The sequence below is a fragment of the Atractosteus spatula genome, chromosome 14 (genome assembly GCF_055471065.1).
Source record: "Atractosteus spatula isolate fAtrSpa1 chromosome 14, fAtrSpa1.hap1, whole genome shotgun sequence".
NCBI lineage: Eukaryota > Metazoa > Chordata > Actinopteri > Semionotiformes > Lepisosteidae > Atractosteus > Atractosteus spatula.
The window spans coordinates 43,662,094-43,733,958 of NC_142719.1; the positions used below are offsets into that span (position 1 = coordinate 43,662,094).

A 71,865-nucleotide genomic window follows, 5' to 3' on the forward strand; every position below is an offset into this window, starting at 1 on the left:
TGGACATCTTTTTTTTCTTGCCAAGGTTTGTGAATCTGTGTTGTTACCTATTAGTACAGGCCTTGTAGGGACTACATTTCCCAGATTCCTCTGGGGGTGGGATGAGGTGTTGCTTTTGTCACATGACCAGTAACAGGAAGCCAATTCGTCAGGGGACTCTATAAAAAACAGAAAGAGGAAGCTTCCTAGGTCAATCATTGAGTGGAGTGTTGTCTTTCATCTCTTGGACAGAAGGACTGACTGGGACTAAAGAACTTGAGTATTCTGAACATTTTGTAAAATGGCGAAGAGTTTTGGAGAGAGAGAAATTTTGGAAGAGATTGAGAAGAGTCTGGGAGAGACAGTTTGGAGGCTGGTAAGCAGGGTAGCTGCTTGGTCATGATAGAGGGGGACTTAGAGAGGTTTAGGCTGGAGCTCAATGAAGAGTTTAGGCTCTTGTGTTGATTTATTTGGTTGTGGTGTTTTGAAATCCCTGCACCACAAATTGCACTAGGGTGTTGAAACCTCACAGCTTGTTGGTGGTTGTGGGCCTGGACCTGTCTAGTTTTAAAGATCCCATTATGACATGCCCAAAGGTATGTCACAGGTTACACACCTGAGCAGGAGATGCACTGCCTTGTGTTGTTGTTTTATCCATTTTAACAGATATTTGTTGTTTCAAAGTGCATGAAAAAGCTTTGTTGCCCACTATTTTATGCTTATTTGAAAATAATATATTGTAAAGTCCAGGGAATCACTCAGAAACAATTTTATGATATATCCTGAATGTTTCTGAGTATCCCGAGATCCTGGTTCTGCTTCTGAAATGCAAAAAGAAAAGATTGCACATGTTGGATTGGATCCACAGCCAATATTTTCATGGAGTTAGAGGTGTACATGATCCAGGAAGCAGCTAAAAGTTCCGGACAGCCCATGCAGTTGAAGTAACATCCTGTTCATAGTGGTCACTAATCCCAGCATTTTTCCCAGCATCATCTCCACACTCCCTCGCTGTCCTTATAGGAGCTCCTTGGCTCGTGCCACAGGGGAGACTGACTGCCCCTCAGCCAAGCAGCGTCATGCCATGGAATGCTGCAAATCCCTGCAGCAAACATGATGTTTCACAAACATTATATTGTGGGCTGTTAGAACGTCCTGAACTAATATTTGTGCTGACTGATTATTTCTGTTTAGCCTGAAAAATATAAACTATGACTAAAGCTTTTGAAAGAACTTTCAGATTCCTCGGGTCTTCAACCGTGTCTCAATCTACTGGAACCAAACTGCAGTAATTGAAAAGGCCATTTCAGTAGAGCTCTTCCAGGGTTATACGATACTCCTGCCTCCATTCACCCACAATACTGCCTTCCTTCACATTGCTCCTTTTCAGGAATTATCGAGGCAGAAACATACAGTGTAATGAGTCTTTTCCCTAGTTTTGAACTGCAGAAAAGGAACGATCAGTTGTTCTTTGAAAAATTCTTGAACCAGTTTTGGGTAAGCCTTGTGTATGCTACATTTCCCCACACAAAATAACCCTAAAAGATTCCTAAAGCTCAAACCAGCAGGACCCGTTGAAAAATCCTTGTGTATTCCTGCGAAATATTCTTCAGCACTTCTTTATTGTTCCTGTGAAATGCATTCTGCAGGAATCTGGGTGTACACCTCCTGCAAGACCTTTGCAGGAGACCCACAAAAAGCTTTGACCAGTGAAGGTACAGGACTTCCTTTTGCTGAAAACGTAAGGACACAGTGGTTCTGTTTTGCTGTAGTAAAAAAAATAAAGAAGGCCTTGAGCCATGTGTATACTGAACAAACTGCACATGTGTGGTTGCCCTGCCTTTACTAGGGCCTCGTTTACTAAGGTGCACTAATTATTTAATTCCCAGTCTTGACATCCTTCCCTGGTTGCCACTGCAGGGATGATATGCAAGAGCCCATGAGACCTGCAGCACACAGCCCTGGACCTGGCTCTGGAGGAGCTGGGCCTGGTGAGCAGGCGAGGTGAGCAGCCAAAGCACGGTGGCTCAGGCACCCGGCTGCCACGGGGCAGAGTGTGGTAGAGCCCAGCCCGTCTGTCTCAGCCTCTGACTGAAGGCCCTGCTACACTCTCTGGAATACACTTACACCGTCACCCTCCTCCCCTTTACCTGCACGGTTTGCGGTCCTGCTCCGAGTGCAGCACTACTGCAACTGGTGCTGCAATTCTTTCACACATGTTAAAGAAACACGTTTAGGCAGGACAGGTCTGACCCTAATCCGCAACCCACATGGCACGGGGGGAGAATCGGTATATTTTATTGGCCCAAAAAGCTTGGGGAATCTTTGTCAGCTCATCCTCTAGGTGTAGCGTTTTATTGATATCCATATAACCTCTAATTGTGCTATATTGCATAAATGCCTGAGGATAAAACAAAAGGTAAGACTAAAGGTAGGAAGGCAGTGCAGAAACCATCATCTCTTGCTGCACTAGGAGCTGCAGGAGGAATGACAGTGTTGATCCAGACAGTTATTTGTCTTTGTATGTGCTGGAAAGGGTCCCTTCCAGCACTATAGCTGTAGGCCAAGGCTGGGCCTGCTCTCTGCTCAATACGTTAACAAGCACTGTGTTGTGTAATTTTTGTCTGCTGTGGCAGCTGTTCAGGTAACACATCACATGGCAGTGGAGTGGTCACACATACCTGCTGTTCTGCTTCTGACCACTGGGTGGGGGGGGGGGGGAGAGTGTCACACTAGGTCAAGGTCATTGGCGTCTTGCGATCAGGAAGGGCAGTTAGGATTCCTGCGAGATTGTATTAGGCTTTGTCCACAGGAGCTGAGAATGGAGATTCGTTTGAAAACCTTTCCTTCCCCTTGGACTTGCACTCTAAGATACTGGATAGTGTCATCGTATGTTTAACTGTATGGGAATCACCCATGTATGAGAATTTTTGGGAAGGGCTATGTGTTATTTGTTTGGAAAGACGTTGTTCAAATGTTTCTATTTTATTTTTACAAATTCTGTATTAATTCAGACAGTTGACTAAAGTTGATATTAAAGTTGTAATATTAGGCGACTTTAACATACACATGACTGGTGAGTTTTTTTGGGGTGTACTATTGGTTTCCACAAATAAAACACTGTACTTTGCATTTCAACCCTTGTAAGGTATCCATTGAAAGTGAGAGGTGCCTCACTTTTTTATCCTTTTATACATCCTTTTAAAGATGGAAACAATGTAGGTGTAAAGTGTACTTTGCGAACAAAAATCTGTTAGCAGTCTAGTCAACAGCTTTTCGGTTTCAAAGTTTCTAAAGTGTGCAATAGTTAACTTCTGTGGTCAGTAAATGCACATTAAGACATTCAATTCAACTTCATCATATTCTGTAAAGGGAATTTCATTTATTTTTCTTACAGGTGTTGGAGTGTAAAATGGGTTACTTTGATTGATATCCAGGCTCAGATATACATTGATGGAAGTCACATATTGATGGGAAATGGTGTCTATTTGCTGTAAGATTTATTTTGTAATAACCTGGCCTCCTCAAAAAGTTGGCCTTCCTTTATCTTTCCATGTGTCTTAAATCACACAGCTAATGACAGAAACAGAGCTTCATCTGGGTTGATCATGCATGACCCCGGGGAGTCAGAGCCACGAGACAAGGAGGCATTTGGCGTTCCTGCAACAGGGTGCAGATTCTTCTGCCACTCTATGAAGGTCTTTGGAGCTGTAGATCATCCAGGTGGGGCTGCACACTGGTGGGGGTGGAGGGGATCCCCATTACCTGTAAAGTGCTTTGAGTGGAGTGTCCAGAAAAGAGCTATATAAGTGTAAGCAATTATAATTATTATTAATTCTGCTTATGGAATTAGTTGATTCACTAGAAATCCTAGCTACCTCTCACTAGGGCAAACTACTCATTAATATTTGTATTGCATGTGATAAATTAGTGGAGAACATTTTTGGAGATGGAGGTGCTGATACTGATGTCTCAAACAGTTAGTATTATTAACACACATTATTTACGTTTGGTACTTTTTAAACCAAGACATGCCTCTTCCTGCAGCTCAGGTACTAAAAACCCAGCTGAGTGAGTTACAGGAAAGGCGAACCTACTGTAACATGAAATTGCTGTTCAGTCAAGCTCTTTAAGCAGCAGTCTTCTCCCACTTGATTGCATTTTGGTTTTGCATTCCTCCTCCTTTCCTAGAGACAGCGCCTCTGGGCGGCTGCTCCTCGGCGTTGGGGATCAGATGTAGCTCATCCCATGATCTGCTGCCACAGGGCTAAAACGCAAGTCTAGAAATCAAGAATGGCTGGAGACAAGGAGAGGCTGCTTGAGTTCTTTGCAAGAACCGTTTTGCTTAATAGTTCAGCTGCTGAGTGAATCTAATTTTTGTATCTACTGTCAGTCTCTCCATGAAGGAGTCAACACTGAAAACTGAAAATGAGGAAACCAAGAAGGAAAATTAGAAAACAAACAAGAACAAGAGTGAAGGAGGAATAAACTGTTAGAGCAATACATTTTGATAGATGGAATTATAGTAACGTTCTTAGTATTCCACTGACTACAACACAAAAAACAGGAGATGCTTCTTGACACCAGAGTGACGGGCAGCTGTGTGGAGCAGAGGGCAGGGTTCTGAACTTGTAACAGGTGGTGGGTTCAAGTCCCAGGTGAGACACTGCTGTTGTACCCTTGAGCAAGACTTCTCACCCACACTGTTCCAGTAAAACACCCAGCTGTGTAAATGGGTGGACATGCAAGTCACTTTGGGTGAATGTGAAAAAAACATGAATCAGTAACTAGCTCCTTTGAAGAATCAATTGAAGAAATTATGAGCATTTTAATGGTATCTTTTGTCATGTTTTATTGCTATTAAAACAAATCTAGTCCAGGCAATGCTTTATTTGAATGTTGTTGCATAACGACGTCTGTTTTAGCTTTGCATTGTAGTAAGCACTCTGAAGAATGCTAAAACAAATGTCATGACCTCTTGCGCACATATTATGTTATTTGTGTATGTCTGTATAAACCTTTATGCATGTGTCTTGAGTAGCAATTATGAAGGGATTATCAAGTCATTAGGAAGCAACATTCAAATAAAGTGTCACCAAAATCTATCACATGTTGTCTTCTAGAGAAGTTCCTTATTCTGTAGCCGTGTCTACTGAATTAGATGGATTTCCCAGTTCTGTGACGGCAAAGCTGCACACTTCACTGTCTCTGCATGCATATGATCCCGCTAGTACATTTAAAACTGCCTGCGGCGAAAGCAGTAAGAAAATCTGATCTGGGAGAACCTTTCAGCTAAGCGATCTTCTACACTTTCAGCTCCTAAGTAAATAATACCATAAGAAAGATCAAAAGATTGTTTAAGAAACTGACAGAATATGCCAATTCCTGTTAATCATATAGAGCAACTCTGAACTCCTCGGTGAGTAAGCAGAGCAGAAGTAGAGGTTCATACGGAGAACTTTAAACTCTCTTGCTAATAAATGCTCTCTAGAAAATTTCAGTGTTCCCGATCCAAGCATCTGCAAACGGAAGAAAGGCCCGTATGAGAGCAGGTCTGGGAGCCGGCCTGCTGATCCGATCTGTTCCAGGCAGCCATTCCGGGCCCCACCTGGCAGCGCAGTGCCAGCGTCCGCAGGTGTCCCCTCGCCCTCCCGCTCGCGCTCCTGAAACTAGACGCACTTCCTCTCCGTTCATGGCCCTCCGTGCTGAGTGCGAAGGAAGAGCTTGGCTCGACTTTGTCAGACCCTTTCAGAGTTTATATCACATCGATCAAATGCTCCCAAAGCCTTGTGCCTTGTTTCTCCCGGCTCTAAACCTTTTTTTATCTATCTGATCACATGAGACCATTCAGTTCTGGTACCATTTGTGTCTTTCTCTGCGCACGTCTTACAACTGAAATATTCGTTCTTTCAGCGTGATGAAGAGATATGAGCACCACTGTCCGCGCTGACCTCTTTATGCTTTTGTGTAACTTAACACATGACACAACCGCCGGGAGAGGAGTTGGACCCTCCTTGCTCATACAGTATATAAATAACCCCAGAGCTAAACTTGGATTCTGGTGACCTGTCCTTCCACACACGCACAGTGTACACATGCACACGCAGAGCTGCCCCTGCAGTGTTAGAAATAGTGGATTTCTTCTTTGTGGGTGGGGCAGTAGTTTCCAAATGTCTTATCTGGTGAAGGCCTTCTTGCTGGTCCCAGTTCAGCTTTGTTGTGCCCCAGCTGTGGGATCATGGGATCACATGGAGCGGGGGGGGGTTTGTGCTGGTTGCAGTGAAACGGAGCCCCTTGTGGCAGCACAAGGCCGAGTGGCCAAGACAGCCTATGAGACAAAACAATTAAAAATGATACAGTGAAGGTGCCATGTTGTCTTGAAATAATGCTTAAATTATATACAGGTCAGTAGGGGGCACAATGTTTCCATAGTGATACGCTTCTGATTAGCCAAGCAAGCCATTAAGGCCTGGGTTGTTAACTGAAAAATTGCTGCTACACTTCACTTTAGGGCTGTGAAGAGTTTTTACTAAACTTTAATTAAAAAAATTCCCTCTGAGGCTTAGACCTGCTGAGACTTGGGTGCTGGGAAAGACAGGGAGACTGACGCACAGATTTAACCTCCATGTAGGAATGAGGATTTCAGGCAGGCCAGAGTTTACAGTCATATTCTGAATTTGGACAGGACACCTGTGCTAACTCCTCTGTTACTTTGTGTCTGTCAATGCCAGTGTGGAGAGAGCCTTGGTTCACAAAAAGTCTGCCCAACTTGAGTCCTTAGAGTTTTTTTTTTGTTGCCTTTATAGCACCACTAGTTTAACAACTGAGAAACGGATTAAAATGTCCCCAGAAGAAGAGCTGTGCTCCCTTGGTATGATGCATCAAAGAACATCTCTACTCAGACCTTACTGGGCTGTTGATGTGGAAATTGTGGTCTGGAACAAAGATCGCCATCTGTCTGTCATCTGCATTTCAGAAAACCAAGATATGTTCAAAATATTATGATACTTTTCATAGACTGCAGAAGGTGGAGAAACAGAACGAATTAAGATTTTGATTAGTGTATTTGTTTCCTGACTAAATTTACATTAATTATATTTAAAAGAAGAACAAAGAAACTTTTGGGATTTTTAAATTTGGGATCATGTGGAATGTCTTTGGTTAACTGACTGCTAACCACAAAAATAGAGAGCTCCAGCAACATACAGAACTGATTGATCTGCAGCACAGGGGTAAGGTGGGTAATTCTTTCTCTAAAGGTTCTCACACTTTAGAGTAAAGTTGGAAAAAATGAAAACATTTTATTTACACAAATATTTTTTTCTGTGCAGAATATTGGAACTTAAAATCTATAACTAAAGTCTGCCTTTAAGACTCACATCTGTTAATGCTTCCTTCTAACCAGTGAGCTCTTTCCTCTCTACCTCACTGGTGCATCTTTCAGGAGCCCAAATTGTTTTTTTTAGCAGTTTAATCTTAGCGGTCAAGTTAGACGAATTTTCCGAGGCCTGACTGCTGGCGGCTCAAAACCTCTCTAGCTCCTGAAAAACCTTGTTTCTGTAGGAGCGGAACAGAAAGAGCAGGAGAAAGAAAGAAGGCAGGCAAACAGGAAAAGGAAGCTTGGCCTTTGATCTTCAGCTCCTATTTCTGTCCCAGGTGACGGACTCTCACTCTTAGAGGCGCCCATGTGATCGCTGAGCTTCAGTCGCAGTCCTGTCCTCTCGGAGAGAGTAAACACAGCTCACAGCACACAAGAGAAGGAAAGTGCAAGTGTGTGCGTCTTTGTGTGTTTGTGTTGAAGCTTAGAACTGTCGAGCTTCATAGATGCTCCAGCGGGAATCTGAACTCAGATTCTGCATCACAGAGGCAGCTCTCCATTCTTAACCCTCTCACCACTCAGTTACTTTCCACATAACGCAGACCATCACTGGCAAAACTTTAGATTGAAAGTATCTGCCTTTCTCTACAAGTATAATAATTATCATGAAATCAACACTGCATGCCCTTTCATGCAAGACTGCACGATGAAACATCAACTGAGTTTTTTTCAAAAAGTCTTTGTTATGATATTGTTCAGCTGTTGGTAATTAATATATCATCCAGTTCTGAGCAGGTTTACCCATCTAAAACACTGAACAAGAAGATCATAAATATAAACTCAGTTATTTAACTTAACTTTTGAAGTCTCCAAGTCTTTACACTATCTAAAGAAATGCTGGATTTTGAATTAAAATGTCAGTTGAACATAAGAAAGTAAGAAAGGTTAAAAATCAGAGGAGGCCGCTTGTCCCATCAAGATGGTTTGCTTGCTGGAACCGCAAAACGCAGAAACCCGGGGTAGCAAAATCAACCGCATGGCTGTGTAGACGGAGCGCATTTTCATTAATCTGTGAGGATCATTGAAATTTCTCAACTGTCAAAGAATGGATGTGAATATAAACTTTTTGCTTGCACAAAACCACAGAATTTAAATAGCACTATTTTTAAAATCTGATAGCATCACTGCCTTTATATATTTAACAAACATAAACATACACCACATATCTATATACTATCCAATATGGAATGCTCAACAAAAAAAGGTAAGGTCAGATCCTAATCTAACCCACTCCCTCTCTCATATGTATATACTGTGTATATACAGTATATATCTCCTCCTGAGCTTCACTTTCCACATCTCTCCTGCACCCTCCCTCCACCCCATCAGCACCCTTGCAGCAGCTCCCTGGCTCATTCCTTGTGACAGTGAGGAGGGTCCTGCCTCCTCCTCACAGTCAGGCTGCTGTCCTTCAGCTAGGAGAGTAGAGCCAAACAACCTCTGATACATTTAGTCTATATATCTCAGTATCTTTAGTATCTGACCAAACTACTGAAATACTAACTGGCAAATGTATATTGTAGATTCTTTGAACATCCAAATAGTTATTTTCTGTAACATTTCATGGAAAGGCACATTTTGACAGTGGTGGCTATCTGACTGTGACACTGGAAGGGCTCTTTTCATGGGGAAGCACGTTTGTTTTTGGAAGAGCTGCTGTTACTTCCAGGGGCTATGTGAGAAACGGGGCCCTGGTTGTTAATACACCCTCTGTCTGAGCCGGGAGCCCCTTGGCTACAGCAAGGGAACAGGCCACTTGCGCCCCTGCTGCAGGGTCTGCTCACCAGAGCTGAAGGAAAGCAACATGGCTGCTGCGGAAAGAATCAGTGTTTTTGTGTGGAGTGGAGGAAGCCAGGGCAGGGTTGAACTGCGCAGTGAATGTGCTTTCAGAAAGGAAATGGCACATTTCCTTTTCAAATTTAATGCCACAGTCTTTAACGTTGAGGAGCAGGAGGAGATTGTCATCAGTAGCTCAGGGAACAAGCCCCCCTGCAGCACCACAGTTGCACAGAGCTCCTTGGAGCAGCCTGGCCTGCCGGACTCACGCGGCTCAGTACTGCAGAGGCACGCAGTTCTGTTCACAGCACCACATCGGTGTCAGCACCTGATGCGCTTCAGGGAACGCTATACAGTACATTACTAACGGCTCAGGTCCTTGTGCTGTCTGTCGCTGGACATTTCCTCAGAATTTCTTACGCCAGAATATAATGAATATATACACTGTATACAGAAATACACACTAAACATTTGCACCCTCTGTCTTCAAAAACGTGACTTGCAAGTACATGTGAACTAAGGTGAATGAATGTTGCATAGTGAGCATTTATAATGGAATAATTAGCAAAGCTGTATTTATCACCCTAAAACTGTTTGATCGTCCCATACTCAAGAGAAATGGGAGCTGATGTGGACTAACACTGCCATCATTTAGCAGGGCGTTCGGGAGGCTGCACCAGCAGCGGGTCTCTCTCTTGGATGGGGAGTCTTATTTCAGTCCAAAACTGAAACAGGGGCCTGTGCCTCTCTGGATAGATATAAAAAGGTATCTATCTAGGGATGCACTAGAAAGAGGTGGTCTCTGGGTAGAAATAGCTATTAAATAAAATATAAATGCATTTACAGTCTTGAAGAGACAGTATATCAAACTTATTGTGTCTACATGTGTGTGATTTCAGCCCCTCAGTACAGGGGTCCCCACTGCTGCATCAGCAGGGTTTCTAGGTCTCTGGAAAGCACTGGGAACGGAAGACCTGGGGGAAACTGGTAAACTGGTCTGGACGAGCACTGGGGAGCCCTGGTCCAGAAGGGGAGAAGGAGGCAGTGGGTATTATCTGGAAATCTGGAAACGGTGACACTGCCGGGAATCGCGCTGCCTGTTTGTGTGGGAGGAAACCGCTGATTGGAAAACTGTCAGCGGTGAGGAGTCAAGGCATTGAATTACCCCGTTTTCCAACATCACGGTTTCGCTGTTTGTGCCCTTACAGTAACCAGCGCGAAATCCTTGAGGTCTTATTCTTTTTACAGTTTCAAATTCCGTACTGCGCAATGTCTGCCCCTAGAGTGCACCGGGGGCTCGATAGCGCAGTCACTGGATAGGAAGACATGAAGACAGGAATTTAATAGAACCAGCAACGGTTGCATTGTGACCTGAATGGCGGACTGTGGGTCTGCTTCGCGTTTATCTGTAAATCGGGAAAGAATGGGATAAGAGTCTGAGCACAGTAATTCACCTCCTTCATAATAAAGAACAGTAGAAAATTACCTAGACAATTCTCTTAACCATACTATAACTAGAAGCAGGTTCTCTTTAAAGTTAAAATTGTACATGAAAGAAAAACAACCGATAAATGTTTTTTGTTGCCTCATTGGTATCGGTTATTTTTTGCAGCTATGATAAATTTCACAGCTTTATCAGCTCACTGGTCTGCACTTCAATCTAATCTAATAATAATAATAATAATAATAATAATAATAATAATAATAATAATAATAATAATAATAATCGATTGGATATGAAAACGAAACCACAGAGTTCAGAAGTTAATTGTAAGGCTACAGGAATTAATTAGTGGCGCTACCGTGTTCAAACACAGCTCTGTGTGGGAGGGTGTTTCTTTTTGCGCACAGACCTCCATATTCCACCGAGGGAAAGGTCAATCCCTCTTGTGTTCAAAGCAGAAAAAAAGACAAAAACTTCCACGCCCGTGGTTATCAGATAGGCGAATTCAGCGGGGAGGCTGCAGCCTGCGGACTGTTTGGGAAGCAGGAAGAATGCGGCAGGCTAGCCCGGGGAGCGGGAGGGAGGAAAGGTTGCTGGGGGTCATTGTGTAAAAAACAGGAATGCAGACAAGCTGTGAGAGGACAGGAAGAATGTGGTCAGTCTGGACTGTGTAAAAAGATACGAGCAGTCACTGTGAAAAATATGCAGACGGCTTAAATGGAGGAGAGCGTCTGCGCGCAAAAGGGAAAAAACAGCACGAAGGACGGAGGGGCCACAGAACTTCGCTTGAAAATTCATTTTCTGCTTCTGTTTTCTTAGGCTAATCTAACACGCGAGAAACCTCAGTACCAGATAAACGTAGCCGTTAAAGCCTGGCTAAGCGACATACCCCCAAACAACTCGTCATTATCTTAGGTGGTAAACATTAGATAAACATTCACAGCCCTTGGTAAAATAAATGTGCCAACTCTCGCGTCCTGTGTCCTTCGCGTGATTTTTCGTTCCTGGGTGTTGATTAGAAAATGCTGGCACGTCTAGGTGTGGATCTGACCAGTAGTTTGCCTTTTTCTCTGGGCTGATTTGCAGCCTTGAGTTGGCAAGAAACGGGTCATACAAAGGCGGTCTACAGCATGGAAATGATTTCTAAGTGAAAAGAGGAGAGGGAATGCAGTCTGGATAATATAAGATACGGTGAAACCAGGCATTTTGCCAGTACAAAAGAGACAGTCTTTCCTCGGAGGGATTAACGAGCAATGCGTGTCAAACCTATTCATGGAAGCGTTGTGAGCGAGTGAAACGACTATTGTGTGCTTATCTCCTCGGCGGTACTTGTGTTAGCCATTGCCACAAACTGCGTCTGTGATAAAATATAGAAAGTGCGTTCTTGTGCACGCCGTCACTGTACGTGCTGTGCCTTGCCATCGGATTCTTCTTAAGATCTTCTCGAAGGACGCATCATTTTCAAACTTGTCCAAGAGCTTGGGATTTTAAAACTAGCTAGCCGATCTTTTTGATATTATCCTTAAGAGTTTATGCGCAAGCTTCTGTGTTGTAGGAAAAAAAAAGTATACTGAAAATTTGTATTCCCCACTGCTTTCTCGGCTGGACCTAACTGAATTCAACCTTTCTGTAGAAAAGGTAAGTCACAGCTAGGGTCACTAAATCGTGTTTCCATAATATTCTGGCTTCTCATTTTAGAAAGCATTGAAACAATTCACACACATTTCAAGAACAAAAACAAAAGCCTACACAATATTACACTGAAACTTAACCGTGTTTCATTACACAGCGTTGAAAGAACGCTTGAAATTAATTTTCAAGCCTAACTTAAGCGTTTTCGTATTCGGTCCTGCCGTTTGATCACATTTAAATATAGGCTGAGCTGCGTTCTCCTCCTGCATAAAACCCACCTGCAATATGATGCAGTAAAACATTTCAATTGGTTCAATCCAGAAATATTGTGTAACATGCAAAAATCAGGTAGAGGATGTACAGCTATATAAATGACTTAGTGACCCAGCCCTGAACAGTGCATATAGGAGAACATTCACTGTCTGTCCCGTGTTATTCAGTCCCTAGGAAGACTCATCAGGGTGGTAAGTGATGATCTCCAGTTGCAGTACATCCCTAAAAAAGAGCTGTCCTGATATTTCCTGATATCTTAGAACACTCCTTCACATTTCTCTCAGAAATGAGACCTACAGAAGAAGAGGTCTACAGTAAGAAGTAAACGCTTATATGAGCTGGAACTATAGGAACATCCTGCCAGATGTGCTCTGTGTGCCTGCCTGACACTGGACAAGCCTAAGGGGCCCTTCGAGCTGCCGTTTCTGACATGGTGGTGACCCAGCCTGGTATGTGGCTGTTCCCTAAGTGGACTAAAGCAGAACTGCATTCAGCCACCAGCCAAGGCAGGCGGTCCCTGAAGAGACAGACGTGGTCCCGAAAGGTCTTTCACCGCCTCCTTCCAGGACATGGAAGGGAATGCAGGGATCCAAGATGGTCCACCTTGTATAGCAGGACGCTGCTGCAAATATCTCTTTCCTCAACTGAGGCCAAAATCAATGACCCTCCCTCCCCCTGCCAAGAGACGGAGGTGCCAGCGCCCTGCGTCTTCTGCTCCACACTGGCTCTGACGCCGCTCCCGATGTCCAGCTTGCCTGCAGGACTCCCAGGAGGCACAGTGCTCACCGCTACATCAACAGCCTGAATCACGGCCACCTGCTTCCTCAGCTGACTGTGGAAAACCTGGCCTTCGACTGACAAACACCTCCCATCCTTTGGAAGCGCCGCCCTGGTGTCGAGGACTGGCTCCACGCTCGTGTGACCACACGGCTCGCTTCCAGCAGTCCCAGTTGCTCTTCGTGACACAGAAATGGACAGGCTGAGGCTGTCTGACATGCTGAATGAATAGTGGTGCCATATTCCCAGTGGACAACGGCTTTGAATGAGATCACTTAGACACACTTCTAGCCTACTGTTCATAGAGATTCTTCTTGGGGGTGTTAATTTGTAAGGAGAAAAAGGAGAGGCTGTAGTTCTCACTGGCTGTCCGTGCCTTCAGCTCTCAGCTCCATGTGAATCAAGGGATGTGAAGGAAGCTGAAGGACTGTGATGTGCTTTAGTGGACACGGAGCTACACTGCTACACATCCCAGACGGCACTCACACACAGCAGAGCCATGTGCAGGAAACCCAACTGTGATGGTCTCTCGGAGAGCTCCTGGGCAAACAGGGTGTTTGATTCACATAGTGGTGAAACAGATCTCATTGTGCTGCTACTCATGTTGTGTGGGCACATATTATACCAAAAATATATATTTTTTTCCTGACATATTAAATAATGACTCTATCGATAAACTAAAAAGACCAAAGATTTTGAAAACTAAAAACAAAAAAGCAATGAAAAATATAAAAACGTCAAAGGATCAGAGATTGATCATAGCTCTCTGTGCAAAGGAAGGATTTCTTCATCCTTGATCTCTTCTGGCTGCATATGTTTACCATGAATTATGAACCATGATGATATTGTCTGTCTTTATGATACTCTCATACCTATTTGCACAAATATTGATTATCTTATTTAAGTCGCCTTGGATATAGCAGTCTTCTGAAGGAATTAACAGTGATAATAGTTGAGTCCTGGGCCTCATGATTAATGTTTCCCATTGATCTTCAGCCACAGAAAAAGTTCCACACCCAGACCCCACACATCCAGATCCAAACAGATCCAGCGCCTGTGTGACCTCACCGTGTGTCTGCCTAATAAAACATCAGCACGTCGTCTCACTAAGTCATTCTGCAGATTTCGCCCAACAAGAGTTTTCCAAGTTAAAATGATCTCTAGGGAACTGACCACAAACGAGACACTTTCTGAAGTGCAACTTGTGGCTTGCATATTGATTATTGGGGTCCAACTAGATATGAAAAAGTGTGAGATATGAGACATGATATCGGTATAGATATGAACATGAGGAAGCTCTAACCCTAAGCCTATCCCTGACCCTAGGAAGTAAGCACCTGTACTCGGTTGCAGAGAATCGTCTTCGGTCTTAACAGACGCCGAGATGATCTGGGGTGTTTTTTTATGATATATAATTTTTGACGGTGAAATGTAATTGAAAATATCTCAAACACACATGCAAACTCTTGCTTTCAAGACTGGCACCTTTTCGGCGTGTGATTTAATATAACTGAACGACACAGGAGACGGAGACCTGAGGTGCTCCGCGCTATGAGCTGCTGCACACAGTAACAGCCCCTCGGAGCGGAGCTCGGCGCGCCTTCTCACGTTGAGCGACCTCGCTGGCAGACGGACCGACGGGCGGACGGGCGGCGAGTGCTGCGCTCTGCTTGTTCAGACGAGAAACTGACCCGTCTGTCTGCGAGCTGGCCATTTCATTTGATCGTCGACTAACCCTGTTATCGCAAACTCTTTTCCCGATTGGAAATGCATTGGGTGTGCATATTCAAACTGGTATTCTAACTAGTTCAAGTGAGGCGGGCGCAGCTGCCATCACGACTGTGTAGCTGGTCTCAGTTCTAATTGCAATTACAGATCCTCTTTCCAAGCGGCGTCTTGCTCGGTAAATCTGCTGCACGCTGTACGGCTCCTGGCTCGAAAACCACTTTGTAACTCGACACGGGTCGCAGCAAAGCGGCCGATATTCAAATGAAGTTGACTTGGAGAGATCAAACGACGCCACGTCCGGCTCACCGGATCAGGGTGATTGATGCTTTGGTGGGGTTTTTTTAGAGCTTATCTCCGCATCGTCCACTTCGATACCCGTTTTCGCAATTTATCCAAAGTCCGTTTTTTTTAGGGGCAGTTGCGAGTAATTTTGGCAATAGGACTGGCGGCCAGGGACAGGCGCACTATGTGATAGCGTGTTTGCTGGTACGTATGTAAAATACAAACAAGGTGTGAGAGTTACATTGTCACATGAGGAAGAAAACCTAAGGAGTACTGCGCGGAGCCGGGAAGTAGGAGATTAATATCTCCGTTAGCGAGAGAGAGAGAGTGTGTGTGTGTGCGGGTCTGTGTGTAGCCTGGCTGCTGTGTTATTTTCCAGCCTGGAGCCCCTGCCTGTGCAGCTCGATCGATTCTCATTGATTGTCCCTGACGAGCTGCTCCACTTTCCAGCCAATGTCAGCCTGTCTGCGATCGGGAAGGAGAGAAATGAAGGAAAATCTCTGCCGCCCTGGCAGTGTCATTTCCACACACTTCAGCTGGCTGCCTGCCAGCAGACAGGACACTAGGAAGAGGTGGACTGGACTGCGCTTTCGGAGGGCAGGGGAGCCGCGTTCTCCGCGCCTGCGGCCGCCGCTGACCAACGCCTGACTCTGGGCGCCGCGCACCCTGCGTGGAAAACGTCCCCACACGCCAGACAGCGCGACCGCTTCGCGTTGAGGCATTAAAAAAAAACAAACGATGTCATTACTTATTATAATGTGCATTACTCCTAATCGCATTGATTTGAGTCGCCGCTCAGCCAGCGACACAAAGGTTCATTACGGTTATTGCCCTGGTGCCGCTTACAAACATATAGAATGTGACATCGCCTTCACACAATGTAGTTGCCCCCCAGGAAGCATTTTACACCGACCTAAATATGATACAGAGTGACCGATGTGGACTACGGTGATGTAGCGCCTGCTGACTGAAGATTACCTCTGCATGTGCTCATATCGTGCAGTTTAAAAGTGAGCTCAGAGAATTGTGACCAGACGCATATGATATCTGTCCGCGTAAAAAAATAACTAATTTTCAATCTGAGCTGTAATCCATCCATCTGAGTAAATTCCAGTTATTTTGTAATTATTTCTGAAGCCTAATTATTCAAAAACGTGTCCCTGCGGCAGTGCGTTAGGAAGCGGGGAGCGATTCTCTCTGCAGGTACTTTTCTAGCGATTTGTGCGGGGCCGCCGTTCAATTCAGACGATTTCAAAAGGAGAAGTGCCGAAATATGATAGAGTCACCTTTCTAATGTACTGTAGGTGGCACGCAAATATAAGAGCCCATCCGAATCCCCAGCCTTTAAGTTTTCTGTAATGTCAGCACGCTGTCATACTTGAGGACTCGCTGTATTCAAGCTTAAATTATGATGAAACTGCCACTAGCAACACTACCGGTGCCGTCCCAAAATGTCAGACTTTTATTAGCGTTTGCACTGTCGTGAACAGGCGATTTAAATGTTTAGTATAATCACTCAACTCCTTACAGCAAGAGAGACCGCGTCTCTTCCAGACAGGCTGAAGTTCTTAGTAAGCACGAACGTGTTAAATTCAAGTTCTTTCTTAAAGAGGTATGACGAGTGAACCTGCTATCTTAAAGAAATCATATCAGAGTGAACACTGAATAGCATGGCAGCCATCGCCGGCTACAAATATGCAGCGGGCACAGCCTCCCGCCTCTGGTCAGCCTTCTTAATGAAAATCTGTTTTAAAAGGACACGCAGGCCGGACGGTGACCACCCCCAGTCAACAGCGCGACTCTTCTCTTCAAAGAACATGTTCGCAAGATTCATTTTTCTCCCTCGGCGGAAAGTCCACTTCGGTTTTTACGTGAAGCTCCAAAAATCTATGAAATGTGTTTGCATGTTCTTCCCGAGCGATCAGGGATGTAGAGGTGGGTTTGTGAGAATCGAAAGGTTGGAGCGCACTCGCTCGCCTCCGAGAACTGCGTTTTACACTTATTTAACATTCCGGATCCCTCGCGTTTATTTTGGGCGAGGGTTTAAATATTTCTGCCGGGTGAGAATTTGATTTTTCCCGTCTTTTTGACACCCGTCTCCGTATCTGCAGCTGAGAGAGGCAGGCTGGACTGGCACGTCCCTCCCCTCCGCTCGGATCGCCTTTGGTAGGTGCGAAAGAAAGGGCCTGTGTTTGCAAATATGCAGATACATCGAAGGGGGGATTCATAGTTTGTTGAAGTCTGCTCAAAGTTGGGATGTCATCTTCCTAACGATCAAGTTTTCAGGCAGTCCGGGATAATGCTTTTCCTTGGCCAAAAAAAACGTGGTACTGCAGATATTAGCCGGGCACTGCAGACATACTGGTTTCAGATCACTGAGTCTAGACAAAAGGTATTTTTTTGCTCCTTTAATGTGAAATAAAATTTCGCACGGCTGCCGAGCGTGTACATACCTGATGCGCGAGTGACGAGGAGCTGTAGCTAGCTGGAAGCACGCGCGGAGTGGGGCTGAGCGCGTGGTAATTTGGGAATTATGTTTCTTTGATCGGCGGCGACGGTAACATCGGGGGACGGAGATGTGACACTCGCTCCCCTTTTTTCCCAACTGCGGAGTAAAAATGTAAGTTTCGATCTTCGGTTCGTGCCTTGCGCCGCTACAAACTTGACGGTCTTTTCCGGGGCTCTGGAGGGAAAGGCGAGTGGGCATGAGGTTAATAACGTTAGAGGAATAAATATTTATTCATAAGTTTGAAAAGTGGGTTTGTGAGCGCTCTGTCGGAGAGCAACTTGTGCATTACAGGCAGCGTACGTCTGCTCGGAAACCCGAATGCTCTTTCGTTTTCCGCAATCTAATGGTCTGATCACTTTGATTTAGTTTCAGTGTATCGGGTGTCGTTTTCATTGTTCGAAGGGGCGAACCGAGCCCTTCTCCCTCTCTCTCTCTCTGTGTGTGTGTAGCGCGGAGCACCGGTCAGACCGTGTACCAGGATTTACTGCGACCCCTCGTTAATGCCGCAATCCGGGACTGGCGACGCCGCTTGTGTGTGTGTGCGTGTGAATGTGGCGTGTGTGTGGTCGCAATTAGGTGTCACGATCATACTTTTCGATTGCGAGATTTTTTTTCTCCCCTTTAGAACGAGGATCATTTGTCTGCGCTCAATGAGCGCGGGGTACGTATTCTTTATTATTGTTATAGGGGTATTTAAAAACATGCCCTCACTGGCGCCGGAGCCGCTGAGATTATTTGATGCGATTCTGAAGAGAAGCAGCCGTGTCTGCAATACCTGAACTAATAAATATCCAGTCTCGCAAGTCTCCCAAGAGACGGCGAGAAGCAACTTCCAGTCCCGGCTGCTGATCCCTGGAAGCGCCGGGCCCCTTCCGCCTGAAACCTGTAATTACAAATTCCCAACTCCGGATAACTGCGCGTTTTATTTTTATTGCTGGTGCCGTCGCCGTTCTGTGAAGACAGAACAACTTTATTTCGCGAGACAATAAGAGCGAGAGGACGACAGATGAGATGCACTGTTACGTTATCCGTGCTCTGCTAGAGCCCGCTATCCAGACTGGTCCCACCTGGGTCACATGTCGGGACTTCAGATGACTGAATCGTGCTCCAGGTCAGCTCTTGTCACTGGGTCACTCCGTTGCCTTCGCTGCAGGACTATATTTATCACGCGGTTCCTGCCAGTTGTTAGAGACCGTCAGCCTGCCTCGCACTCTATTGGTGTTGTGCTCTCACTCATAGCCTTTCGTGTCAAACTGTTGCCACGAGTGTTTTCGGCTGGGTTGCTTCTTGCGTGAGAACTTCGTATCCGGGCCCTCGCCCCCCTCCGGGAGAGCTTGGGCCCAGCGGGACGGGGTGTGCCGGTGCGTTGGGCCCCGGTCCGGCGGGGGAGGCTGGACCAGGGTGTCCAGCACCCGCCGTGACACGTCAGGCTGCCGCTAATGCGGTGTGATACTGTCCGCGCCGCCATGTTTCACTGGGGCCGCCGATGCCTTCTGCTCGCCGGAGAGCGATCGTATTTTGATTAAGCTCTTGGGTTTAGTGCCTGTAATGCAAAGACGCTTTACACAATAAAAACTGATTAGCGGTGACCTGATTTTCTGCTGTTTTTCACTTCTTAAGTGTTATTTACTTTTTGTTTAAAAACAAATCTGTATTGGAACTTTGTCATCTCCCAGTGCATCTTGTCTCAGGTGTGTGTGCGCGCATGGTGACTGTCCTCCGGTCCCACGCTGCTCCGCAGACTCCGTGTGTAAAGGGCTTGGGCGCCCTTTAGGATGAAAAGCCATAAATAAATGCAAGGAGGAAAATACAGAATTATTTATTTTGCTCTGAAGTTACTGGTGTATGCAGTATGCACATGCACAGAAGCTGTTGTATAACGTGGCCTCTCTAACTCTTATTTATCCTGAAAACTTGGGATTTAGGCAATCTGTGATCTTTGGCAGTTCGCCACATTTATGGGGATCTCTGCAGTTGAGATAGTCCTCTATTAGGACTAAATTGAAGACCTCAAAAATGGAATTTAACGATGCAAGAAAAATGAAAAAGCAATGCATGTGCCCACGCCTCTTTCACGGATTTCTGAAGTTGCGTGAATCACGCAGTTTCGTGCTGGTGACACAATCACTGGAGCCCGGCCTGCAGGCAGTGCTCTGCCCTTGCTCACACCTGCTCTGAAACGCTCTGGGGGCCACCTGTCTGAGGACGGGGCCGGGCCGGGCCGGTGTGGGCGGATCTGAGGTCCGAGTGTAACGCTCGAGAGAGCAGAGCGGCTCCTGGGGCCGGGCGCAGAGCAAACAAAGCCCACGCCACCTTCCTGCCTGTGCTGCAGGCTCTGCTGCCCAGCAAGAACGTGGGGCTGGAAGCCTGCCTTTGAAGCTTTACCTCCCACTAATTTTGGCCTTCCAATCTCCACACACTGTCTGTGTTTTTCTTCCTTTGTTTCCCATATAAGGCCGAGCCTGTGTCTTGGTTTCCATGTGTCTCTCGAGAAGGGCCAGCGATCTGAGAGTTGCCCTGAGAGGGTTTTCAAGTGTGGGAAGTAGAGGAGAAGGCTCTCACTATGCTGGAGGCAGGAGGGAACTGGTGCTTTGTTGCCAGTGACCTTAAATGTGCAGGACAGGGGACAGGGGACGGGACAGGGGACAGTGGCGAGGCCTTGGCCTGCAGGATGGGCTTTGCCGGTGAGGTCCTGCCACTTCTTGGGCAAACCAGTGTTCGGCAGTGAACACCTGAAGTAAAGGTCATTTTTATGAGTAAGATGTGGGAGGCCTGACACAATTTTTAGATGCAGATTTTAAATGGAATTCATTTTCTTTTCAGGATTTGAAAGTTGTAGGGAAAACATTGGTGCACAACTGCAGTTTAACAAAAGTGCATTTCTGTTGATGCTTATTGTTGATATTATATTAGATATTATGGCCGCGATTATATCGCTGTCAAATATTTTGGTGACTCATGTGTAGAAAAGACAAGCAGAGGAGACCTGGGCAGACTATGAAGAGAGAGGGGCTCCTCACCAGAATGTGTGCTTTTTCAGAGTGCTGGCTCAGCCCTCTAGTCCAGACACTGCGGGTCTGAGTCTTGGCCAGTTGAAAGCTGGTGCGGCTGAGAGCCCTGGTCCTGGGTTCAAATCAGCTCTGGTGTACAGCGCCCCCTGCGTCTTGCCCTGTTGTGAGTAGGGGGAGGTGCACTTGTGCTGGATTGAGCGGTTATTGCTGATGGGGAAAAAAATGTTGCATGGAAAATAGATCTGTGTAAAATCTGAGATGAAATGTCAATTGGGGACAAACTGTGGCCTAATTCTTTGAGATATAAATAGCAAATTTCAGTCTCAGTAGTACCTGTGTAGCTTATCTTTTGGGTAATTGTGTAACCCAGCACCTGAGAGACAGATGCCCAGCGACAGACCCCACTCCAGAGAGTCATTGCTGTTTCTGTATGAAACTAGGCATCCACAGCCAGCTGCAGCCCTAACACAACTGGATGATGCCTCTCTCCGTATTGTTACTTTGTCTTAAACCTAGGATTACTTTTTCTCTCTAGTACTGCTGTTAGATATTCATATCAGGATGAGGCCAGAAACGAAAAGGCGAACAAGGTTTAGCAATTGGAGTTGAGAATTAAGCAAAGGAAAGATGTTTACTGCTTAACGTACTCAACAAAGCATCAGTGAAAGGGCTCCTGTCGCTTGTATATGGTGTCACAGGTGTGACTGGCTGGGTGGGAGCAGAACCAGCCTCTGAGGACACCTGAGCGATTCCAGAGAGCACAGGACGTCTAGGAGCCTAACGGCAGCAAACCCTTGAAAGTTTGCTATGGCTGCTCCTCGTTGTGTGCTTTTTAATAATCAGAGGCTCTGAGACTCCCTGTGTGGAGCTACAGCAGGTCTGAGATGTTTCGGGCTCACAAACTGCAGTCCTGGCCCGACAGCGTCTCTGCCAGGTCCTGTACGCTGGCGCCACGTCCCCTTTGTGATGGGAGTCGGTGTGTGCACAGCTGATGGGGTCACAAAGCCTCAGCTGTTGCTTTGCTAGAGACCCTAAATGTAAGATTAGTTTGCCCACGAGAGGAGGCACTCGGCCCATCTGTCTGTGTCGGCGTGTCCTTCACAGAGGCCAGGTTATCTGCTCCCACGGCACGGCTGGGCAGCTTGTTCCACACTCCCACAACCCTCCCTGCAAACATGTGCCTCCTGTTGGGTAAAATGTTGTAATTTTAAAGCTGGACTTGCTTGGTGGCGAACTGAACACAGCTGCCGCCTCTCTGTAGCAGGTTAGCTCGCCAGGCTGGTCACTATGGCACTGTTGCATGGAAATTGAAGATGGAAAAACAACGCAATTGGTATGTGCGATGTGAAGCCTGACCTCTCTCAGCTGCAGCCCAGAAACGCTGGCGCATGGCTGCTCTGAAATGCCAAATACATGTTTCTGTGTCAGGATTAGGAGGCTTGTTCCAGTTCAGATACGGTGAGGAGAACGCTGCTGGGTAGTGTTGGAGCTACCATGCCCGTGATCTTGCACAGTGTTTTTATCTGAAGAGTCTCTGCGAAAAGCTGCCCCTAGTGCAGTGTTTATTAACAGGGAGGCCGAGCCAGAGCACGTTAGCCTGTGAATAAAGCCTTTGTACTGGGATTCACACTTGCACAACACACACGCACGCAGGCACACACACACACAGGCTGAGGCCAAACCTTCTGTGTCCATGTGTGGTCAGCTGAATAATAAAAACCTGCCTCCTGTTATTACCAAAGACACTGCATGGGTGGTTTCACACAGGCGTGACATGCCACCTTTATCATGTAGGATGATTTCCAGCAAATATTTTAACACCCTTTTTTAACAAGAAAGGAGAAAAATATTTTCTTAGCCTCATAGATAGAATAGAACAGATACGTATGAGTTTGGGATCATTGTAGATCTTTATCAAAGGGGTATTCGGAGAGAATCCTTGTGGTGGGTCAAGTACTGCCAGTTTTTCTTTGACTTTAGGAGTCAAACGCAAACCAGGGGGCACAAGGGAAAGTAGGTGGATGTGCTTTTAAAACAGAGAAGAAAGGTGCTTCTTTATCCAAAGGGTTGTGGGAGTCTGGAACAAGCTACCCAGCTGTGTTGTTGAAGCTGGTACCTTGGCTTCCCTCAAGAAACAGCTTGATAAAATCCTGGGATCTATTCACTACTGAATGAGCTGGAGGAGCTGAAATGCTTTCTCTCGTTAGTAACCTTTCTTATGATCTTAGTACATGTTATTGAAAGATTAAAAGTCTTATCTGTAGAATTACTCTGGGATAATATTTACACCCAAGTAGGTGTGTAAGAGCAACAAGGTCTATAACTACAGGTTTTATAAGGTGTTTATAAGGTATAGCTCTCAGAAACATAGAGCTGTATGTGTGAAGGTTCTCTCCCAATTTAGTAAAAGACTGTCTTATATTTTTTTCAGGTACAACTAAGTCAGTAAGTTATCCCTAAATGAACCAAAGTATAAAAGCCAATAAACACATTAGACACTCAGCATAACACTTGTGGAATAGGAACTAGTTCTTCTTTTCCTTCAGAGCTCAAGGTTTCTGCTTATAATTTTATTGATCCCGAAGGGAAATTGAGGAAGTCTTATCTATCTATCTTATAACTAGTCAGAGTTTGGTAAACTCCTAAAACTTCATCAGTGAACAGGGCCTGACAAAATGCTTAAGAAAGCATCCTAAAAACGTCTTTCATATTCACTCATCTTGTCTTCTGCTCTTCTTGTGTCTTTAAAGAAAGAGCCTCTGCCCTTGAGCTTTACTTCTAGATGTTCCTGACCGAGCATGCGTGTGGCTGATCGGTCCTAATGTGCTTCAGAAAGCGAGGTGGAACGTGTTGAACTGAGTGTTTGGCTCTTGCTTTTTCCCTGCGTGCAGTGACTTTCCGGGAGCCTGGAAACTGCAGGGTCTGGTTTCTGTGTGTGAAGTCAGTGTGGCTGCAGAGGTGGGGGCCATTTTCTGTCCAGACTGTGGAGCTGCTCCTCAGAGTGCCAGGCGTTCGGAGAAGCGACAGGAGGCTGGGGGGGAGTGCAGCGAGCTCACAAACCTTGCACCCGTGCAAATGAAGCCCTGCAGTCGGTCAGCCACCAGGCCGGCTGCTGGAAGCCGAGTGCAGAGGGTTAACAGATGATTTGGTATAGTAGAGGCAAGTGCAAAGGACACTTTTGGCACTCGGGCTAAAGAAAATGTGCATTCCTGTGCATTCATGCCATTCATTCACGGCAGTCCAGTGTTCAGCGGTGTCAGTCTGGTTTGCTTGCTGCAGTCTGAGCCAATACTTGCTGCTTGACCACCTCTCAGGTACTTGTTTTTGGAGAGTTTTGGAGTTCAGTGCCATTGCTGCACACCTGTTGCAGCAGGGGTTGTCCAAAATGGCCAGCAGTGCTTTGGGTTTTGTTTCACACGAGTCTGTAAGCTATTTTAATGGAATTAAATGTGGGTTTAATTGGGTTGCATCTCTCACCTTCCTCCAGTCTTTGAGCAGGTGAAGTGTTGAGGGGACCTGTGAAGTGTGTGTGTGTGTGTGTGTGTGTGTGTGTGTGTGTGTGTGTGTGTGTGTGTGTGTGTGCGTGTGCGTGTGCGTGTGCAGATTCTGTCAGCCTGTATTCTTGCTGCAGCTGTTGGGAGCCGAGCGCAGCCAGGTCACGTGACAGCCGGAGTCACAGTTGTGTTACTTGGAGGTCGTTGCTACATATCAGTTTGTGAACCTACAGGAGTTTGAATGTAAGTGCACAGAAAATGTGGTGTATAAATGCATGTTTTATCCTTACAGCATAGTGTGCTTTTATTAGTATCCTTGTTGTGATGTCCTTGTCCTTGTTGTATGTTGGAGACACGCAGCTGGACTATGGGATTCTGGTTGTAGCATTTCTTTCATTTCCTTTTACAAAATCAATTCTAACTCTGAAATTCCCCAAAAATAGACAACAAGCCGCAATATTCCCGACCTGTAGTTTTTTTTAGTAGTTGTGCAGGCCTGGTGTTGTGGAGATAAAAATTGTGAGTTGTTTGCCGTGCAGAAACGTTTGTCTAACACACACAGAAAATTTGCTACATTTCCATCTGGTGTGCTGAAGAGCATGATGTTACTCCATATCAGATGTTGATCTGAAGATTAGTTGCCAAACTTTAGTCATGGTCACATTTTCTTTTTAGCTTCTTTCACTTGAACTGACACGCTCTACGACAAACAGCCCCACTGTCTGCTAGAACAGCGTAATGACTAAGGCTTGTTGCTACGTTTTCAGAAACGCTGGTCTTCTTCGATAGGGCACTAAAGGCCTTTCTCTTCTGTCTTTTGCATTTTTCAGCTTTCAGTTCCTCACATAAAGGATGCTGCGGATGTCGGAGATTTAAGCTGCAGTCAGAGGCTCGCTGGGAGTTTTGAAGGGTGATCCGTTGATAGCCGCCATTGTTTCACCTGCGCTTTGAAGTTGCTCGCCCTGACTGTCGTAACATGTCTAGCAGACATCAAGAAGAAAACCAAAAGCCCGATGCCTTGGACAGAAGCAGCAGTGAGGACGCACAGCCCCCCGTCACAGAGAGAAGGAACAAGAGTGGTATAATTAGCGAACCTTTGAGTAAAAGTCTTAAGAAGTCTCGCACGCTGTCTCAGTATTCCACGGCGGGCAGTTCGGGGTCTGTGAATGGACTGCTGCAGAATGGCATGGCGGCGGGCACCGGGGGCGAGGCTAAGAGCAACACTACCTCCTCAGCGCACAAAACCGCCTCCCAGCCTTCCAACAAGGCCGACAGGCCGTCGGAAACAGGTTCGGAAGGACAGAACGGTCTGAATTTTGCTCAGACGGCCGAGCTCCTCAAGAGGGCAGGGGTGGAGCACGTCCTGCTGCCGAACGAGCAGGGGCCCGGCATCAGCGACATCGAGGCTGTGTCTGCCACGGAGGCCATGAGCAGCCCCACTGACTTTCCTTACATGGGCGGCTTTCCTTTCAATCCCGGCCTGTTCATCATGACGCCTGCTGGGGTCTTCCTGGCAGACAGCGCGCTGCACATGGCCAGCTTGGCAGAGTACCCCATGCAGAATGAGTTGGCATCTGCCATTAATTCGGGGAAAAAGAAAAGGAAAAGATGTGGGATGTGCCCTCCCTGCCGCAGGCGGATAAACTGCGAGCAGTGCAGCAGTTGTCGGAACCGAAAAACGGGCCACCAGATTTGTAAATTCCGAAAATGCGAGGAACTTAAAAAGAAGCCTTCTGCGGCCCTGGAGGTAAGGAACACGCCCGGGCGGCCAGGTCCCCAGGGGCTCGGCACCGGAATCGGTCCCCCCCCCCCCTCCCCGTGTCCCAGTCGGTAGAAACATGCCTTTCCCTTTTCCCAGCTGAGGGGGCTTTGTTTCTAAAAATCCTTCAGATTTATTTTTTTTTATCTGAAAGATTGTTTACGCTTGGCATAGAGCATTGAGCGAAGGCAGAGAGGAGCATGGGCTGTCCATCTGCCCGTTGGAAAGTCATCTGGAGGACCAGGTGTCCAGGCGCGTGGCGCAGACTCCTCATCTGAGCTAGCTTCAAGTTCTGTGCACGTGTCTGTGCTCAGACCCCAGTACGGTCAGGGCGCTGGGAAAAACAAGGGGTCTGCTTGTGAAAAGGATAAATAAGATCTACATTACTCAGACTTTGACACAGCCTTTGTTTGGGTAATGTCTGAGCTATAATCTATTGCCTTTCTCTTGCTTTGTAAATTGTAGTTGTTCTGTATTTTGTGAAATATTTGTTACCATCTCACACCGATTTCAACTAAGGTGAGTTCAGGTTTTAGCTCGATTCAGAGTGGTTTGCCTTAGTAGCCTGATCTTTAAAGTTGAGTTAACAGCATAACTAGGAATTACATTTATGATGAAAGTGAAAAAAAAATGTTTTCATTAAGGCTAACTGTCCTAGATTAAAGACTCAGTTTGATTTTGTGTATATCTCAGCAATTACAACTGTATTCATAGAACATACAGTAGTAAAATATTAAATACCGTCAGGTGGTGTATTTGTTTTTTTGAGTGAAAAACAAAGTTTCTGTTGTCTCTGCACGTCTTGGCCGTGACCATTTGTTTTGTTGGCATTTAAAAAGAGGTGATGGTATTTTTGTGGGTGCCAAGATATTGAATTAACAAATTCTCTGATGAGAATGTGCAAAAATGGACTAGCCTCCAAGTTTTGAGAAACAGCTGAAAGCCCAGAACTTGCAAGATAACGTGCGTTAAGAAAAACGGGACATTCTTTCTTCATATTAACAATCAAATCCTTCTGAAGTAGATTCCCAGAGCTGTGTCCTGGCATTTATTGTGAATCTGAAATCTACGATTTCTATGATATTGTTGATAAGCGATCAGGTGTGGGAGATCAGGGTTAGTTTTTATATTTTGATATAAAGGCTTAGTTTTTAAATTTGAAATCAGTCACGTTTTGAAGGAAATAAACTTTTAATTAAAAAGGAAATGAAAAAAATGTTGCAATTTAATTTAGAACAAACATCTTTTACTGGCCAATGTTACAAATTGTAACCATAAAGACCATATCATTAATTACCTACTGTAGAAAACCTTGGTGTTTTCATTATGTGGTTCTGTCAATACTCCAACATGTCAAGACAGATAAGTCGGACATCGTATTTTGTGTGAAGAAAATAGATTTCCTGTGAAGCAAGATGTATTTCAGCGAGAGCAAGATTTTTTCCTGAATGTTCTCTATAGAAATCCTGGCTAGTGCTCTCCAGAAGATGAAGGAGATAGTGTGAAGTGTTGCCTTGTCTCCAGAATCTCCTGGAACTGTAATTACCCGGTTTTTGTAATTTGGAGAGGGTGGCAGTAGGACTGATCACCACAGAATCACAGACAGCGCAGTCGTGTGTTGTCTTATCAGCCATGGGCTCCAGGTGCCAGTTGGCCCTTGGTTTCAGTGAAACAAGTCTTCCTGATAACGGCAAGTGGAAACTGTAACCTGAAGGGCAATGGCGTGAGCTGAGCCCGGTGGGAGTTCCTGGTTGTTAAACTGGGACATCTGGGTGAGTTCCCTGGTCTTCGAGCCACGTGCAGCAATGGCTGATAAGTCCTTCTAATTAAACTCACACTTGGACCCAGGTTTCTGAGTTGTGCAGTAGACTTGTGTGTAGAAAAACGTGGTCCGGTGGTAAGTGATTGCTCAGCCTGTAATCACAGTGGCGATAAACCGATCCCGTTTGTTTATTTTCCAAGCGAGACCTGGGGCCTGCTTCCTCTGAGCCCCAATGGAATGACGATGGGTCAAAGGTCAGACGTGCACATTTCTGAATTCTTCGTTTTTTGTTCTGAGTTTCTCTTGTTTCCGGCGATACGAGGTTTAAAGTTTAACTTCTGTAATAAGAACAAGAAAAAGATTAGAACCTGTGTTCTTGTTTGGTGCTTCCCAGGACAGCTTGGGAAGCTGAGTGTGGTCTCTGCAGACAGGTGGCTTGCTGTCATCTCTGTGATGCTGAGCTCCAGGCCTCTGCCGTTACGTTCGGACAGGTCGCCAACAGGAGGCCACTTGGCCTCTCTAGCCAGCTTGGTAGATAGTAGTTCATCAATCTCAGGATCTCATCCAGCTGTTTCTTAAAAGAAGCCAGGGTAGCAACTTCAGCAAGCTGGCTGGGTAGCTTGTTCCACACTCCTACCACCCTTTGGCTAAAGTGGTGCTTCCTAAATGCACTTTTACAGAGTTTCCGTGTGGTTCTGTGGCAGGTGCCATTCCCCTGCTCTTTCGGGAGCTGCGCTGTTGCAGCAGAGAGTCGAAGTGAGCAGTAGGATTGTTATTGGCATCAGTACAGCCTCAGGGGGAGTCCTCCACACAGCCCACAACACTGCGGTTGTGTTTTATTGTCATGAAGGAGAGGCAGCAGTTTTAAATGAAAGATCCTGCTACCCCACGACTTTTGTAATAATATCAAAATCAATAACGCAGCCACAAAGCTCTTTTTAAAGAGTCATTAATTAAGTGTACAAAATTGCGGCAATCAAAATCAAATTTCAATCTCCCTTTTATTCATTATACATCTTACAATTATAGTAACTACTTTCATACAGTCAATGACACATAAAAAAGACGAAGGAATGTGCAGAATTACATTTTCACATTATTGATAAAAACAACACGTCTGTGCCAGAAGATTCTGAGAGTCATTAACAGTCACTTATTTGTTGATAATTATCCATACAATAATTTAAGAAGCAAGTGAAATGAACATAAATGTAAGAAACGAGCAGAAATATCAATATCAAATATGGCTGGAACAAACATACGGTAGTATTTTGTTTTCTGAATCAGCTGTTGAAGAAAATTGTTAAGGTTACAAACCACAAGTTTTAAACTTTTTTTCAGTACATGACATAAACCCATTCTGCTCTGTAGTGGCTCACTTTTCATGACAACGTGAAAAAGATCTTCGAATGAAGCTGCAAATTTTGCCGAAGAGAAGAGCAAGGAGGACACTGGTCCTGATTTGGTTTAAAACTGTCCTTTCTTGACTGTGGCCAGTCAAAGTCAAATAGAGCAGCCAAAGAGAATGTAGGATCTGCTGCAAAGAGATCCTCCGTTGTGCTCTGAGCTGCACCACTCTGAAGATTTCGGCGTGAGGGGAATGCAGTGTGTACGTGTGTGAACGGTCACCGCACTGCCGTCTGTGCGAGGCAGTTCCTTTACTCCTGTGGGTAATTCGCTGAGCACAAGCCCCCACCTCTTTCCGAACTTGACATGCTCTGTCTTGTCCTGAGACCTTGCAGAAGCCAGGCCTTTCTGCTCTCAGGGAACCTTGCCCTGCGGCTCTAGAGAAATGAATACAGTAATAAATGACTGTTCTGGGTGCACGTTCGCGTCTTATTGTTTTGGGTAACCAGTCCCCCAGTTCAGAATGCGGCCTTCTGCTGAGGTTCAGCACAGCAGAGTTAGGGAGCCAGTTCCGGACTGATCAGTGCCTCTGAACGAGGCCGCTGTCCCTTTACATGAGTTGCATTATGGATGGAAGGAACTCTGGCGTTCTTTCAGCATTAATTAAAGATGGGATTCTGCAAAGCAGAAATAAGTTAAGTTGGGTGATATCAAATGGACTATTCAGGAAGCTGAGTTCAAAAGCATTCTGATTATGTGGAATCGGTAAATCACTTGACCTATTAAAGTCTGCAGCTGTCCTGTGAAGATTCAGTGGCAGGTAGAACACGTCTTCCCAAATCTGTAAATACCTTCCACTCCCAGTTCTACCTGTAGTCAGATAAAATGGCGTCAGGCCTGAGAGGAACAGGCCGCTGGCATCGTGGTATCGCTGGCTATCTGCTCCAATGGAAGGGCCTTCACCTCTTCTCGGCTGTGGGGCTGTTTTGCTGCGTGTGTTTGTCAGAGTGTGGTGCGGTGAGCTGTTTTGCTGTGTGTGTTTGTCAGAGTGTGGTGCGGTGGGCTGTTTTGCTGTGTGTGTTTGTCAGAGTGTGGTGCGGTGGGCTGTTTTGCCGTGTGTGTTTGTCAGAGTGTGGGGCGGTGGGCTGTTTTGCTGTGTGTTTGTCAGAGTGTGGGGCGGTGGGCTGTTTTGCTGTGTGTTTGTCAGAGTGTGGTGCGGTGGGCTGTTTTGCTGTGTGTTTGTCAGAGTGTGGTGCGGTGGGCTGTTTTGCTGTGTGTTTGTCAGAGTGTGGGGCGGTGGGCTGTTTTGCTGTGTGTTTGTCAGAGTGTGGTGCGGTGGGCTGTTTTGCTGTGTGTGTTTGTCAGAGTGTGGTCAGTGGGCTGTTTTGCTGTGTGTGTTTGTCAGAGTGTGGTGCGGTGGGCTGTTTTGCCGTGTGTGTTTGTCAGAGTGTGGTGCTTTGGGCTGTTTTGCTGTGTGTGTTTGTCAGAGTGTGGTGCGGTGGGCTGTTTTGCTGTGTGTGTTTGTCAGAGTGTGGTCAGTGGGCTGTTTTGCTGTGTGTGTTTGTCAGAGTGTGGTGCGGTGGGCTGTTTTGCTGTGTGTGTTTGTCAGAGTGTGGTGCGGTGGGCTGTTTTGCTGTGTGTTTGTCAGAGTGTGGTGCGGTGGGCTGTTTTGCTGTGTGTTTGTCAGAGTGTGGTGCGGTGGGCTGTTTTGCTGTGTGTTTGTCAGAGTGTGGGGCGGTGGGCTGTTTTGCTGTGTGTGTTTGTCAGAGTGTGGTGCGGTGGGCTGTTTTGCTGTGTGTTTGTCAGAGTGTGGTGCGGTGGGCTGTTTTGCTGTGTGTTTGTCAGAGTGTGGTGCGGTGGGCTGTTTTGCTGTGTGTTTGTCAGAGTGTGGTCAGTGGGCTGTTTTGCTGTGTGTTTGTCAGAGTGTGGTGCGGTGGGCTGTTTTGCTGTGTGTGTTTGTCAGAGTGTGGGGCGGTGGGCTGTTTTGCTGTGTGTTTGTCAGAGTGTGGGGCGGTGGGCTGTTTTGCTGTGTGTTTGTCAGAGTGTGGGGCGGTGGGCTGTTTTGCTGTGTGTTTGTCAGAGTGTGGTCAGTGGGCTGTTTTGCTGTGTGTTTGTCAGAGTGTGGGGCGGTGGGCTGTTTTGCTGTGTGTTTGTCAGAGTGTGGTGCGGTGGGCTGTTTTGCTGTGTGTTTGTCAGAGTGTGGTGCGGTGGGCTGTTTTGCTGTGTGTGTTTGTCAGAGTGTGGGGCGGTGGGCTGTTTTGCTGTGTGTTTGTCAGAGTGTGGTGCGGTGGGCTGTTTTGCCGTGTGTGTTTGTCAGAGTGTGGTCAGTGGGCTGTTTTGCTGTGTGTGTTTGTCAGAGTGTGGTCAGTGGGCTGTTTTGCTGTGTGTGTTTGTCAGAGTGTGGTGCGGTGGGCTGTTTTGCTGTGTGTTTGTCAGAGTGTGGGGCGGTGGGCTGTTTTGCTGTGTGTTTGTCAGAGTGTGGTGCGGTGGGCTGTTTTGCTGTGTGTTTGTCAGAGTGTGGTGCGGTGGGCTGTTTTGCTGTGTGTGTTTGTCAGAGTGTGGTGCGGTGGGCTGTTTTGCTGTGTGTTTGTCAGAGTGTGGTGCGGTGGGCTGTTTTGCTGTGTGTTTGTCAGAGTGTGGGGCGGTGGGCTGTTTTGCTGTGTGTTTGTCAGAGTGTGGGGCGGTGGGCTGTTTTGCTGTGTGTTTGTCAGAGTGTGGGGCGGTGGGCTGTTTTGCTGTGTGTTTGTCAGAGTGTGGTGCGGTGGGCTGTTTTCTAGGTTATGAGTAAAAGAGCCGGGCGGCGGTGCTGGGAGGGGGCGCCGTGGCGGTGCCTGTCTGCAGTGTGCTGGGCTGGAATGCGTGAGAGCCCTGCGCTCTGCCTGGCCTGCCTGGGGAGCGAGCGAGTTCCAGCGGCTGTGCACGGTTCCAGTAAATGGGAGAAGTTGGCGGTGCGTGGCACAGGGGGCGGTCTTCACAGACCCTTCAGGCTGTTTTCCATTGAAACCTCATGGCAGCTGTGAGGCGGCCATAAAAACCTGTGAGGGGGAGCAGCATGCACTTCCTCTCAGTCACTTCATACTCCACACACTGGAGAGGTCTGGCCTTACTTTACAGAGCTGCGCTGGTAGCAGACACGCACGGCTGTATCTATACATGATGAAGAAACAAACACTACAGCCATCATCAACAGCAGGATATTAACCAGAACAGTCCCTTATTATGGGGAAGGACTTATCGCTCAGACTCTGCGCAGCTTGAATCTGTTTGTTTTGTCCCAGCTGCCAGATGTCAGAGGAAAGCTCTTACCTTTCTTGAGAAACGACTGGAAACAGCCAACTCACAGCTTTGGCCAACCAGTGGGCACAGAGCTGGCGAGCTCACAGCAGGATTACCTCACCCTCAAAAGAGTCAGCAGAGACACCCTTGAGACATTCATTTGTGTGCTAGGATAGTAACGAAAAGAAGAGTAAGATTTCTAAATGTTTCCCTAAATATTGCTAAGTGATATGGATTAGGTTGTAATATAACATGTACAGTCACAGTTCTAACCAAATCAAACTGTATAATGATTCAGTTAAGCCTTATCACTTGCTGTTCTTTTTGTTAAGGCTGTTGTTTCCTGTACAAATATAAAATTCTCAGGGGTGATCAGCATGCAAAGACGTGAACCCACGTCTTCCTCGCCAGTCAGGGAATACTCCGACCAGGCAGCAGAGCCCTGCTCTCGAGGCGCGATGCCTGCAGAGGCGTGGCGCACGCGCTGAAGTCTCCGAGGAGCTCCGTGCCCTTCAAAGAGCCTCTCTGCCTGCAATTGCTTGTCGTCTACGGACTCGGAAAAGGAAGGAATAAAAGCAGGATTGTGTCCCCTGCTTGTTGCAGAAGCTTAGCGAACCTGTTTCAGGTTGAGTCTTCTTCAGCCGAGACATGTCTGGTGGACTTTACAGACTGTCCCCTGCTGGCAGGACATAAACGTCTTCAAATTGGATGCCAGGGTACATTTTTCGGCGAGCTGAAGAAATGATACACAGTAAAATGGAGGAGGATGAATCCTGTGAGAAATGAGTGTTGAATTGGTCCTCTTTTTGCTTTAGCCAGAAGGTGAAGACGTGTCACTTGCAGCTGTTGATCCTGCAGGAAGGACCTGGACAGCAGGAAGTAGAGTTCTGTGTCTGACAGCTGGGCTCTGGCCCAGCATTACGAGGAAAACTGCTGTACTGCTGTTGAGAAGATAAAAACCCCTGCTTCAGACAAAAACATGAGATGCCCTGCTATGCCCCTTAGAAGAAAATGAGAACCTGTACTGCACCTTCAGATAAAAACATGAGACAGTGCTGTACTTTAAGATACAAAGACAGGACACACTGCTATACCTTCAGACAAGAATATAATACACTCTGCTAAACCTTCAGACTAGAACATAAAATACAATGTTATACCTTCAGACAAGAATATAATACACTCTGCTTCAGACAAGAAAGTGATCCATGCTGCTATACCTTCAGACAAGAACGTTAGGAAGCACAGAAAGGAGAGGAGGTCATTGAGCCCATTTTACTTGCTGGGCTGCTTATAGCTGAATGATCCAAGCAAGTTCTAGTTCTTTTGGCAGGGCATTACAGAAGAAAGTAATTAGAATACTGATGTAAAACACCAGCCCACAGTTCTGACTTTAAACTGATTGCGTTGGTTAGATTCTGTTGACCACGTAAGGGCTTGAAAGTTCTAGCAGTGGGATGGTCATCCTGATCTTCTCTCCATTGACTCCTTAAAATCTATCCATTTTCCCAGAACGTGGACGTTGCGTGACAGTGCTTTCTTTACATTTACTGCATTTTCACATTTCTAACTAAATGCTGGGATCTGGCAGTGCTCCATGAGAAATGTGGAGCGGCATGGTGGTGCAGTGGTTTGCATTGCTGCTGTGTAGCATTGGGGCCCTGGGTTAATTGCCTAATTGATAGGTTAATTGACTTCTGGGAAAACTGGCTCTAGGTGTGAGAGTGTGTGTGTCTGTGTCCCTGTGAAGGTCTGGTGTCCCATCCAGGGTGTGTCTTGCCTTGTTGCCCGTTGCTCACTGGGATAGGCAAAAATTTCATTTTTGGGTACAGTGTGAATGAAAATGTGATCTATCTGTAAAAACAAGAATGGACTGAACTAAATGAAATACTACTGTACATATCATTAGCTTTTATAAGCAGGCTTTGTTAATATGCAGCGGCAAAATAAGCCTCTGTACTAGAGACATTTATTAGTAGTGTATAAGCAGTGATAGACACCAATGTGTCTGCCATTCATGAAATGCGAACTTAAATATAAATTTTTTACCAGTCCTTTATACTTTATCAAGGATGCCAAAATGATCCTTGGTTTTCTATACTTTGAAATATGTAATGCAACATAAAGGGTTTGCAATTATTATTTAAATTGTGTTATTTTTAGCTCTTAATTGGAAATACTATTTTGTTGTTCATTTTATATCTGAAGCCATTCTCTACCAGATGTTTATTACAGGCTGAAGGCGGTGGAGTTCAGCTGGGAATCTAAGTGAGCACTGATGTCCCTCAGTTTCACAGAGTCTGGTCTAAGTGAGAACTGATGTTGCTCGGTTTCACAAGGCACTAGATTGCAGATAAGGATCACCTCCACCAAAACAGCTTTTCCCCTGCCCCAGAAACACCACTGCTGAGGGTTCCCATCCATAGCTGCCAAGGAGGCCTTGATCTGAACTTATACTTCCTGGACAGTCTGATTCATCCTGTGCTCTGGCAACCTTAACCTGATGAAGAGAACAGGAAGAATTTAGCAGGCAGTCTGACCCTGTACTAATCCACATGCCCATCTGCTCCCTGGGTGAGTTGGGAAGCCTTCATTCTGTGGAACGTACTTGCAGGGGCTTAGTCTAATAATGAAGGAACCTCAGCAATGAACGATGGCATAAAGTGGAACAGGAAGAAGAAAAGCCTAAGTGTTATCAGACATATTCTCTTTGTAATGTTCTGAATGGCCAGATGTCTCAAAGCAAGGGGGGGCTGTTGTGACAATGCTGCACACTTGTTACCTAGATGGAAGCTCATAGAAAAATAAATATTTCTATTCAGATTTCAGCTTGTGCTGCAACAATAATCAAACATTAATTCATGTAGCACCTTTAAAAGCCATCATCAAAACTACAGAGAGAGCCTCCTCTTTCTAACTGAAAGCCATAGGACATAACAAGCAAGAGTACATTTACTAATCTGTTATTTTTATCCAAAGCAACTTACGTTTGTAGCCATTTTCCTGGCTGGTCTTGTGTGGATGAAGTACCTTGCTATAGGGAGGAGAAGCAGAGCCACAGCCTTCCAGGTGCAGTCTAGAGGCCGGAGAGACACTACGTTTGTCTTTCTTTCTTCTGGGCTCCTGCACTCTGGGGGAGAAGAGTGTACAGCAGAAAGCGATGGGATCTTCACCGTTGTGCTCATTAACATAACTGTTTGAAGGAGTGATAGAGAGCTGATGAAACAGGTATTATAATGAATTAATGAAAAGCTTTAATGGAGCATGAAAAAGTGTTATTCTCAGTGATAGGTGAGGCGTCTGGAAGCGAAGGGGATAAAACAGAAGGACATGAATCTGACCGATAGGGGAGGAGTCAAGCAGATAAATGGACAAAACAGATGTGGCGCTCGGGGCCCGGGGGGCAGAGGCTCTGCACGTCGGTGCCTCTCGGGGGCCGAGACTTTCTCCCAGAGCTCTCCTGTAATCTGCTGCAGCACTTGACAGTTAAGGAAGCCAAAGCAGACGCCCATGTGTTTCTGCTCACGTTTTCCACTGATTGTCCGGCTGAGAAACGCAAGACTCGGCCTGAAATTCGTGATTTCAGAATTTCCAGCAGGAACAGTGCCGTGCTTTTTAGTGAAGCAAGGGGTGGGAAGGGAGAGCTGCATTTCGTGATGAGGATCGGCAGTGTTTGCCCTTTCAGGTTATTCTTGGTGTCGGTTCAGTGCAGCGACATGGCTGGGCACCTTGTTCCACTCTCCCACAACCCTCTGTTTTAAGAAGTGCCTCCCTTCTCTCAGTTTTAATTGCACTTCCATCCACTTTCCACTTGTGCTCCCTGTGTTTCCGTGTTGTTGCTCTGAAGAAGCCCACTTTTGTCAGGGACTGACTTGATCAGTGTCTTTGAGGATTCTGAATAGTTGAATCGGGACTCCTTGTAGTCTTCTCTGTTCAAGACTGGTAAAGGCTCAGTTCATTCAGCCTGTCAGTTTAGGGCATTCCATTAAGACCGGAAATGTACTTGATTGCACTTACTTGGACTGATTCTAGCCCAGCAATGTCTTATTTGTAACGTGTTGCCCAAAATATACACAATGTTCCAAAGGAGACATTGTTGTTATTTTTTTAACAAGACAGAACTGGAAACCCTGCATGGAGAGCCCATACCAGATGTTTCCTTAGAAAGCACAACATTTATTTGAAAAAATTGTAGAAAACATTTCTCTTTTTCGATACCTTTGAAATTCCCACTGAATTTCAGCTTTTCAAGGCTGCACAGGCAAAGGTTGTAGTCACACCCAAAATTCTACTCTAATATAATTCTATAATTCTTCAGGAGTTATATTAGTTTATTAATCACTTCTTACTTTCTTTAAAAGCTACTTCTGCTCTACACTGCAGGTAACATGTAAAAAAATATTTCAAAGTACAAAATGGAGCAAAAATGAGAGGGTTAAAAATGATAAAAAGATTGTCAGTAGCTATTTAAAGCTTTTCAAATTAAATACAAGGCTTCTGATCAAATGAATAAGTTATTTGTCATTTTTTTTGTTTCTTCGTGTTTAGACATTGCATTTTTTGCACAGTAGTACTTAGCAAAATTGGAAACAATGGTACCGAGAGGATATTCAATATTACTAATGCCCACGACCTTGTTGACAATAAAAAGGCTGTGCAAACTTTCTTCCCTGCCTGAGAAATGTCTGCTGCTCCTTTCTGCAAATGTATCAAAACTCTACATTAATTTTGAAGGTAGCTGCACAGTTTGAATGTGTAAGTAGGAGTGGAAAATACCAGAAAATGGTTTTCGGTTCTGTATTCTGATGGGTTCAGAGCTTCATCTGCAGTTTCCTGCATCCTGTGTTTCAACAAGGGAGTCCGAAGTGTCTGTCCATGTGTCTCGGTGCCTGAGGCTTATTCTCTCGCATAATCACAGCTCCTGAAGCGGACCAATGTGAGCTCTCCCTTGGATTCTGTCACTGCAGTTTTGGGGCTCTCCTGAAATAAGGTGGCTTAGGGGTTATGCAGTTATGTGCTGATGGCGCTGTAGTTTCTTATGCTTTGAGATGTTAAAATTCAAAAACAGCCACACCAGCCATTGTCTTTGTATTACACAGAGTGAGCTAATCTCCCTAGCCAGCCAGCTCTGTGATGCGTTTCCTGACTGAAGTGAGGTTTATGTTCTAATCTCTGCTGTACCTCATGGTATAAGGGGGTTTTCTGCTGAGTCTTTAAGTGATCTGTGGCCAGAAAAGCTCTTAAAAACAGCCCAATTCAGCTTGATTGGAAGTCATGATTTAAAGATAATGGCGTGATGGCATAATCATACTGTTACGTCACCTGATGAGTACAGAGTGAAATACAGAGGGCGATGGGCCCACAGTAAGTGGAAAGTTATTGGGTGCCATAAATTTGGCAGAAGCAATCCCAGAGGAGTTGGAAAGAGGAAATGGGCTGCTGTGATTGTGCTCAGCCCTCAAGGCCTCAGCTTGTCAGAATTCTCTGATTAGGTGAAGATCTGCCTCAGCAGAGAGACTGCGAGGAAGGTGAGGAAATATAATTGGGCATTGTAAACTCTTAAGTTGCTAAGCAAAAAGGACACAGCAGAGTGCATACCCTTTGATTGCACTGTTATATTCTGCATAGGAACACCTGAGTTTTCCTCCTGGAACCCATGCAGAATGGGTAAGAGAGCACTATCTTAGCATCTTAGTATGTTACTATAGGCTCTAGGGAGAGGTATTGTTAGAAGAAGAAAGACTTCACAGTGTTGCTAGATGGCATAATTGATGGTAATGTTTTTGTGGCCACATAAAATATAGAGGGTTGTATTTTGGTAATTGTGGTGCTCTGCAGAAAACTGGAGATGTATCAAATTGACTTTTTCTTCTTCCTGAGGAGAGAGCCTGACAGTTTTCTAATAATAATACCTTACCTTTCTGTAGCGCCATCATCCTGGATGATCTCAGAGCAGGTTACTAGCAGGGGTGGGGACCATGGTGGGTGTTCTGCATCAGTGCTCATCACGCAGTAGTTGTTTAAGGTGGACAAGTGTGGAATTACTCACTGACGAAAACAGGGCTGGATTTAGGAAGGCCAGAGTGAGAAAGCACGTTTTTGAATGTGGTTTAGCCAAAGATTAGGAGCTGACACCCTGTCTTTTGTGATCAGTGCAGCAGGGTCTATAATGACCACAAAGAGGCAGGATCTCTATGGACGTTGCATCAGAAAGAAGGGTTTGCTGGATGAAATGGCTGATGTATTTTTAGGAATGACACATTGGATGGGAAACCCAGGGTCATAATGTTTTTTTTCTCATGTTACTGAAACTGAAGACAGTACATTTCTTTCACCGGCCTGCTTCAGTAGCAGTGTAAGCGCCAAAAGAATGAGCTTGTCGGGACAGATTCTGTGCCCCGTTATGTAAGCTGTAGTATGTTCTCCTCGGTTCTCATGCTTTCCCATATACAGTGTTACAGCAGCAGGCACCTCATCTCACTAACAAAATGGAACTATGTTCTGCGGTCATGTATGTTGTATTCCTGCTCACCTCAGCTGACATGACATGGAATAAGATCAGAGGCTTGACAGCTCATGTTGGTGTTTTTCTCCACAGAAAATCCTGTAGAAAATTAAAGAGAGATGTTGTTAGCTACTTGATGTTGAGTCTGAGATAGTGTTGAACATACTCATTTTAATAATAATAATAATAATAATAATAATTCTGTACGCTTATATAATTCTGGACACTCCACTCAAAGCATGTTACAGGTAACAGGGAATCCCACTACTGCCACCAATGTGCAGCACCATCTAGTACACTCCCCACACACCAGCTCTCAGTGGGGTGGAGAGCAGAGTGATGAAGCCAGTTCAGAGATTGGGATTACTAGGGGCCATGACCGGTAAAGGCCAGGGGGAAATTTGGCCAGGATGCCGGTGTAACACCTCTACTTTTCTAAAGTCTTAAGACATCGACTGAACCCAAACAGGGATGAAGGCAGTTCGGCCAAGTCGCTACAGAACCCTTTAAATACTAAATCTTCATTAATTTGTACAGAGTAACGCAGGGAACCAGGTCACTTATCTCTCTTGAAAGGAAACAGTGACATGTTGTAGATTACATTTATCCAGCATTACTGAAGCAGAGGAGAAGGTTGTTGTTTCATAACAAGAGCTTTGTTGATCAGAGCCTAAATACTGTAACATGAAGTGTTGTCCTCGATACACCTTCTCACTGGGCATGGAGTCCTGGTCACCTGCTGCTCTTTGTGTTACAGATGGGATCTTAATGGGCATAAGAAGCTTCCTATTATTGGTGGTATATTAAGTATGCACAGGTGAGGGTGTATCCCAGACTGTAGAACTTCACCACAGTAAGCAGTAAGCTAGTTTCTACTTATCATGCTCAAGGCCAGTACTGTATATATAAACCACAGATTATTATTTCAGAATATTAAAATTCCACTTGCATGTAAATACAGGATTCAGAACACACTGGAAGCCGGCTTATATTCACAATACTTCAGTGTTCTGGATATGTCAAATATTCACCTAAAAGCAGTGAATGGTACTGTGTCTGTGGAGCTCTCTAGAATAATGTTGGGAGGTTCATGATAAAGTGTACTTTCATTGTCATTCTAAAATTAATAAGATGAAGTAAAACACTTTTCAGATGGGTTTAAATGGTTTTAATTAGGTCAGATACCCTTGGAGTCTTATCTGAAACTGAAGTAAAATAACTCAGTCGTATTAATAATTTGGTAGAATCTCACATAAAGTGTTTGGCTTTTCACTTTAAAAAAGGGGAATATGTCATGAGCATGGGCAGACATGGGGTTTCAGTAAGAACTCAACTGCAAATGTTACTTCATGTGTAATTACACTGGAATTAGAAAAACACTGTAAAGTGATGCTGTTAATTTGAAGTCAGATAATTGAGGAGTTCAAGCAAAGTTGGAGACATGATGTTATTTACACACTTGCATTTGATTTGGATCCACCCATTCCTACCAGGAGCTGCCGTATATGTGGAGGGTCGCAGAAGCCAGAAGCTGGTGCAATGGGGCGCCAGCCCTGCTCAGGGCAGAGCTCACACTTACAAACAGGGCCAGTTTGCAGAGCTGCCTTTGGGAGGGCACTGCAGCACCTAGAGACAATCCAGGGGCAACATGCAAACTTCAAACGTCAGGGACTGAGTCCCTGGAACCTGGGACTGAGAACTGTGAGGCAGCAATACTGGCCATCACATCACTCTCCTAATTACAGTTTGTACATCGATTGGTTACAATGCACAATGCCAAACCGCACAGTGAGGCAAGGCCCACATCCTACCAATAAATAAAGCAGCTGAAGAGCTAATGTGATGAAATGAAAAGAGCAAGCACCCGTAGTCATAGAGTATGCCTTGACTGGAAATGCACCACACCAGCCAGTCAACAGAGGAGGTACAGACCAGGTTGAGGCTGATCGTGAGGGAGCTGGGGCTTTTTTCCCATCTTGACCACTCATCAATTAAAACGTCACTGATGGCTTTAATAAAAAGGCTGTCTACAGCTGCCTTCCTGGGCAACTTGGGAAAAAAGGCAGACTATTAGAACCAAGCAGAGGTGCCGATGCCAAGCTTCCCCCAGCTGGGTGTCTTGCTTGGGAAAGGAGAAATATTTCCCCAGCTGGGTGTCTTGCTTGGGAAAGGAGAAATATTTCCTGAAGGTTGTCCTGCAAGCCAGAGCTGGCGGTGAGTTCAGCATCGCAGCTCCCTCTCAGCGGCTGGGGTACCGACGCCAGAAGTCACCTTTGTGCACAGCGAGAGCTGTAATGCCTGTCTAACGTGGGTGTAGATAGCTGTCATTGTGGAGACGTGCACAGCGCAGTGCACTCGTCCAAGTCCCACGGACAGGCCAGGCCAGCAGGGCCGGGGCTCCTGCCTGATGGCCCGAGCAAGCCCCAGGGCTGCCTGTCGCTCCAGCGTCCCCAGTGACGAGCGCTCGCCCCAGCAGCTGCGCGTCAGCACTTCCAGCCAGAGCTGCCAGGTTACAGAATGCCTTCAGGACGGCTCTCGGGGTTCTGGTTCTAAGTAGGCGTTTTGTTAATGAATTCAGTTGTGCTCTTAAAAGCGGTGAAAGCTCTGGAAAGTTCATTTCGGATTTTTGTTATTTTTTTCCCCTTCGAAATGTAGGTGTCTGAAAAAAAAACCCGCCGGCATGAATAGAGAACCCAGTTCTGCGGACGGAGAGCCGAGCCACATTCTGTGCCGGCTGTTTCCATGACAGATGTGTGCAGATCTGGCGGCGGTGCTGGGAGGGCTCGCTCCAGTCCCCCGCCAGCGCCCGGCCGCGGCTCATGTGCGCGGCTGGCAGGACATGAAGGGTGAGCGGTCAGGGTGCGCTGCCTGCTGCTCCTCTGAAACCCCACTTTTATTTTTACACGTTGTAAAAACAGCCGGAGCGCAGCTATTGGGGCTGCGAGATGGAAGAGAAATGGTTTACCCTGGCTCAATTTGTGTTATCCTCCTCGTAAATTCACTGGGAAGAAGACAGCTAGTGCTGCTGCTACTTAGAGCTGCACAGATCGAAGCCCTGTCACTTTTTCCTCCTTTGTAGGTAACTGCTAGTGTTAGAGGGGATCATTTAGCAATGATAACCTTCTCGTTAGGAGTTCCACAAATCTGCAGAAATAAAAATATAAAGGTTGTGTTATCCTGAAAGTGTTAAACATTGAAGTGCTTACCGGATGTGATTGAGGGCAGCGTCAGAGAATTGATCAGCTTTGCGCTGTGAGTCCATTTACAACACTGCACACGTGACAGAAGAGCCTCACACTGCTGCTAGCAGGGAGCTCTGAATTTAGAAACAAAGAGCTTTTTTCATGCCACTCAGGTCAGTGTCCTTAACTTTGGCTTTCACATTCAAATTGTAACGTGGGTTTTGTGGTGGCTGATGAATTCTCCAGAATGAAGTCAAAGTTACCTTTACTCATGCGTGTTTTTGCATCCTTGTTCTTACACAACATATATTTGGAGTTCAGGTAACAAAAAGTTAGAAACCTGGATGTGTCTATTTTATCTTTTTCAAATGATTGCAACTGCAACAAACACTTACTCTTATATCTCAATTCTTCGGTTAAAATAGTTTATTATTAAGGGTGAAAATAGACAAATCATTACGGCCCAAAAAATGAATTTGCTTTTTAGTCCATTGCAGATTCAAAGTGTAGTGAATGCAGAAGAATAAACAAAAGAAAAAAAGAAGGTTTTTATTAAAGTTATTACAAAGAGATTTTGTGGGAATGGTTTTATTTTAAGTTAAGAATTGCCCCTTTTGTTTTCTTGCACTTTCAGGTTCTCACCCGTTGTTGTTGTGCTTCCTAGAGAAAGCATTTGCTGTTACAGCACGGGTCTGTCCTGTGTTACCCCAGGTGTTAACAAGTCAGAGTGTTCTGTAAATGCTCCACCATCAGCGCTGAACTCCACTGTGGCAGCTAGACAGTTCAGTTCCAGACAGAGTGGTGTTGCCATCGCAATGCTTCTTTTGTCTGCCTCCTGACACTCTCCGGTTTCTGATAAGGCGGATAGAATTATGAATTAACCTGTTTCTGCAATACAGCAGCCTCAAAAGGTATTCATTGTCTTGTAACAAAAAGTTGATCTAGCCACGAAAATGCAGGTATATGTCAAGGCTTTTCTACATTAAAATGTAATGTAATGTAATTAAAATGTGACAAAAACGTTTTATGAAAAAGTTGACAAGAGTACCTCTAAGTTGAAAGTCACATGCAGGTTGTAAAGCATTAAGTTTTGGTTAATGATAGCAGATGGGGGAAGATTTGGAAGAAGACTTTCTGAGTGTTTAGCACCACAGAGCAGAGAGCAAAATCTGACTCTGGCACTAGCAGTAGCCCACATGCAGGCTCTCAGCAACTGAAATAAACTAATAGAGTGAAGGAGAAAAGATTTTGGTTGAACAATGTGGTTTTTTTAACAGACACAGAGCTCAGGCAAGGTGGCACCCTACACCAGCTAAAGTGTACTGAAGTTTTTGTGTATTGAAACAGAAATCTGTGCATGACCATATTTTTCTTAGTGTTTCTTTCTATTAACACAATACTCCTGTGGGTGTGAAGGTGTTGTTGTGTCTGTGTCCAGTGTCCTGACTCAGTACTGTCACGTCACATTTCATCTGGGTGAAAGTTCTCCTTTCCTCTCAGTATCTGGGATAAAGCAAAATGTTGATTAAACTGACTATGAAATTCCCTAGTTGGTCGGTGAAGGAGTTTTGGTTCCTCAGTTTTTATTTTTTCCATAACCCCTTTAGAATCAGTAGTTCATGATTTTAGGTTTTATTTATTCGTTACCCAAAGCAATGTACAGGAAGTCATACGTTATTGCACATACTGTATATAAGGGGAAATTATACATTCACATGTAAGTGTAGAAAGCTGCAATAAGAAACAAGAAGGATGGTCAAACTAAATGTAGAATGCACCTGAAGGAATAATTGTCTAATGACATTATGGGGAAGGAATGACTATGGTACAGAATTACACCTTAACAGCAGGGTGAGATTTGAGAGAACTGCAGTATTTCACATTAGTGACTTATCAAGACTGTCCCAGCTGCTGTGGCCAAGAGGTGGTGAGCCAACATGCAGTATCAGGACTAAGAAACATATTTCAGTGCTTAATGGTATTTTGTGCTTTCAAGCTGCTATTTTACTCAAACTAACTTGCCGCTTCAGTGTTCCTAAGACAAACAGATTCCAGGGTAGGAGGGCTCCTCAGTGAGTCAGCTTATCAAAGCCTCCATTCAGTGTGCAGGTTGGGGCCTATAGTCCAGAGATTTCTGGCTCAGACCTGAGCTGCGTCAGTAGCCGTGTGTGAACAGAAGCTGCCAGAATCAGTGCTTGTTTGGCTGGCTGCCTTCAGAGTTGGGTGGGTTTGGAGTTGGCCAGGGTTGCTGTGGTTGGTGCTGGCAGTGTCCCCCAGCCGCTGGGCAGTCACCAGTGAGCCCCTGCAGTGAGTGCTATCGGTCAGTGCAGAGCATCTTTGTCGCATCAATCCATTGACACTGATCGTTTGCACATCCGGGGTTTGTATGAGGAAGAGGCGGATGGCCTGATTATAAACACGTTTTAGAAGACGTTGGGCCGAATCTGGAGCTGAGTTCATTAATAAATAGTGATTCTGTACTGGTGGATGTAAAACGTAAAAACAACAATAATGGATTTGTCAGTCATGTGTTTGCAGGCCAGATGCTTCTTTCCCAGCCTGTGAAGCTACATGAGAAACAGCACAGATTAGGTGTCAAGTGGAGGGAGCTGGTTACGGCTCGATCTGACACCACGCAGTCCTGGCAAGAGCAGGGGTGGCCATGGTCAGACAATTGAAGAACAGTTGGGCTGACTTCACTCCTGCAACATCTGGCAGCTCATTCTGCATTGCCGCTGTACCGTGCTGGCAAAAGACCCAAGAGCAGCAAGACCAGGTGTTGCACCTGCCAGCCCTCAGCATTCAGGACCAAGACTTTTGTTGGGTAACTTGGGTTTACAGACATCTATATAACATCCGCATCTGTGTTATGCAAACATATTCCTTTTTGTAGCAGGTCTCTGTAACTGATTAACTGTTTTAGAGTGCGGAGGAGGGTCATTAATTTGACTAGTTAGTTCTGTTGTATTACTGGGACAAACCAGATGACCACCTGGCCCTTGAGGACTGGGTCTTCGGAAGCACTGATCCCTGAAGAAAATGGTCCTTTGTACTCTTTAATAAAGCTCATTGTTGATGGGTTCAGCGACTCGCCTCTGTTTGTGCAATTGCTGGAGACACAGCACTGTGTGCACAGGGTGTTGAAATGAGTGTGAAATCCCTTAACATTCCTCAGACGCCCTTGGCACTCCCATGATCTGTGCCCAGAGCAGGCATGTGCAACAGCTGATTCTCCCAAGGCTGCTGCAGGCCGACGAACATGACGATTTTTCCAGAAGTGTAATGTGAACTGCAGCAAGAGCATCGTTTCGGTGAACACGGAGTCCAGACGTAACCAAGGTTGGAGATTCTTGAGATTCTTGTAGCAGCACGTAGTTTGCCGTTGTCAGAGATTGGGTGCCATAATGCTCAAGCTAGTCACACAGCAGTTAGCTGTGACTTAAATAGCATTGCCCAGATTAGCTTCTGGTGATCTGTGCCAATTAGAAAATGCATTCTGTCCAAACAGATCCAAAGGGAAGCAGATATAATTTAGCTCTGTAGACGGTGAGCAAATGCACCATATCGGATCTCATTCTTCAAGCCACTGCTGCGTCCCACATGTCCGTGAGGAAGCTTGATGCTTGTGTAGGACAGCCAGAGGATGTGCATCACTAGCGCAGCTGTTGTGTTGGTCACTCTGGAGTGTGGGGGCTGGGCGGAGGGGGAGGCAGAGCAGCAGTGTGGCATGCAGTTTGCACATCGCACACGCAGACGGAGTGAGCTGCAGACTGCAGGACAGAGGGCAGCGCTCTGCCACTCGCACAAAACCAACCGAGCGAGTTCTGCTAATGAAGGCCAGGCGATCATCAAACTGGGGCTCAGTTATTAAGTACTTTAATATAATGGAATGACAAGTGGCCATTCTGATTTAGAGGAAAGTGTGCGATGGAGTTATGTTTTTAATAATTGTAGAGGAATAAGAGGGAAATAGACAAAAACAGTTAGTGAGGTTTGTGTGCGTTTATTCTTCTCTTGCATTTCAGAAGTATTTCCTAGGGCAAGTACAGTAGTGCATTTTGTTATGTTTTAGTGTGCATGCATGCAGGTGTACAGCTTGTAGCATATATAGTGTACAGCTCGGAGTGGGACCTCAGGGGAAGTGCTGACATTCTCCTGAACTGGAACAAGAGAGGAAAACATCCCATAATATCATAATGTCCATTTTTCTTGTAAGTGTTTAGGTGGGGTGGGGGGGCACTTTCTTTCTGTGTATAACCCTGAGGCCAAAGAAAAAAAAATCATGGTTCACATTATGACAAAAAGGTCTGAAATAATTGTTTCCATGCTGTAAATGTGGTGCCTTAAGTCACAGAAAAGAAAATATGACAAGCTTCCTTTGATTAGCACATCCGAATAAATTATATACATTTCTAACCACACTTGTTTCCGAAAAATACCCAAGACTCCATGCACATACAGAAGGTAAGAATGGGAACTTAGGAACTGGAAACAGGAGAAAAGGATAAAGCCTAAGCCACTACAGTGTCAACTCCAGAGATGTTGTTTTGGACAAAGGCTTGTGTGAACCTGCCCTAAATGTTTTTTCAAACACAGCCATGCGGGTGCTGGCCTTGAGGAGGCTGAGCTCTCTGCTTGCACAGTGTCTGCAGTCTACCTGCGCCTGGCGACAACCCCTGAGGTGGCAGGAAGACGCTCTGGTCACATGAGCTGCAGCTGAGGCCCAGGAAAGGGTGTGTGAGGTGGGGGGATAGGGCGCCCAGCATAAGTCTTGAACCGATCGAATTAGAAGCAGCTATAAATTTACTTTGGGGCCTACAAATCATTAACAAGATAACCTGCCTTTGAAACATTCCTGCCCATGTGGAGGCACAACAGGCTGTTAACACTCCAGCAGTTTCAGTCATTAGGAGCCCCCTCAGTGTGCGCCTGCGTTACCGCTCGAGCGCTGCGCAGGCCTCTTCCCCAGCGAAGTTTAACAAGAAATATTTTCCAAGAACCATTTGCATAATTAATCTTCCCCCCCAGCTCCTCGGTAAAGAGTGCGCTGGAAGTCCTGCGTGTAAGCTCCTGCCGGAGCTGCGCGGGATGAGTGGGGCTGCTGGCGAGGACAGGAATGCTGATCACCCCGGAGGTGGAGGTGCCTTCAGGCCTGAGGAAGGGGGGCCAGGCAACCATTAGAATGGGGCCATTTGGATATTTGCTGAGCATCCAGCTGCGAAACTGAGCCTCCTGTAGGCGGTACGGGGATCTGGGGTGTGGCTCCTGTCTCTTTATTTTTTAAAGAGGACTACAGTTCCTCTGATATGAGCACCTCTTCAGAATCTCTTCATCCCAGAGTGCCCTTGGTCTCCTGATGGATCTGAGTCAAACTGGCCTACACTGGCCCCTTACACTTACACTGAGCCAAACTGGCCTATACTGGACCCTGGCACTTACCCAAACTGGCCTATACTGACCCAAAATTGCTCTTGGTATTGATCCACACTGGCACAGACTGGCCACTAACCCTGGCCCAAACTAAATAGTTTTGTGTACATTACATGAAAATCAAATTCTTTATGGCTAAATTCCTATAATTTCTTCTGTGCAAAATTTGGATCTGCGATTCCCTTAATCGTGATGCTTTTAAATTTTGATGAACCATGAACTTGGAAGTGAACCTGAAAGGTCCTAGCAGGACATAGAAACATGGACTGGAACTTTGTAGACATTCAAAAGGAAACAGATAGTTGTTGTTGTTATTATTATTATTATTATAAGCAGAAAAAAACAATGAGTGTGAAACTCCTGATTATATAGCCATAGCAGAAAATGTGAAACCGCTTTCGAAATGCAAAGTTTAAAATACTCATTCTGAGCTCTCCACTCTCTCTGTGGAGGAAATGCAGTTTGGTGGCTGTAAATTAATTACATCAGTCTAACGGAAAAATGGAACTCATTTATTTCAGTAGCGGATTCAACAGCTTGACTCATTCAGGAAGAGTTAAAGCCTACTCTCGGCCCACTGCTGTCCGCTGAACACCTTCATTTCTTTAGAATCTGGTCAGGCACTGGCAGGTGACTGGGGTGGTGGACCAAAGAGAGTCCTTTTCCTTTAGGACTCAGCAATTCTCATTTCAACTTCTATTGAAGGTCTGGGCGTGTGAAAGATACACAGATTAAAAACTCCTGGGGCTTGTGCCTGTTACATGCTCCTATAATTGAAGTCTTGGTCACTGGAAAGCCTAAGAATTGCATGTGAAACCAAGCAAATGTTGTGAGTAAAGAGAGGTCCATCATTAGTCCGTTATTAGTCTAAAAGCAAGAACAGAAAAGAAAGATGGGGTCCAGGCAACAGGGAATAGCCAGTGATCTCAAAGTGTTATGTTTCACTTCTGAGCACTTGTTGTAAATCCAGTACCGTACACAGGCATACATAATTCTGTGCAGCACAGTCGTGGGTTTTTTTTGCTGCACGTGTGATTGTGCCGAGCTGTGCACAGGCTCGGGGAGATGGTGGCCGCAGCAGCTCAGAACCTGACTCCTGTGGCGTGCTGGGGCTCGGCTGGGGCTCGGCTGGGCCACTTTGCTTGCTCTGGAGGAACAGGTAATGGGTTTATTCCAGGCTGACAAAAAAAGAAAGGAAACTGAGCGCTTCGGCTGTGGAGCCTTCCTGAGGTGTGCTTTGTTGTAATTCTGTACTTTGCTTGCTCTGTTCAGCCTCTCAGCCTCTGCTGGCCTTGCTTGGGGGGCTTCTTCCCCAGCACTTTTACAGCAATAGCAGGTTACTCATGCTCAAGACTTTCCACTCACTCGCAGCTCCTGAATCGTTTTCTGCAGTGTTGTATCAGTTTCTTCTGATTTAAAATAGTTATAGTGTTTTTTAAAACATTTTGAAGTTTATTATAAGGATCTATTGTAATCCTGTAAAGGTTTTCCTGTATCTGACACATCCTGCTCCTTGCACTGCAGTTGTGATGCGCTTTGAAAGATTGAAAGGATGTGTTATAAGGAGGAAACTTTGCTGTATGTTGAGAGCTGCATCCTCCTGTTAGGTGGAGCATTCTGCTTAGGGCATTGCACCTTCTTCAAATTCACCTGCACATTGGTAATATTCCAATATATAAACAAATGTGTTTGGTAAATTTCTTTGGATATTGTTAATAAAGCTGAAGATTAGCTTATACGAGGGCAGTGGCAGTGATGGGAAAGAGCAGCATCACTTTGTACTCTGGTGTGCTGGAAGTTGCCAGTGAAATTTGTTTAGATGTCTAGTTAACTGTGCACAGAATGACTTCCGGTATAAAGACATATTTACGGTTCCAAACCATCTTTTTCTTTCATCTTTCATCTTTATTTACTAGTAGAAAATCATTCCCATAATCTCATCCAGCCATTCCTTGTAAAAATGTATCAGCTACCTAATGTTTTCTAGCTTTAACACTACTTTCTCACTACTGTTTTACCACTGGTATACAGTACATGTCACCCCAACACTTCCAGGAGAAACTCTAGTGACAATGAGAACTGTCTTTAGGCTTTGGCATCCTGTTACTATAGGCTTTGGTAAAGTGCAACATTGTTGTTACAAAGCACAGCTGAGTCATCATCAAGCTTCAGACATAATGTTACATAAAGACCACACACCACAGGCAAAGCATTATAGGGGTAGGAGGACAACAATGGCAGAAGAATATCAGAAAATAAAAATGAGAAGCCATTCAGTCCACCCTCGCTCACTTGGAGTTTAGTTGATAATTGGCTCAAGGATCTTATCCAACCATTCTTCTAGATTCAAACAAACCTTTAAATATATAAATCGGTACAGCAAGCAACTGTGGTATAAAGCCGAGCAGGTAGCCAGTGTAGAGCAGCCAGGCAAGGGGTGATGTGTTCTGTTTGTGGATTCTGCCCTGGCTGGAGCCTGTCGACAGCGTGCGGTCAGCAGTGCTCTGAGAGAGAAGACACACAGCCGCAGCTGAGAATTTGAGCTTCCCCAAGAACAGAGGACAGGGTTGTGCGTTCGCAGTGTTTCAGGGGTGAGCGAGAGGACCCTTTCAGAAGGAACCCGCTGGAATGAAGTGATCGGCAGGAGGGTCACAGTGAGAGGAGGGCTTGTAGTCGCTCGTGCTACAAGATGATCACTGATCTGGTGAGGACTATCTGACTGTGCGTCCCAGGATCCAGAGTCAGAGTCAGCATCATGGCTGGACTGCGGGTTCCAGGACTCCCTGATTATGAAGCACCTCGTCTCTTGTGCTCTGTCCAGAAAGACCCCAATCATTATGTGTTTTCCTGTCACACTTATGATATGCAATAACTTTTTTTTGTGAGCTGGATGTTCATTCTGTTGCATTTTCTTTTTGAGGGTGTCCTTTTGTCCACATGTATAGGAACCTTTTGGCAGGGAGGGAAGAGGGAGTGGGCCAGTGTGGAGTTTCCCTGTGCTGACATGACATCTCTTTTGCGTTTTCCAGAAGGTGATGTTGCCGACAGGAGCGGCCTTCCGATGGTTCCAGTAGGAGGAACGAACCCCAAAGCTCTGTCATCAAGTGCAATGCCACCTGCTTGCTTGTATTGTTTCGGGCAAGGATATTTGGCTGAAAAATTAATGGATGCACCTACTTTTCCTGAACCAAAAATAAACATAAAAGTCTATGGCAACTTTCATTCCTTTTCTATGTTCCATTTGGTACCTTTTGTCCTTTTCCAGCAGTTTTCAGTGATTTTTGACATGGATCTGTTCATTGCCAAACAGAAATGACGGACTGTGTGGACAATCAACTAATTTCTGTGTTTGGTGTTTTTGTCGTTTATGTGTGGAAAGATACAGTACTTGTGTAGAGAATGTAAATTTACAGCTATATTTTAAAACTAGTGGCTAATGACAAGCACTATTGTAATTTAGCTCCATTGTTCTTTACTTACCATGTTCTGTATTTTTGATTGGTTTCTTTTTTGTTACGTCATAAATCTATAGTTTTGAAATTGCTCAATGTTTGTTATTAAAAGAAAAAAACAAGGTAAAGATGTAGAATCCTGTTTTCTGATAAAAGGTAAAAAGGAACTACTACTAGTTTCACAGCATCGCTGTGCTTGCCCAACACGAAGCCCTGCTCTTGGGAAGAGTTGCTGGAAGCTCCTGGCTACCCAATGTTTTTCTTTTGTGAAACTGGCAGCCTTATTTTAGTTTATTGTGTCAGAAACAAGGGTTTTACTGTTGTTCTCCGTCAATTTGATAAATATTGACAGATACAAGAATTGCATACCGTACTGCTGAGGTTCTGTAGCAGCTAAAGCACTGAGATTTTATTTTCATGAGGTTAGCAGATCTACATCTTTAACAACAGTGATGTTTGTATTAATTTAGCAATTTGGGCTGGTTTTGTGAATAAAAATGAATGCATGTACTTGTGTCAAGATTTACAGTTTTGAAGTCTATGTCTACTTTTGCATGGTGTATTTTTTAAATACAGTGCTTCATTCTGTTAAAAAAAACTGCAGTATGAAAAAAAGTCTTGGAAATTTCAAATTTGTTCCTTTTTTATTTTGTAATTTTTTAAAGGATTTCTGGTTCCGCTTCAGGTTTCATGTCACGTCCATGAACTAACTGAAGTGATAAATACGGTATCGGAAAATGTAATAATGACATTTCAATGATATTTCTTTGGGTGCTTACTATAATTTTATATTTTAATAATATTAAAAGAAATGTGAAAATAGATAGGATGTTTAAATAATGTGAGAGTGATTGCAATTTAATTTCTATAAAATAAAAATTTGTTGCAAAAAGCATGACATAAAAGGAACTGTTTTTTGCAACTAATCTTAAAATAGTTTCTGTTGTGTCAGTGAGCATTTTAAGACATGTAAGGAGGTTCTGTCTGTTTCAGGGTTTTGCAGTTGTAGCATTCTCAAACAGTTTAACCTTTAAAACCACACAAAGGAGAATTTGAATGGAACATTTGGGTGTTAATTTGCACCTGGTATTTGACCTGCGCTTTTTAATGGCTATATTTTCATCATGAAATTCTCTCTCAAAACATAAGGAAGACCCTGCAGGGCTTCTTCCATTCCCACCTGTACATCAGCGCCCATGGCACCACTCTCAGCCTCCTGAGGGATTGTGGGAATTCGGCCCTATGTCTGTCTAAGACAAAGCTAGTGCGCACCAATGTGTTTGTGCCTGCTCGGGTTTGTGTTCAGTGTTTTGCCATAGCTGTTGAATGTCAAGGCTGTTCACTCTCATATGACAGGGCTCTGAACGTGTGCATATGAGGTGCAGGTTCCTTTCTAAGGAAGCCGAGCTCTTATAAAGTGCGAAGTCAGAACGAGAAAAGTACCATAAGATTAACTAGGAATCTATTCTATTTATTAGAGGAGAAAAATTTATTAATATGTTCTGACCTCCGGTGCAACAGCAATTTTAAATTTGAAATGAGTTATACTTTGTATTGTGGTGTTGCCATGAATAGAGATCATTGTAGAAACTGATGCTGCTTTCGTTTTCCTGATATGTTGTGTAACCAGCAATCTTCAAGATGTCACAAAGCTAGGCACCAGAGATGACATGACGACTGCAGTGGGAGAGACCCCAAAGGATTGGGTCCATATACTAATTTAAGGAAAATGAAAGAAAACACAATGTGGTGTGATAAGATTTAAAAAAAAAATCTTGTAGCAGATAATATGCGTAAGCAACTCATCAAAATGGACATTTTGGACTAAAGTCAGTAATTCCACACAAGAGAGGAAATGGCAGGACAGTACAATTGAGTGTTGTGACTGCAGCTTTCAGCTTTGGTCCCTTTATTCACAAAAAGGACATTGTTTCACTTGTCAGGAGCAGGGTAACCCCAAGCAAGACAACTCGTCATAAACAAAGAAAGGGTAAAGGCGCTGAGCCATTCGGTACGGAAAACACTCACAACGAGATTGGATAAGAAAAGCTTTCTTCCCTGCAGAAGATGCCAAGTTCTTGGAAGCAAGCTGAATACTGGGACACAGGCGGTGGTGTTCTTATGATATTGCCTGGACACCCTTGGCTCAGGACTGTGGGCACCTGAGAAAGGATTCTTCCCTTTTCCTGAACTGTTCTGTGTTCATATAGAGGACGAGCTGCATCCAGCCAGGAACCGGCCTGACCTGCAGGGACCCGAACCTGTAAATTTCAGGAGTATCTAGAATTTGTGAAAAGGGTGAACTACAAAAAAGAAATAGAAATGTACTATAAACAGGTAAAGTCTCAAGTAAGTCCTTTTTTGAATGTTAAAATCTTTTTTATCAGATGTACTAAGAACATCTTGTTAAGATCAGAAGCTACTGCATTAGTATTAACCTATGATTAGGTTATGAGTAGACATTGAGTTTGAGAGTGCTGTGTATAATAAACATCTCACAAACACAGGAACACAGAGGTAATTTCACACTTTATATATCAAACTTATATGCAAAAACTGGAAAGACCAAGTACCGCATTGGCATCGACAAAGTTTTTTTAACAGCAAGATTTGAAAATACAACTTTCCCTGTTTGCTCAGACTATGTCATTACTCGTGTTAGCCATTGAGTCTTTTGTTTGTAGGATTGACAGCATGTCTTCTGATCTACCACTCCTCAAAGGCCCGTCTTCCAACTTCTGTAGGTCTCTGCTTTAGAGCTTTGGAAAGCGAGATGACAAACTGGATCTCACTGTTCTCTTCCAAACAGTGCGCTTTGTACACAGAGGCTTACGACGAATGGTGTCCTGGAGCAGATATCCATTGTTCTTCGTTGATGGCTATTAGAAAGCATCACAGGAGCGATGGTGCCTTGCATAGAGGCTCTTTGTGTGAGACAGACTGACATACCTGTTAAATCTTTCACTGATAACACACTAGGGGCCAACACCAAACTACAGCATGTATGGAGCATAACAATTAAAGGGTGGTGCTGCTTTTGTAACATTTGATGAAGCAAAACATATTTCCCCCTTTTAAGATTTGGATTCTGTTGGATCGGCACTGGGTTTGTCCATCAGGTTGTCTTGCAGCTGTGTCCCCTGTCCAGTGCATGCTCTTCGCCCACAGGACCTCCTGTCTGAGCCATTTCCTGCGCTGCAAACTCCCCTGTACCTCAAAGGAGAAATAGGGAGGCACTGCTGCACCCCCATCGAGGAGCCCCCGTGGCCTGCCCACACCCAACCCAGTGGATTCTCACCCAGGAGTGTGTCCTCGGGGTAACAGTGTAGCCCGAGCCACAGTCAAACATGCCAAGGCTATTCCAATGATATACTTGAGCTCACATGACGGCATGAGGGCACCACCAACAAAAATCTCTAAATTTAAATAATTATCATTATGCTGAAATGCATGAATAAGATCTTCTCCTCAGAATGGTGTATCATCCATCCTAAGAGTGGACGCACAAAGCCAGTGTTGGAGTTTTCTCCCAGGTCTGTCCTAGAGTGAGAAACAGCTGCCCGAGGGCATTGAGGCCGTGTTTAGGTTGTCTGTATGCTGCATCAGTCCCACTCGCCATCAATCAGTAACCCACACTTCCTCTGTGCTCTCCTGCAGCAATACACACAAGTGTGGCCATGGTGTAATGTTTTTCAAAGAGGTCAGGTTACGTCAGAACCTGGCAGCATATCTAAGCCTTTATCCTGAAAGGAGACGGTCTCTCTGGATTCCCTTGTCCAGTCTCCGTATCTCCACATCTTGTGCCTGGGCAAGGGGGAGCAGGAGCCCGGCACACCCTCGGCGGGGCACTGCATCGGAGAACAGCTGTGCTGGACTTGGCATCAGTCACATCCGGAGGAGAAGAGGTTGTTAGTGGAGCATTTAAAAATCTGTTCCTTGCTGTTCATTGGATGGTTTTTAATTAGTTATCTAATGAGTGCCAGTTATTCCTTACGGTTTGACGATGTAGTATATCAGTAAATGTTAAGTGCAGAGTGAAATGCGTTTGAGTGTTTTGTGTTGCATGCCACAAAAGTTCTCAGCCTCAGTCTTGATTGAATCTTTTTAGTCAACATGGGCAACCGTTCCTGGTTTTCTCTTTGTGTTCTCTCTTATCACAAGCCAGTCCTTGTGCGTTCCTGCATGTATTAATACCACTTAGTTTAAGACAATGAAGTCCTCTAAATAATCTGGATACATTGCCTCACCATGTGGTTATCATGTGCAAGTCACATGTTTGACCCTCACCTTAACCTTTTGACCATTGTCATAGCAACCGATTGTCTCCATTGACAATTCCAGCAAAAGCAAGCAGACAAATTGACCACTTGGCCTAAAATAAAAAGTGACTTTCAGCCTTCACCTAATGCAAACAGGTTACGTATAATAAATAAATAAAAAGTACTGTACTACGCAATGTCAGAATTAACTCAGCTTTTCTCAAAGCAGGAATCAACTGACAGACAAATGAACTTTGCTCATCACATTTTTGAGTTGCTTCTCTAAGGAAATAAATGTTGATGCTTCACGCTCCTAAAATAAGAAGGTGTTCAGAAACTGCAATAGGAATGCTCACTGTAAACATCGTACTGTCACAACAAGTTGCATTTATAAATCACAAAAAATAGCTATAAATAACTGACTGGAACTGACTGGAAAGGGGGTTAACTTCAAGAACGGTTATAAAACACCCCTCTTTTTCTGAAGGGATTTGTCAGATGAACACACCTAGACTTCCACATGCAGTGTATGATTTCAAAATCACAAAAATAAAACACAGAAGATGACAAGGGGATGTGAAAATTCCTGACCATCCTACTTTTCCATTTTTATGTTGGTGTGATGGTGGGGGTAACAATCGTAATTAATTATTCAAATCTGACCCTTTGGCTCAGTTGAACTCTGGGCTCTACAAAGGGTCCAAAAACATGTGAGGAATAAACTGAATAAGGAATTTAAGACAATGATGGTGAAACTACAGATTAATAAAATGCTAGCCAAATGAAGAGGCTTAATAGTTGTTCATGGATCATGTCATGGACATGGCTTTTTCCCAGAGGATAACACAGACAGGACATGTCTTTTCAGACCATCTTTCCATTTAATCCCACAAAAGATCATGCTTGTCCACCAGAATCAATGGCTCTTATTCACTTAAAACCAACTTCATATTTCTTCAACTTTTTGGGCTTTTGGCTAAGAACACTTCCGTCCGAGGAAGCTACCTGTAGCAGGAGAAGGCAGTGTTAACATCTTTCTCTCAAGGAAATTTCAAGGGAAACAGAATCAAGGGGACACTTTGCTCGCCGCAGGTGACACCATTCAACTGCAGACTCCTGTCAAATTATCCCAGTCCAAGAGAAAGGGAGATCTTGTTCAGTACAGGAGTCCTAGAATTCAAAAGCAACCAACACTTTCTTTCTCTTCGGTCAAAGACAATTCAGTACCTTATTTAAATATACTGTATAATGTCTGTAGCGAAAGATTAATAAATGTTTTTGTTGCATCTCAGTGCATCTTCCTACTACATTGCTTTTTATAAATATAAGAGCCTCTCTAGTTAAACCAGAACCTCAGAATAGAGACAAAGAAATACTGAAAGGTTTACAATCCAATACGAAATATTTTATTGTGATTTGGGAACTGGGACCCTCTTCTACATTCCTGCTGTAGTCAAGGAAAGGCCTGAGATGGTGGTGACTGCACAGATTGGTCACTGAGAAAGTTTATTGACAAAAAGAAGTTGACAGTGGGCTTACAGGTGTCTCAGTGGGAGTAGCACTTGTTCAGGGGGCTCTGAGCAGTGTCCAACTGATGGTGATCCAGCTACGGGTGATGAACAGTCAACGACTTTAAAGATCCCCATTCGTCCTGGAACTGTTAGCTTGGTTAATTGTTACAAGACCCCTCAAAGATAATTCTCCTTAAAATCATGTAGGTGACATTGCCAGTGTATTATAATGTCTGAGAATGGAACAGGCCATGGCTTCTCCGACAGAAGAGAAAACCAGGACATTAACTGTGGACTCAAGGAGGCCTGCAGTCGTCTTCAGGATTGAAGCAAGGATGACAGCACTGGGGGAAAGGTTTGAAGTCAGAGTCGTACTCATTTGGACATTGCAGCACAGCAGCTGGTTAACAGATTCTATGGCATGGATGCCAGTATTTGCAGACTTAAAGAGTTTTACAGCCAAGCACTGGTGTCTCTATCTGACGGTGAACAATTCATTTCCAAAGAAAAAAGTTTCTAGAAAACAAACAACAGTAACATTTGACCATCATTTTTATGACAAATGTTAAATATGTGAACTTGTCAAAGGAATGACATTGAGAATATTAGGTCCTGATTGCTGAGGTAAGATATAATCCAGCCTTTCATTATCCAGAACCTCTGCAGTTCACCCTAAGGATGTCTGCGGTGAGCCAGGGCCTGTCCTGGGAGGGTTATGTCAGAGTACGACATAATCTTTTCTATATATAATCCTTACTTGAAAGCTTCAGAATGATTTTAACCATTCTTGTCATTTACCTCTGCGTAAATACCACACTTTTAACTTAAGCAAATTAATGTAATTAATCTAAATGTAGAACAAGAGTATGAGGTGTCAAAGAATTGCCTACAGCAGGGCTATTCAACTAGTAGGCTTTCCAATCTGTTCCATTCAGTTATTTTCCTGTGGAGAATGATAATCACCTGAATCAATATGGCAATTTCGAAGCTGGTTATATTAAAATTCGGGAATGGAGTGTATTGGAAAGTCCTCAAGTTGAACAGCCCTGACCTAGAGTAACAACATTGAAAATTGTTCAGAGCAACTAAAAACTGAAAGGTTTTTTGGATGCTTTCCATTTCTCGGACTCTTGAAGATGATGTGATATGGAAGAACAGTGAAAGGAGCCTAAATTGACTGATTGCTGTAGGACTGGTGCCCTTTTGTTTATGATAGCTGGGCTCAGTGTTCTGAAGGAGTTACAGGAGTGACGTCACTGCCTTCAAATCCAGAGGGTGCAGAATTCTCCTCCTTTGTCTGAGCAGTGGCGCTGTGCAGTTCTGTGAACAACTCTCGGGGGCAGAGCAGAATTGCATTAATTATACATGACTCGGCCTACAGTGAGTTAATTAACTGGACACTGACAAAACAATTACAATGTTAAGATTACCGATTACCTGAATGATGATTTCCATTAAAGAAGGAAAAATGTGGTAAATAATGAATATTAGAATGCAGACTACACAAAAGCTGACTGATGTAAAGTGTTTGGGGTTGAAAATACAACCGATTTGTAAAACCTAAAAAAGACTTAATTCACATGATTACTTGCAAAAGCCAACTTCATATTGCACTTATGTATGTTTTCAACATTACATTGGGCTGATTATTTTGAGTAACTCCATTATTACATTTTCATTTTTCGTATGTAATCCTTTTAGTACTCCCAAGTGTCACTGATCTCCAGAGGCAATTTCCACCTGGAATGATGTACCCCCAAAAAATCTGTAAGAACTTTATAAATATAGACAGTAGAGGCCTGATTCAGGGCTTAAATTGAAGGTAATAATCTTTAAGGTTCTTCTACAAAGGAAAACTGTGTTCACTGATATGGTATTGCAAAAGTGTACTTTGAAAATATTTTATCTAACTGTTAACTTTCCCTTCTGATCACAGGACTGAAGACTTCTTTAGGAATTACTTGAGACTAGAGGACAAATCCATTCGTTAGGCCTTCAGATGCTGGCTGATCAAGAGTGCAGTCAGTAGGTCACCACAGCTCCACTGAGGGAGAAATCTAAAGAGTGTGTATCCTTAGTCACCTTTCACAGTGAACCCTGCTCGAGGAAGAAGAATGCAAAAAATGGTCAATGGTTCCAATCACTGACTGCAGAACACAACTGACAGTAACAGTGAAAAACCAGCAATTACATGGGGAAGAGATGCTGACGTAGAGACAATGACTAAAAGAGAAGACACGCTGACTGAGAGCCCAGGAAAACGCTTTCCTAACCCAGCTGGTTCTGCTGGCAGCTGGATTCAGCTTCACATCAGATCTCGGCACATCAAAGGCAGCGCTGAAGAGACGGCTCTGGAATGAAGAGGAGAGGTGCAGCCGGAAAAACCTTAAAAACCACTAAGAAAATGCAAAGCAGTGTGAAGACGGGTGAAAGCTGCAGACAGAGGAATGTAATGGTCAGATGAAAGAAAGTCAGGAGAGCGATTGTCAGAAAGGCGTGAAGCTCCTATGATAAAGCAGTGGTGATGTGTAGGCTAGGGCTCTGCTATATTGCACACTCATGCAGCTGTATACCAAACACATCTGAGAAAGAGCAATATCACTCCACAGCTGAAAGTTAGACACTGTGCTCAGGAAGACAAGACCTTGGCGAAAGGCTTGCTTGTCAGCAGCTCTCCTCGCGAACTTGGCCAACTCTCCATGCCAGTCCGAACCTGAATGACATGCCTCGTAAACTCAGGACAACAGTTTCCTAATGAATGTGCTGGCCTCCCCAGGTTCTAGCCCTTTACCCATTGAAATGTTATAGCACAACAGGGGACTGAAAAAAAGAGCTGCGATATGTTCCCGGCAGTCACTGGGACTGAGTGGACAGAAACAAACGGTGGCAGACCGATGAAGGTCTGTCGTAGAATGGCTGTGTCTGTTACTGAAGGGGCTCAAGCTGGTCTGCAAACAGTCTGTGCTAAAGCACCAGTGCAGCATCCCTGTTGAATTTGCATCCAGGTGATTAATGGCTTCGTCCAAATCTGTAGGTTCTGTCTTCCGTTCACAGTTAAATTCTAGCAAGATTTCAATGTGGACCTACGGTTACCTCCATCAGTTTGTGTGCATATGTGCACTGTATATAAATGCAGAGAACTGTGTAATGTGTCATTTGCAATGTTATCACTATATTCTGCTTGAGGTTTTGTTGATTTTACCTTCCTATCTTTGTAGCAGCTGCAGACAGAAATTGTTAGTGGGTAGGCATGTGTTTTAAATACCCCCCATTGACACTGAGAGCCTCGTGTCACAGCAAAGACGCTAATAAGAAGCTAAAGCCCTTGCATTATTAATTGCACCCCGGTCTTTCCTGCCTCCGCGGTGATAGCACTGCAGAAAGCCTAGGTGGTGTCATTAAGAATTACTTCAGTGCAGCATCTTTCCACTGCTGACAACAGGGCTAATCTGGCCGCAGTTAATGTGCGCGTGGGGCGAGGGGTCTGTCTGTGTGTGCCTGTGTGAGAAAGGAGTAGGAGGAGGTGATGGATGTCTGTGCTTCTGCCTGAGTGCCAGTGTGTGCTGGGGACCGGCACATCTGCTTATGTCGTTGCACTTCTGACTGTGTCTTTGTTGGATAAGACAGTCTGTCTGTTTGTGCGTCTGTGTGTTTATGAAGGATCGCTGCAGTGTGCGAGGGGCCTGGGTTTTGGGCTGCGTGACTGGAGTGAGGCTCTGTGCACAACAAATAAGAGAGAGACAGTGGCTGGGGGAGGAGGGGGGCGAGGTGTTCTTTGGGAGTGTTTTCTGATCATTAGCAGGATTTACTGAGTAGAGGGTGCGGGAGAGAGCGAGGAGGCCGTGAGCCCCTGGGTGTGATTGTGCCAGTTGTGGGGGGTTGTAGTGCAGATCCAGAGGGTGAAGAGGTGTGAAGGTGTGTGATGAGAAGTGGAGGAGGTATTTTATTTTGGGGGTTGGATTGCTGGAAAGTGTGTTTGCACATGGGAGTCAGCCAAGAACGCTGGAGCTATATGCCATTCAGGATTTAACGTTTTCCTTGGCTAAGCTGAAGACAGTTCCTTGTGGCCATCTCCCACAAGCAACCAAATTAATCCATCAAAACAATAATTTCCTAGGTAGTAGGTGGACACTATTTTTGGTAGTGAATTAAAAAGCTAAGGGGCTCAGTGCTCTTTCTGTAGCATGCAATGTGATGCACATAATCTTGGGTTTTCACAGAAATACTTATAACAGATACAGGGAGGAATGTGTGATAAAATTGTTAAACATACTGACAATATCGCATGTTTATATATTTTGTTAAAAATAGAGTGGTCATGTATGAAATGTGAAATATCTGAAATAATATGAAATGAAAATACAGCATATTTAAAAAATACAATAGATGGAAGTTTTGTTTGTGGAGCAGATCACTGCAGTGGGCTGTAAAAGTATTCACCCCTGTTTCTAGATGACATGAGCCCATAATAATAAAACACAGGGAGCCTGAGATCCCTGCTTTAAAGTCAGTACTTGGACATCCGTCCATCTTCTAACCACTTTATACAGGGCCGAGGGGGAGCCAGAGCCCATCTCGGCAAACAGCTGGCGCAAGGTGGGACACACCCTGGACAGGAGGCCAGTCCATTTCAGGGCCAACAGACAGACACACACACTCACACCAGGGCCAGATTTCCCAGAAGCCAATTAAGCTACCAGTATGTCTCTGGACTATGGGCGGAAACTGGAGCACCTGGTGGCTACCCACACAAACACGGATACAGATGTACAAACTTCATGTAGATAGCATCCCAGCAACTGAAGCAAGGACTGCGGTGCTGTGAGACAGCAATTCTAACCGCTGCACCAATGTGCCTCTGTAGTACTGGGACATGTGCTTTGCAAATAATTAAAAAGAGGTCATGTCAGTATATATATATACTATCACTATCTTGTTTATGAAATTAAATGAAAAGTGATTGTATCTTAAAGTCTTGTCATAAAGGTACAACACAAACAGATTTGTTTCATTGCAATAAAGGTATATTCCACCAAAGCAGGACTCAAGGACTCAAGGAGTCCCGTGATCCTGCAACAGCTGCTGCTGTTGCTACTTCAGTCTCCTGCCCTTCCCTGCCTCATTAAAACACACAAAGACGGCAGTAGCCAGAAGAGTGTTGAATAACATTCGTGATTAATGGAGTACGCCTGGTAAATTACTTGGCATTTAATGTCTCATTGAGGGTGTTTTGGTGGGCAAAAATTTCAACAGGTGACCTAAGCAAACAAAACAATGATTCAGCCAGCGCGCTCTTTCATGCCTATTACACACAACCCCAAAACACTCGACTGCTCTCAAGACACGTTTAAGTTCTACTTACTGCATGCATCATCACACCATCTGCAGCAGGCCAGGTACTCATCTAGTAACTGATAAACAACAACATGAAGGGAATGCTCCATCGCTCTTGTCTTTCATTTGGCACCTTTTTCTCTAGCGTACTCTGGCTTTTCTGACTGACAGTAGCAGTGGTTGCTACCCTCACCCCCTGCCAGGACTGGCTGGCTACTGGTCAGGCGCCCCAGGTATTGATGAGTCATTTGTATGGCATGGGTATCTCAAGAGCAAGATTAAATGCCAAATAATGCAATATAACATTTAATGGTAGTGTAGGTGAAGGCATGTGACATGTGAGAAGTACAGCTCTAAAAAATAACTAATTGCATGAATTTTCCTAACCAAAATCATATTATTTGCTATTTTACAGTATACACAGTAGTTCTGTTATAGGAGTTTTAAATTAGAAGTCAAACTGTTTACATTGACTGTTTTTTAGACAGACCAGTGGAAAGGGCTGGTGCTTTGGCCACAGCTGTCCTGTACTAGATACCACGTGTGTGTGATTGTTTCCTCCTGTCTCTCCAGCAAGCGCATGCTGGGGGAGATCCTTTTCAATTCTTACCTTTGAAGCTGTGCTGGCTGTGGCAGAGCGGGTGTTTGTCTTTAATGCAGTGCCACAGTAAATGAAAAGACCCTGTGAGAGGTTACTGAGGAAACTCAGCCCTGCTGCAGTCACTGACCTGTGCCCTTTAGGCTTCAGACCAAAGCCAAGGATTTTCTCTAATGTTAACTATACTCACTGCTTAACATTTATTGTGAATGTCCATGACTTCAGTACTTGGCCCAAATTCTCTCAATACATATCTGTAATATTTTCAGACGCCTTACCCAGTCTAGTCTGTGTGTTGTTGATGTCCATTTACATTTTGCAGTACCTGTGTTAAATGCCTTCATACATTTTTTTTCATGTTCTTATCTCCTCAGGAGTTCCTGCCTGGTGTGTTCAGCATGGGTCTGCATAATGAATCAGGCCTGAGTCTTTGCAATCTCCCCTCAAGCCTCGCAGATGTGCGCTTAGCTTTTTTTTTTACAAAAGTCATTTGTGCTGCTTTTATTTCTTACTGTGCATCACCCGCACTGCTGTGTTAGCTCTGCTGTCACCTGGGCATGGCTCTGCCTCCCAGCTGCCAGTAGGAAATAGAAAGATTTCTTATTTAATTTTCCGATTTATTCCAACTTCTGTGCAGGACTGCGCAACTTCAACCAGATGCTTGGGCTCGATATTAAGCCAAGGAGCGTCTTGCTGCCAGTTTCCAATGGTTAGTGTCGGCACTCAGTCCCGAGAAGAATTACCTCCCTTTCCCACAGAACAGAAACTGATCCACTCCCAGGAATGTATGAGCTCATCAGCCCAGCAGTGGGAAAAGACGCCCACGGAGCAGAGAGGTCTCAGAGCAGCGCGAACCCTGAAGCGTTTCAGGTGCCCTGAGTGAAAATAACCTGTCCCAGCGCATGACACAGAGCGGACCACCAGGGAGCAGCTAGCAGGAAGGGAGGTGGAGTGGCTTCGCTTGATAAGCACCACGAAGAAGGATGAAACGGAGTGAGGTAACGGAACTGACTCCTGAAAGGATTTGACCCCCGACCGCGCCGGTGTGAGAAGTGGGCTGGCCTGGGAACCCTTATCACGAACGGCCAGACTTTCGGCTCCAGCACTGTGGCTTTTCCACCCTGGACAAGCTGAGCAGGAGCTTCTTTTCCTCATCAGTTCCTTCCTGCTGAGGAAACTCGCTTTATTTTTGTAGCTGTTTCCCTCCTGGATCTTCTCAAAATGGCAGGTTTTCTGAGCACTGTTTGGACGTCTGTGATCAATCCTGTGACATGCAAAAAGGAACAACCCAAACAAAACATTTATACTTTTCAGTCACCATTATTCTAACATAAAAAATAAAGGACTTGGCCACCCATTTTTTGGGGGTTATGTTCAAAAATACAATCAGGTTTATTGATTATTTAATTAGTATACAAAAGTAAATTGCCGCCTTTATTAGAGATAAAGACCTGGTACAGTTACATTACACAACTACACAGGAAAATCACAAACTAACTCCCACACACTGACATGAATGAAGAATCAATTAAATTGTTCAATTAATAAACCGCGTACTTTGGATTGTGCTGAGAAGGCTGGATCTTTTAAAACGGCCCTGTAGGAGTGGTTCAGGCTCATTTAATTCCCTGCACTGATCTGGGTTATGAGTGTTTACCTTTTAAGAACAGGGCACTTTTGTTTACAAATTCAGCTCGTCAAGTCAAAACATCTAAGGATTTGCTACCTTTTAAAGGAATTTCATTTCCATTTCTCGCAGTAAGCAATGTTTTAATTGCGAAGCGAGCCACAAGCGACTTCAAAAAGTACAGTTTAAGTGGCTCAGAGGATGTTTTGTTCTTTGAAGCACAGCCTCTTCCCCTCATTATGGGGTTACACTCCTCCTCCCATCGCAGGGCTCTGGTGTCCATGTGTGAGGCAGATAGGCAGGGACAGGCTGTGCGAGAGAGGGTTAACACCATTCAGAAACTCAGGAATTCTCCACTGGTAGATGGGACTGAAATATTGGTGAAGAAGCAGATTTGCAGAAATACAGTGTTTTCAGCCAAAGAGAAAAAAGTAATAAGGATATTATGGGACATCTCCTTTAAATTTTTTATGATCCAGGCAAAACCTTGAGAATTCTATCTGGGCCTCTTCTTGTGTTGGATGATCAGACTTTTGGAGATGATTCAGAAGGAATCATTAGCAGGGACACCGAGATTTTTTTCCGAAAGGAAAGACTGTGAAACACTCTGCCTGTGCTCAAGCCTTCAAGTGGAAGACTGAAGACTTGCAGGATGTAAGAGCAGTAATGAGATCCAGACCCAAGCTGGTGTGTGATTCTGAAAGTGGGGCAGGGTACCTCTGTGTGTCCAGGGTACACCGCCGCTGCCGCTGCAAGCACAAAACATGCTCACTCCCCTGGAGGAAGAGCTGCACACAGGAGCACTGGGCTTGCTTTCTGCACACAGATCCTGCAAGGAGTCTGTCTCTTGAAAACAGGGGTATGTATCACATTTATAGAACTAAGACAGTCAAGGCAAGGGGTTATAGCAGTGATAGGAAAAATCCACTCAATGCAAAAAAAAAAGAAATTATCCCCTTATTTGCAAATTTATTCTCAAAATGACTCTTCATTTTCGGTTTCAGTTTATGCCTATAATGTAAATTATATAATGTCTTATGTTTTCAAAAAATAATATATTACTGAGTCTATTTAGTGAATACTACAGTATATATACATATTGTAAATGTTTTTTTACCTCTTTGGATTATGTGCTCTGTAAAACATCTTGTCAGCATTAAGCACATGAACAAACCAGAGATGGGGCTTTATGATGTAAAACAAGGTAGTTGTGTTATATTGTACAATATAATATAAATAATTGTTCAGCATACAGCCTGTAGAGCTCATAATCAAATATTTGGGTTCAAATAAAAGTCCTGAAACACATCTGGTGAAAAGATCGAACTGCACATTTCCAAATTCAGGCTGGTGGACTCTTGATTTTAGATTCTACTCTTAATAAAAACTACATAATAGTACAGTATAGCGCTTTGCAGCTTTAAATTCACTTATGAGCTTTCTATCTGCTTTTGCTTATTTTGTTTACAGCATTGCTCTTTCTCCTCTCCTGCAGGACACAAATGACACTGCTGACACTCTGGATGACTGTGTGCTGTGTGTGAAGACAGGGGATAATCCACACTTGATGAGCTGCACACAACAGCCCACAACTACATGTCTTATTGTGATCATTCAAAGTAATCACAGCATTTTTTAGTGCCTTAGTGCCTTTTAGATTTCAGCTCCTCATAATTGGGGGGAGGCATTCAGGGCGTCTTTATTACCCAGCACCCTTTGAATCAGGTGTAAGCAGAGGCTCTGGAATAAAAACCTTTGCATGCGTTGCTCATGATTCCATCAGGCAGTCTGTATGCTAATAGATGCTGCAGAATTTGTTGTTCTTCACATGTCCATCTAATTTCTAAACAAAGTATCATTCTGAAACGTAAATAAATCTATGTTTAATAAAATAACAACAATGTATGTTTTAGTTTCAGGAATATGGACCATTCTGAGCTGGTGTGTGGAAGCTGACTTGCCAAGAGTGCAAAGATCCTGCGATCCCAGAATTAAAACCCCCAGCCTCCTACAGGGGAAGCTAGAACATTAGCCCATAGAAAAAGGGGGTCAGACCCCCTTGCAAGGCATTAAGACATCATGACCCCATTGTCCAATCGCACTGCACCACCCCCTGTTGCCAGCAGACACTTCCTTGCTGACGGTATTGCCACACCACAGACAAATCACACCAGGGTCCTGATCCACTACAAGGCATAACGCAATAAAACATGATTTTTCTTTCCAAATACCAAGTATTAAACACTTAGCGCTAGAATCTGAGGGTATGTGGTATACTTCCCTATACAATATTCACAGTATTACATCTATTTACCATGATGTGAAATGTACACAAGGAACATTCAAACCTTTGCAGCATAGGTGGATTATGGAACAAGTAAAGGTTTATTCCATGCTGAAGATAAAAGAAAAGAGACACAACGTGTCAGCTGTGGAGTGCCTCTTTTCTTTTCAGCACGGAATAAACCTTTACTTGTTCCTCTGCAGCCTACGCATGCTGACACAGCTCCCTACTTGAACAGGTGGATTATGCTTCTTCAACAGAGGTTGCTTCTGTACCATCCAGAGCTGTGTCCAAGGGTCAGATGAATTTGGAGTAGTCTGTAATCAGTGCTCTCCTTCTCCTGTCACACTGCTGTGGAATAGTGGGATGCAGAGTGCCCTAGCTTGGAGAATTCAGATCTATAGATTGGCTTTGTAGGGCACAGATCTGTGATGAACTCACACCATTAAGAGTTTTGAAAGGTCTGCCATTTAATGAACTTGGAAAAAAGAGCATTCTCCAAGAGATGGTGCCAAGTAGACAGGGGGTATTTTTGCAGCAGTCAGTAATGAAAATAAACTGTGTGATACAGTATGTGTTTTATGTGCAGCACAGCCCTTGTATTGGAATGATGTACTGTATACACCTAGATGTTTTGGAATCTAGATTCTGTGCCTGGTGACTCAGTGTCAATCTTTAATATGTAATATGAGTGCTTTTTTAATTAAATATTATGTCCTAGATGGAAATTGTGCTTTGCAGGCAGGTAAAAGAACACAAAACACGAACCCATCAACAAATAAGAAACAAACATGTATGAAGAGAAAGAACAACATAAACATATAAAGTAACATATGGAATCGATTGTCCAAACTATGCAGGTAAATAGCTGGGGGAATAAAGGATAACCTGGGTCTATTGAATTGGGGTCGTCTAAATCAACTCCTGATGGAAGGAGCCAAATTCACTCTGCAAGTAATGGTTGTGACACTCAATGATTATATTCTAACAGAGCAGTACAACCTATGCAATTTAAATAACCAAAAGAGGTTGCACTTAACACTTCAGGTTTTAATTTATTGAGTAAAAATGTAGTAAAGAAAAGCCTTTCTAAATTAAATTTGATAGGAGAGACTGTGAAAGAATACATCAGTCCAGAAGCATAAAAGCATGGAAAACATCACTAAAGCATAGATGTAATAGAATCATTACAAATCTAAGCCTGTGCATTCACTGACATCAGATGATACAGGTGAAGTATTAAAAAAACGTTTGTCATGCTTGGTTCACATTATTAGGAAGCAAAAACTCATGCACAGAAAGACTGAGGGCAAGGATTATATTGGTTCTTCTTTACTGCAATCTTGGGTAACATATCTTTGAAGTCCTGAAAAAGTAATTATGTTTCTGCTCTTTCTGCATTCTTATCTGAGTGTGCATTATTTCAGTGAAATGTATATATTTTAAATTTGTGAGTATCCTAACCAGATTTTGCTGATATCTCATGACCTCCCAGTTGAGTAGCTTTCTGAAAATGCACATGAGAATTTCATTACAACTGAATGTAGTTTCTTTCTTAAAATAGGGTTGAGCACCTGGTTGTGAAAGAAATGTGCAGGGCAGCAGTGTTTTTCCATACCACTGAATTTTCCCAAAAAAGTTTTTTCCCCAAAACAAATAATTAACATAGCTAATAATTAAGCTAAATGAACAGAAAACATAAGTAAATATTAAGGGTTAAATGTTGACTGGTGCTGAAAACATAACATAACAAAACAAACGGACTATATAAAGAAAATGGCTGAGAATGTCAGACCCCACCCTCAATTACTACAGAGCTGCTTAAGTACTTCGCTCTGATTGGCTCATTGACCAGCATGACAATGCACAGGCCTTGTCTTGATTGGTCATGCAATCATTCAGCGGGCCACTCAGCGCGTACCCCTAATTGTGAAAGCCCAAGGATCCTGCCCTCTTGCAGACCAGCTGGGCTCTTAAGCCATTGTTTGTATTTGTGTTTTTTCCAAGTTGTAAAACCTTGGGATGGTTTCCTTTGCTTTTGTCATCTGTCTTTGTATTTGAACACACGTTACCCCTTATATTTTCATTTAATATACCAGTTACCCTTGCTGAAAATATGACACAATGCCCTAAAAGGCTATGCAGTCGCAGTGCATTACAAGAAGTCCAGCTGACTGTGTGTGCCTCTGTCTTGTACAGCTACTTTAGGTCCTGTTTTCTTTGGCTTGTTTGCTGGCCTCCTCAGAGCATTCTCTCCTGAAGGGTACTCCTATTCCCACAGTTTTATTTAAAGACAGAGCTTACACTTCTGTACGGTTCTCGTGAGTGACCTCTGGTAGATTCATCGAGGGGCCTCGAGGAGTTTTGTTACCGGTGGTCCTAAGACAATAAGATAATTAGTTGATTAACTTTGGGAAGTAATTACTTGCTCATCCACCCTTATGGGCAGAACCCCGCTCAGCCCTGGTAAGGTCTGAGGCTACCAGGAGCCCAGGGTGCAACGTGGGACTTCTGAGACACCAAAAAATAATATTTTTAGAAATCTTTACCCCGTCTGCTGCTTTCTTTTGGCTCTGCAGCTTCGAGCGATAAATCTTCCTTGCATCCACGCATCCGTGGGCACACTGGCTGCTGCTCCCCTGCGGAGACTCGCCGGGTCGGAGAGACCGGCGTCCAGCCCAGTCCATGAAGGAACATGGGCTCGGTCTGCAGGAGAGTCGAGTCGCATCACAGCACAGCACATCGGCGGCCAGAGATCCCTTCATTTTCTCCTTCTGGAAATAATCAGCCATATTACAAGACATTAGAAACAATTATTAAACGTTTTAAACTTTAGCTCGTAATTCAGCCACAGCAATATTTTATTGTTTGTATTGAATATGCTGTATACTGTCGAACCCTTTGTTTTAACTTTCTCGGCCAGTAAAAAAAAAATAATAATATGCACCAGTTCTAGTAAACAAGCTCTGTAATTATTATTATTCTGCAGCAAAGTCACTGTTGAAGTAAGAATCCATATCTCCCCAGGCTACTGGCTCATTGGCCAGTGTGATATATGATGTTTGTGAAAATAGGTAAATAATATTTTGTCACACTTTTGCTACATGAATGTTTTGCACTTGACTGGTAGGTGCGTCAGCAAAGCTCTTTATTGAGAAATCAATTGTCACATAGCAATCATGATTTTTAAAATCATATGAGAGCCAGTCCCAGTAAGCAATGGCCTAGTTTCGTCAGTCAGGCTGACAGGAAAGACATTTAAATGGGCTGTAGTATCCTAGACAGCAGTATATCGCCAGGACTCCTCTGAAAACCTTTGTATAACCTGGTGCCCTAAATCCAGGTAACTGTCCCCTGCATTGGATATTAAATATATAACAATACTACTTAATTCATGTGGGCAGTAAAATCTGGAGCACGGGACTCAAGCTGTTCTCATAGTTACACCTCTACTGGCTCAGCCAGTCATTAGCCTGCATTTCAACAGTAAATAATGGCCAGACATATTCATTTGCACCATTGTATAGGTGAAATACTTTCGAATTGTTTCTTAAAACATGACAAATGGTAAAGGTTACTGGTCATCTTGCCTTGGATTAAGTTGGCAGTATGAAGTATTTTTGTCTGTACAGTACATGAACACAGTCTTGCACAATTTAATATGCGCCGTGTTAGGATGGACATTTTTTGTACAATTTCAGCCATGCGTTTGTTTCTCGCAATAGTTGTCCTGTCTTCACAGAATGTATGTATATGATATCAATGCCCTCGTTGTATCGCAGGTCACTGTTGAGCTAAGCAAAGGTCCTGCAGTATCTAGAGATGCAGTGGGTTAGTTTATTGTTCATGGGTGCATTTTCGGATAGTGTGCAGCTGAATTAGGTGATTGTAGGTGAACCCCATTGAATCTTGTAACTAATAGCAATAACTGGACACCTAAGTCAGTGGCAATGGATTGACAGCTTAGTCAGTGACATTAACTTACATCAGTCTAAATAACCTGTGCATGTACTGTAGAGGGATGGGGCCATGTGGCAGGATCTCCCATCTCTTTGTCCTCCCAGGTGTGCACATAGGTGACGACACAATGCCTTTCATCGCAGGTGTGTGACAGGCGAAGCTCTTTCAGCTCCTGTTGCTTATTGGATAGCAGCTGCAGTTGAGTGGGAGTCTGGCGTTTCAGCTCGGGTTCAGTCAGGTGTGTCTTAATTAGCTCTTTCCTATTGTGTTGCCTTTCCCCTCTCCTGTGCTGGCATTGCAGGACTTTTCTTTGGTGTTTGTGTAACCTGTCTGAGGTGCACTATTCTCATCTAACCTGCCAGATGTTGGAGATCGAGTGTGCGCGACCCTGTACGACTGCACTTCATTGAGAGTAACAGTTTTGGAGCTGTTACTCACTTGAGAGATTACACTGGGTATTTTTACTCTTACCCTATGGGTTTAAGAGTTCTGGGGTCATGACAATTGCAAAGGAGTATTTTAAAGCAAAGGTGCCCTAAATGGCAATAAATGTATATTTTTCTATATAATAGGTCCAGTTCTTGACTAATCCCAAATCCAGGTGTGATCCAGTTTATAGATTTGAGAACAATTGAAATCTGAGAGGAGAGAATCCAGCTAAATATATCTTTAAGAGAAATTCCCATTATGGGGTAGGTTATAGCAAAATAATACTCAAGAGCATTAGCTGTGCTAAAGTATTTTCACCCTTTTCCTAATGGCCAATGGTGGGTATTCTCAGTGCCAAGCCCTCAGTGTGTCACTCCCAGAGTTTTTAGCCAGTGCTATATCCCCTACATACCCTGCTGCACTTTCCCACCAGTAACAAAGTAAAGAAGTTGCCCTTCCAAGCCACACCTGCTGAGGTTACTATCACTGTGCGCCACATGTTTTTGTCTAAAATCTAGCAGGTTATGGCACTGCCACAGACAGAGACTGCACAAGCCACCTCTGTGGAGCACTTGAGTAAACAGCTCAGCACGGCATCATGCTGTCTTGCATGTTTCTCACAGGGCTTTCATTCATGACAGGTTCTGTACTTCCACTGAACTGCAACCTCCAACCCTACCGGCATCAGCTCTGATGACTTTCTTTCTAGGCCACTCGCAACTACTGATCTCAACAGCTTTCCTCATTTACTGAAACAAATAAACTCAACATGTACATGGGCAGGTTTCATTTCAGTCTTTGAGGGACTTACCCTCAGATTTGGTCAAAATTGTGTTAGACTGGCCATCAGCTAAGACAGAGGTACTG

The 71,865-nt window shown here is 44.4% G+C and overlaps 1 protein-coding gene across 6 annotated transcripts; it reads left to right on the top strand.

Annotated features, from left to right (window-relative positions):
• Nucleotides 1-17,187: 17,187 nt before the first annotated feature.
• Nucleotides 17,188-51,924, top strand: LOC148821432 (CXXC-type zinc finger protein 5-like). 6 transcript variants are annotated; one of them, XM_088933085.1, is made up of 3 exons: nt 17,188-17,204; nt 25,114-26,030; nt 50,574-51,924. In XM_088933085.1, exons 2-3 carry the CDS (start codon nt 25,260-25,262, stop codon nt 50,616-50,618), a joined length of 816 nt encoding a protein of 271 aa, XP_088789211.1. In that variant the 5' UTR covers nt 17,188-17,204; nt 25,114-25,259; the 3' UTR covers nt 50,619-51,924. The 6 variants fall into 6 exon arrangements, with proteins under 6 accessions (XP_088789211.1, XP_088789208.1, XP_088789212.1 ...); XM_088933082.1 differs by having other exon boundaries at nt 17,189-17,435; XM_088933086.1 differs by lacking the exon at nt 50,574-51,924 and adding an exon at nt 44,653-45,099 and having other exon boundaries at nt 17,189-17,435.
• The last annotated feature ends 19,941 nt before the right edge of the window (nt 51,925-71,865 follow it).

Bases quoted from the DNA above. Each gene is read 5' to 3' on its own strand.
- LOC148821432 (XM_088933085.1), top strand. From the start codon at position 25,260: ATGTCTAGCAGACATCAAGAAGAAAACCAAAAGCCCGATGCCTTGGAC. The intron at 26,031-50,573 runs GTAAGGAACACG...TGCGTTTTCCAG, and splicing joins AGCCTTCTGCGGCCCTGGAG to AAGGTGATGTTGCCGACAGG.